This window comes from Copadichromis virginalis, linkage group LG3 (genome assembly GCF_057382275.1).
Source record: "Copadichromis virginalis isolate Kocher_CV1m ecotype Utaka linkage group LG3, C_Virginalis_male_GT1.1, whole genome shotgun sequence".
Classification (NCBI taxonomy): domain Eukaryota; kingdom Metazoa; phylum Chordata; class Actinopteri; order Cichliformes; family Cichlidae; genus Copadichromis; species Copadichromis virginalis.
This window is the reverse complement of record NC_140620.1, coordinates 646,704-717,523: the sequence shown is the minus strand read 5'-3', so window position 1 is coordinate 717,523 and position 70,820 is coordinate 646,704. Positions and strand designations below refer to the sequence as shown.

General features: G+C 43.6%; 5 protein-coding genes across 6 annotated transcripts; 2 read left to right on the top strand and 3 right to left on the bottom strand.

Annotated features, from left to right (window-relative positions):
- The first annotated feature begins 9,789 nt into the window (after positions 1-9,789).
- On the top strand, positions 9,790-18,783 carry LOC146712177 (uncharacterized). Its single transcript, XM_085451987.1, has 9 exons — positions 9,790-9,877; positions 15,255-15,296; positions 15,462-15,743; positions 15,818-16,051; positions 16,147-16,380; positions 16,709-16,777; positions 16,934-16,963; positions 17,047-17,088; positions 17,953-18,783. Exons 1-9 carry the CDS (start codon positions 9,823-9,825, stop codon positions 18,177-18,179), a joined length of 1,215 nt encoding a protein of 404 aa, XP_085308113.1. The 5' UTR covers positions 9,790-9,822; the 3' UTR covers positions 18,180-18,783.
- Positions 18,784-26,593: 7,810 nt separating this feature from the next.
- Positions 26,594-37,945, bottom strand: LOC146712175 (uncharacterized). Of its 2 annotated transcripts, XM_085451939.1 has the most exons (3): positions 37,558-37,945; positions 37,333-37,427; positions 26,594-29,809 (listed from the first exon to the last, which is right to left on the bottom strand). In XM_085451939.1, exon 3 carries the CDS (start codon positions 29,721-29,723, stop codon positions 27,618-27,620), a length of 2,106 nt encoding a protein of 701 aa, XP_085308065.1. In that variant the 5' UTR covers positions 29,724-29,809; positions 37,333-37,427; positions 37,558-37,945; the 3' UTR covers positions 26,594-27,617. The 2 variants fall into 2 exon arrangements, with proteins under 2 accessions (XP_085308065.1, XP_085308064.1); XM_085451938.1 differs by having other exon boundaries at positions 37,333-37,945.
- On the bottom strand, positions 34,180-37,207 carry LOC146712176 (uncharacterized). The gene has a single exon (XM_085452838.1). The coding sequence runs from the start codon at positions 36,385-36,387 to the stop codon at positions 34,180-34,182; it is 2,208 nt and encodes a 735-aa protein (XP_085308964.1). The 5' UTR covers positions 36,388-37,207.
- A 4,748-nt stretch (positions 37,946-42,693) lies between the features above and the next one.
- Positions 42,694-58,364, top strand: LOC146712174 (uncharacterized). The gene is made up of 6 exons (XM_085452837.1): positions 42,694-42,724; positions 49,839-49,880; positions 49,991-50,260; positions 50,447-50,689; positions 50,773-50,967; positions 58,210-58,364. Exons 1-6 carry the CDS (start codon positions 42,694-42,696, stop codon positions 58,362-58,364), a joined length of 936 nt encoding a protein of 311 aa, XP_085308963.1.
- Positions 58,365-60,066: 1,702 nt separating this feature from the next.
- LOC146712173 (protein NLRC3-like) lies at positions 60,067-68,873 on the bottom strand. The gene is made up of 8 exons (XM_085452836.1): positions 68,760-68,873; positions 64,772-64,822; positions 64,419-64,620; positions 62,383-64,171; positions 62,121-62,294; positions 61,117-61,290; positions 60,928-60,974; positions 60,067-60,599 (listed from the first exon to the last, which is right to left on the bottom strand). The coding sequence occupies exons 1-8, from the start codon at positions 68,841-68,843 to the stop codon at positions 60,067-60,069; spliced, it is 3,054 nt and encodes a 1,017-aa protein (XP_085308962.1). The 5' UTR covers positions 68,844-68,873.
- Positions 68,874-70,820: the final 1,947 nt, after the last annotated feature.

Below are 70,820 nucleotides of genomic sequence, written 5' to 3'. Positions count from 1 at the left end.
GTATTAAAGCCATAAAGACTTTGACTGAAAACAAACCCTGTTGTGACAGTGATGTACAGTCTTGTTGGTATATGTATGATTTCTATACATTTTACGTCAGATAAAAACTTTGGTTGTAAGATTTAGATAATTATTTAATAAAAGCGAGATATTTTAAATGAGAATAAGAAAGAAAAGTATTTCTTTGTGCCTTTCCCTGTTAATGCCCTACCTGCCCCCCTGGCAACACTTTGCTAGATCCGCCCCTGCACAGTTACCAGCTGTCAGCTACATAGAAAAGGATCCTGGTGTTATTTGTCTCTCAGAAACAGTTCATAACTTCAACTCATCCATGTCACCTAAAAGGTAAACCTGTTTCTCCATCACAGCTCTGATGATTCAGTAAGGACATCTCCTGGTTTCATCTTCATGTTTCCCTCTCACCACATATACAAACCCACATCATGACCATTAAACATGCTGCTGTTGTTTAGCGCGACATCTGCTGGTTTCCTCTTCCCACCCAGCTGTATAAAAACTCCATCATGCTAGCTAGAACGCAGTACGAGTTATTGCAACTGATGGTAAAAAGTCAGCACAACGAAAATAAACTGCACCTAAACTTGGTTTATATCTGACCCAGATAGACTGCAGGTCATAACTTCTTACCTGAAGTTCAGTTCACCTGACACTCGGACTGGTGGCCGCCTCGGGGCTCTCCTCCTGCCTCCCCTTCCCTCATCCATCTGCTGGCCTCTGTGGAAGCCCCGTCATAGCCACCACCAAACAACTGAGTTATTTCTACACATCGACCTGCATCTGGCCAATCCACCACCTCTCATTGTTCATGCCGTTACAAAAAAAATAAAAAATAAGTCACCGGGCATATGCCCGGTATGCCCGATGGCCAGTCCAGCTATGTTAACCTGCAACCAAATCTGCAGCTCCATACAGCAATGTTACGACTTAGATTATATCTTATAACTCATAACTCTTATGTTAGCTCCCCTCAGCAGCATACTGTCTGAAATATTCCACGGCTGCAATAATTCTTTAAGTGTTATTTTTTCCTTGGTATTCTAATTTCACCGAAGTTTACTAAACTCAACAAACTTAATATTACTTACCGGGACATTTATTCTGTCCTCATTTTCTTTCACCGAAGAATAGTTTCCTGCGGTGCGTCTTTCGTGCTTGGCTCTCCTACCTTTGCTAACCTGATGCACATAGCGCAGAAGCCGATGCTGCATTCACTTACACTCGGATATCTGAGCTTCACCGTGAAAACATAATCGGACATTTGATATTTGATTGAATTTTATTGTTTTGCCTTTGGGGTGGCACCTGGGGTGGCCTGTGCCCCCCCAGGCCACCCCGCTGGACACGCCATTGTGTTCATCATCATCTCCCCCTCCCTCTATGTCAGTGGTCAGACTTGTCTTCCACCTGGTGGTCTTCTGTCCATACGTGGTCTGCACTGCTCTGCTGCTGTCCATCTTCTCCACCTGCTCAGGTAGATATGAACAAACTCTCTCTGATCACTCACTTCAGTGCTCCATCCTGATGTCTTAACAGGTAACACACCTGTCGTTTCCATGGAAATGAGCCAACCTGCTGTACAGGATGATGTCACTGCTGATGTCACCACTGAACATCACTGCTGACCTGATGGATCTCAGATTGTGGAGCTGGAGCAGGAACTGTCTGAGTATCTTAGTGACTAGCAGAGATGGGCAGTAACGCGCTACTTGTAACGCGTTATTGTAATCCGATTACTTTTTTCAAGTAACGAGTAAAGTAAGGGATTACCATTGCAAAAACGGTAATTAGATTACCGTTACTTTCCCGTAGGAACGCTGCGTTACTGCGTTACTCAAACCGTGATTTTTTGCGAGAATGTCTCATGACAGTGACGTAAGCGAGTGCGCCGTTAGTGACAACAGCTGTGTGCAGATCAACAATGGATCATATATCGAGTGTGGGAGAGAGTATGAGCGTGCAGCGTTTAAAGCGTGGAAGTACTGACCTTACTTTGAGTTTGATTCCATAAAAAGTGACAAAAACATTAGTGTCCGCTGTGCGTGGGAAGAAAACTTCTTTTTACAGCGGAAAAAACCCCTAAACTTCAGAGAAAGCACCGAGTGCGCTACGACATAATGGGAAACTCACAGAGAAACTCGCGGATTCTTCCACTGACCGCTGCGGCACACCTGCACCAGGGTAAACCTCCGCCTACCCCACTCCTGCTTTACAGGTGAAAATAGAGCAACAGGACCGCTGAATCTTTGACTTTATTTATTTTCTGCTGTGTTTCACTTGCATCTATTTGAAAGACTGAGTGTAAACACAAAAAATATTTTATTTTATGTGCTGGAATGTGTAGAAAATAGGTTTAAATATTAAACTAATTTCTTCCAGTCAGAGAATGTTGCATATAATTAAAATTTTTTGCTTGATGCATAAAGTTAAAAGATTAAAACTAATAAAACAAGTTTTAAAAACAGACGTTTCCATTTGATTGCATTTTGTATGATGGATTATCATAGCTGGACTGGCCATCGGGCATACCGGGCATTTGCCCGGTGGGCCACTGGCGATTTTTTGTTTTTATGGGCCGATGGATTTTTTTTTTTAGGAAGGGTATATATAATGAAAGGTGTTGGATTGGCCAATTGGTCATGATCGACTCTGGGCTGGACCAATTACAGCCGAAGAGGCCGGATGCACCCTCCCCCTTGTTTAGCAATCACGTGATTTTCGTGCATTGCATGCCGGGAACTCGTGGCAAAACAATCCAAGTACCGCATCAAACGCAAGCATTTGCAGCACCGCAAAATGTTCATTCTCCCGTTCCAATACCTTCTTGTTTTTTCTTTGCCGCACAAAAAAGGAATGTACAAAACGAAGGAGAACAATGCCGGTCCGTACAAAGACAGACTTGATGAAAAGTCAAAGAAAAGATACGAGGAAAAAATCAAAGGAGTGAAAGGGTCAGACCCTTACGAGCACACAGAGTGGTACAAAAGACGTTAGCGTGCTGCCCAACTTTCACCACGCTCAGATTTATAATTATACGGTTCTTGGAGTGAGTGCATACACTCCTGAAGTTTAGTAACTTCAGGTCACTGCAACAAGCCCAGGTACAGTTTACCGATGGATGGGTACAGGACCTTGAAACGCACCGTGTAGAACAAAGACCATCGTACGTATCATAAGTTTACCAGTCCCACAAATCGTCGTCATAAATACACATTCATTAACCGTTTATTAATAGGACCTTTGAGCTCAACGGTAATTAATTAGTAGTGGAAATAATTTCTGGTAGCATTACAGAAATGTAGCAGTGACAATAATATTGTATGTTGTAATCGCACTGGACAATTAGTGATACAAAACAACTGTTTTACCCTGTGAATAAAAGTATGTTTTTGTCAATGTACCATAATAACAGAAGCGAAACGCAACATTGTGTCAGGACAATTCACTATTTATGCACAATAAACAAAGGAGCATAGCGCGACAATTTCTGTTCAGCGCCAGACTTGCTTGTAACCTATATCACCAATCATGTTAAGAAAAATGACGCATTAACTACAACAAAACTCTGACCTTTGTGGGAATGCTTGGAGCAGACTAATATGTGAGCTGGAGTGTTCTGAGACGTTATATTTGGTATATCCAGACCATCCGTCGGCTCTTACTTCGGAAACATGGCTTAAAAAAATTTCTCTTCAACGACGTAATCCGATAAAAAAAAAGATCTCTTTACCCGTCGGCTTCCTGTGGCTGTCATGCGACCGGCTATTGCAGTTAATAATACAACAGCTTCTTGCCATTTTTTGGGTTTCTTTTTATCGCTGTGTAACTGAGTTCAATTGAAAGCCTGCGTGCGCTAGTACCTCTTGCCACAAGTTCCCATAATCCTTTGCGGTTTTACCCCTGAATGACGTCACATTTTCAATCTTTATCCTGGTGGGCAGGTCTCTAGTCAAAATGCCCGGGCCGATTTTTTGTCCCAGTCCAGCCTTGTGGATTATGTAGAAAAAGTAGAATTGGGCTGAAAGATCTGTCGCTTTATCACCTATTCAGGTTGTAAATCGTGTTTTTAAAAAGTAACTAAGTAATTAATTACTTTTGAAAATAAGTAATCAGTAAAGTAATGGGATTACTTTTTTGGAGAAGTAATCAGTAATTAGTTTCTGATTACTTTTTTGACTTGACCAACACTGGTGACTAGTTTCTCTGATTGTTTCTGCTTTAACGGCTTTGAGCAACAATAAACATTCAGACATTACAGACCAGATAGGGACACCGAAAATCAGAGTCATCCTCACAAAAACAGGATTGAAGTGATTCAGGAATGTGAATGTAACGTTGGACCCAAGAAACATACGCAGGAGCGAATATGATGACAGCAGAACTTTTGTTTAATACTGTGTTTTTTTACTGGGACACAGACACTCCCGCTCTCTCTCTCTCTGACTGTCACTGCCAACATATAAAGAGACACAATCACTGTCAGATCACAGCACACCTGTTCACCCCGCCCCTGCGCCGCCCCGGGAGCTCACTGCGTCACCCCTCCTCTGCAGCTGGCCAGAGACCACACCCACGCCACAGTGAACTATGGCTGATATAAGAGGATTACTTATTTATTATGGTTTATTCTATGCTGATGAGGTAAGGCTGAGGCCATCTCCACACTAACACATTTTCTAAGGAAAATGTATCTTTTTCTCTCCCTTTTGGCCTTCCATCCACACTGAGACGGGGTTTGCTCTCAATTTTGACAGCCCTATTAAAGATTAACATCAGTCTGTACATGCTCCAGATAGCTTAAAAAGCCAGAGGCTCCTCTGGTGGAGAGAAAAAGATGTGTTTGGAAACGCATCTTTTTCTCTCCGTTTTGGCCTCCCTTCCACACTGAGACAGGGGTTTTGCTCAAAGAAAGCCAGTGTTTTGAAAACAAATCTATCCAGGCTAGGGTGGACGTGTGGACCTACGGTGGACCTTAAAGTGTGTGCATCAATAAGCTGTAATGGAAACAGGAACAAACAGAATAAAGACAAACATCACACCTCCAAGAAAGACGAGTCCTCACAGACACAGAGCTGATCTTATCATGATGGTTACTTCTGTTTTTAATGTGAAAACAGCTCACTCACAGCTGAGGTGTCAAACTGTCCTTCACAGGACTTCTGCTTTTCTTTACTGTGAATAAATTCATTGTTTGCACATTTTTATCTCTTCAACTCCGTGACCAAAGAGAAAAACAGGAACAAGATACTGTGTCTTAAACTGAAAGGAAGAGATAAAAACAACCTGCAGCTGTCACCTCATTTAAACTGTTTTTAAACTGAAATCAGCAAAACATCTCAGCATTTAAACATTTACACTGAAAAACAAAGAACTGGACCTGTGGTCTGACACCACCCAGGTCCTGATGGATCTGCAGAATGCTGCAGCAAGAGTCCTGACAGGGACTAGAAAGAGAGAGCAGATTTCTCCTGTTTTGGCTTCCCTTCATTGGCTTTCTGTTAAATCCAGAATTCAAAATCCTGCTCCTCACATACAAGGTCTTAAATAATCAGGCCCCATCTTATCTTAACGACCTTGTAGTACCATATCATTTTCCTTCCCACTGTCGCCAAAGTGCTTGCTCATAGGGGGTCATATGATTGTTGGGTTTTTCTCTGTATCTATGAAGCGCCTTGAGGCAACTTTCGTTGTGATTTGGCGCTATATAAATAAAATTGAATTGAATTAATCCCATGCAAACGTACACCTATCTGGAATAACCCTGACATATTACAAAACAATAATATGATTAATTTCCCAGAATGGAGTTGTAAAGGAATTAAATACTTGGAACATATATTAGAGGGAACAGAATTTATTCCGTTTGACAGACTAGTTGCACAATATGGGATCAACAAGAAAAGATTTTTAGAATATCAACAAATTAAATCCATAGTAAAAAAGAAATTTAACCTCAGTCAAGTTGAATTACAAACACCACCAAGTGCGGTACATTTTCTTACTCTTAAATCCCCCAAATTATTATCTAAAATATACAGAACACTTTCTAAATTAGATGAATCAATATCCCTTCCTATTGCAAAGTGGGAAGCAGATTTATCAGTCAGCTTAGACCAAAACTTCTGGTCTCAGATTTGCTTAAAAACCGTTAAATTGATTAAAAATCCAAGTCTGCAATTAATACAATACAAAATACTACATAGAGTGCACTATACAGGTCATCGGATGTTCAAGATGGGCTTTACATCTTCCAACAACTGCTCACACTGTCAAGGCAATACACCAGACAATTACATCCACGCTCTTTGGTTCTGTCCACCAGTGCAGAAGTTTTGGCACGAGATATGTGAAGACTTATCAAAGTGTCTGAAATGTAACATTCCAACCTCCCCTTTAGTATGCTTGTTGGATGAGGTCACTACAGAAACTAATACAGTCCACATGGTTTTTACTGCCCTATGCATCGCCAAGAAAACGGTCCTCATGAACTGGAAAAATAAAAATAATCTTAATTCTAGCCAATATAGAAACCTTCTAATAGATCACATTAGTCTCGATATAGCCTCTGCCACCACATTAGATCAATCCCTCTGGGCTCCTTTGATCGGCTCCATCACCTAGCGGGGGTAGGTGGCCGTGGTTTGGTCCCGCCTTAGCTACTGTGGTTGATGTGGAGTTGGGACGGGCTTAGGGCGCCTGGAGGACCCCTAGAGACGTTATCCCTGGAGGGCTTAACCCGGGGGTTGTGTTCATAACCTGGTTAGTGGCTCTGGTCACTCTTAGAGGTTGTTCTCCTCGTGGCTGCGTGCAGCGGGGCTGGAGGATGGTCTGTACTGGTGGACGTAGGTTACTGGCCTGGTGGCCTGGCTGCCCCTGAGTGGATCCGGGGCAGGCGTGGGGGTTTGGGGTTCGGGGGTGCTTCACCTCCGTGCTGGGGCTCTGGCTGGGCCTTGGGGGCTTCGGTCCTCGCTGGTGTGTCACCGAGGTTGTGAGCAGGTGGGTGCACGGGGGCTCAGCCCTGACGCAGGGGGCCTCTTGTGCATCGGCCTAACTGGGGGGCTCTTCAACCGGCGGGGAGGTTGTTCCATCCTTGCAGGAGTCCACTCTGCAGGTGGGGGAGAGACATAGGAGAGGTGGAGAATAAACTTAACCTGGGTGTCTGTTGTCTTGTGTAGTCTGGGAGACGATTGAATGTTGGGGTGGGCACAGTTTCCTCTGCCGTGGGGTAGGGTGGGCTGCCCCGGGTCCTGTGGGGCTTGGCAGTGCTACCGTAGGACCTGGTCTGGATGGGCCTGGGCTCCCTTGCCTTGGTGGGTACCAGAGGACGGGGGTGCCTACTGGGGTCAGCGGGGGAGCTGGCCCTAGGGAGGGGCATCCTCCCCTCCCTCCTTTTCCTCCCCATCCCCGGCTACCTCCCTCTCCCCGCTCCACCACACTCACCCACACAGGTAGGGCCTTGGGGTGCGGGTGTGTCACCAGGGTGCAGGGGAGACATCCCCCCCCCCCTCTGTCCCCTTCTGGCCACCTGTGCCTCAATTTTATCTCACAACTTAGACATCCACATTACTTGCACTCTCATAACACACACATATATATAGGGCCTTGAGGGTGGGCACGTTAACGGCGTCCAGTGGACGGTCTGTGTATTCAAACCTACCTCTAGCGCTGGTGCCCACCTCTCAATTTTAAATCCATGTAGACATTGAGGGTTCTCGGGAGGGACGGTGCTAACACCTGCTGCTCTCTGGCAGCAGCACCATGCTCTCCCTTGTTTTAAATGCACTTTAGAACAACACGCAGCAACACTACACATGAGCGGGAGGAGGGAGGTATGGGGTCTTCACACCCCCCCGTTCTCTGGTAGCCATCGGGGCGGGGGGGCTGGGAGGAGATGTTGGCGGTCCGATTGGCCTCCCTGCTGCTGCGGAGCCTGGGATGGTCTGCTTGCCTCCACCCCGGGGGGAAGGGTAACATCTCTTGGGTCTGGGTTCTGTTTCCCCCTCTGGGGACGAGGGTACCTGGACCCGGGGTATAGAGTATGTTTGGGGAGTGTGATTGTGTGTACATGTCCATTTATGTCAATCCTTACGTTGGGTGAGTGCTGAGTGTGTGCCTGTTTGTCTGTGTCTATATGTCAGGTCGGGTCTTAGACTCCACCTCTCTGGGAACTCCCAGGCCCTCCAAGGCCTATCTCCCCTCACCACACTCCCTGCCGCTGACTGATGCCCTCAGGGGTCGGTGCATTGGTGGTTCTTGGTGTCCGGGGCTGGGCGCTCGGGTATGTACCAGCTCACTCCAGGTGGCTACCTGGCGGGGCCTGGCGCCTGTTGCTCGGTCAGGCCTCCTCCGGGGTGCGGGGGGCCCTCGGTCCTCCGGCCTCTGGGCCTGCGGCTCGGTTCACTCTGGCACAGCTGGCTGCCGGCAGAGCTGGCGGGCACGCCGGTGCAGCCCCCTCTAGCTTCTGCTCGGTGGCTACTGGGTGACGCCTCGTCTGGGGATCCTCACCCCTTCCAATGAGGGTGGCACGGATGCCCCTCCGGTGGTCCTCCTTGGGCTCTCGCACTCTGGGGCCTCTGGATGTCTTGGGCGTGGATCTCCTCCATGCCTGCTTCATGCCCTGGGGGACGGGGCTATGGCTCACTACATCCTCTTGCAGACCATTACATGTGGAAACCATTTGAATACAAGCGCGCTGATCCACACAGGTGTGCACACGGGTGTTCACTGCTCGTAGACTTAAATTACACCTTTCTTGGCTGCTACTTCGAAGCACATTGTGCGCTGTCTGTCCTGCGTGCTGCACAACAACATTGGATATTTAGTATTTACTGCTGTTTACACTTAGCTAGATTAATGCGATGGTGTTGTGTTTAGTATGTTGCTTTGGTTTTTTTTGCTTGTTTTCTATTCTTCTCTCAACAGGTGATCCAGGAGATTTTTTCTTTCTCCCCCCCTTTCTCACTGTCCCTCTCCCCTTCTGTTTTTCTTTTCCTTCCTCTTGCTTTCTCCCTTTCCTATCCCTCACTCATGTCTGTCCCGTCTGTAACATCTGAAAATAAAATAAAATAAATAATAAAAACAAAGGTCGATCAAATGGACCAATACGGCTAGGGATGGGTATCGTTTAGGAAACCAAGCACACCATTGTTTTTCTTGTGACATTACCAATAAGTTTGATGTGTCACATGACCCTCTTCTTATTGAAAAAACAAAAGTTGTATCCAAGATGGCCGACTTCTAAATGGCCACCATGGTCACCTCCCATCTTGAGGAGTTTGCCCCCTCACATATACTAATGTGCCACAAACAGGACTTTAATATCACCAACCATTCCCATGTTATTACAGTGTATCCATATAAATGGCCCACCGTGTAGAGTTGCGTGCCTTTGACATGCCTGAAGCTTACTTGTCATCCAGGGTTTACGGTTTGTCGCACACGCTTTTCCGTGGTGACAGTGTCCATGCAGTGTTTGATGTAACCCAGCACTGCGGTTGTGTGAGTCTCTAGGTCATCCTGTTCAGATACACTCTGTGCGCAAAACAGTCCTGCAGCTGAGCTTCCTCAGAAAAGGTGTTAATGGTTCTGATGGTGGGCTTTGTCCTTTTCCTGAGTGTGTGTGCTGGGACAATGATGAACTTTAGCTTGGTACATGATAACTACAGGCTGCGGCGCAGTAAAGTAAGCCCCGCCCTCACCAACCACACAGTGTGGCCACATGGAGCTCAGCCAGTGAAACACTTCATGTGTTAAACTTGTTAAAGGGGAAGTGATGAAGCTGAAGGCGTCTCTCTGCTCAGACTGATGTTCAGTCGTCATCCAGACACCATGAAGACTCCGTGTGTCTCTCTGCTCCTCGGTGAGTCAAACTCAGAGCTGCTGCTCATTTATTCATCAGCATTAAACTGAAGGGAACCTCTGCTACACACAGCCGGGAATGTGGAGGACTGTGATGCAGGACAGAGACACAGACACTAAATCCACACTGTGAAATCTCATCAGCTCCCAGAACTAAAAAACACTAATAAAACTTGTTGCCTCAAAAAAACTGAGTAAAGCTTAAGACGACTATATTAGGACAACTTATTCATTAAGTGTAGAGTTCTAAGAATAACTTGATGATTCTGACTGTGTAACACTGATTGTTCACCCACTGACAAACATGAAGTTCTGCTACATCAAAAAACAACTTGTAGTAACTTATATTAATATAACACTGTATGCAAATGTGAACTAAAGAGAATAATTAACAACACTTCTTGTAGGGGTGTTTAAATCAGCACAACTTTTATTTTGAAATGTAAAACAATATATCAGCCAACATCCTGGACACTGTTCTGCTGAACAACAACAGTTATGCTGTCATCACTGTTATAATGTTACAATGAAACAACGTCTCAGATTTAATTATTCTTATTATTAGTTTATTATTATTAGTTTAGGCTTTCCACAACTTTATTCTGGTGATCTGGAGAATAATTTGGCCACAAAACAAATTTCACCCTTCAAAAAGTTGCAGACTTCACTATATACAGTGCAGACAGTGTGGACCCTCTAAACTAAGTCTGTGGGATATGATCTTTGAATGAATGCAGACCAAACTGTCGTTGATTGTATTTACTTACACAGCATGTCTTGTAGGATTAACTGGAGTCATCAGCAACAGCACAGAGCAGTCACATCTCAGGTCTAATAACAGAAGACAGGAAACTAAAGCATAAAGGAAGCAGCAAGTAAAGCAGTTTGATGTAAAGTATGATTAAAGTTCAGCCTGATTAATATAAATGTGACAGCTACTAATATATTGTGGGAAGTAAACTGTAACCAAAATACTTCCCACTCAGCTGATGTCTTTCTGTCCAACAGCTGCTCTTCTAGACTTGTAAGAGTTTGATGTGATGTGAAAAGCTGCCACAAAGAATTAAAATAAATACAGAGGTTAAGAAGATGCAGTTCATATGTTATAAAAGTGGGTTGAAAACAAGCTCCGCCCCTAACAGCTGGGCTCTTATCTGGTATCTGCTCACGTTTCTATTTCAAACAATCAACAGAAAACTTCACTGAGAGATTTTATATAATGTTTTTAAAGCTGTGGCTTAATTTTTAAGTAACATGAGCCCAGAGGCAGCAGCAACGCTAGGCTAACACTAGCTAGCTAGCAAGTTCATAAACCTGGTGCTAAACTGAGAGAAGGCACAAAACCAGTTTGAATAAGAGTAAAGATTTACTCACTGAGTCAGTGTATCAGGTAAAGATCCACAGCAATGCCAACAATGATCTCTTGAGCTGAAGCTTCTCCAGCTTTGCTCAACATATTCCAGAAAAAAATGGCGACACCATGAACACGCGGACTGATCTGTGAGAGGAGGAGGACGGTGGTGACGTGGCATTTTCAAACCATATAGTCAAAACTTCCAGCTTACTGAGTTTTTCTAATTTAAGACAACTCAAATAAACTGATCAGCTCTTTGAATAAAAAGTACTGGTAACTTACGTAACCTGAGATCTAATAACAAGCTGATGAAAATTGAGTTCAGTCTACTTCAGTGGCGGCTGGCCCATAGGGGGCGCTCGGGCTCCGCCCCCCCAAATGTGGAGGAGTAAAAATATATATTTTTAAAAAATTCATCAATGATAGTTTTACTATGTGTGTGCCCATATACAGCCAGGCGTATTTTAACATTTTCACCAGCTGACTCATTAAAGTTCAACCAACAAACGGTGTTTTTCTTCTTCTGGGGCGCTCGTCAAAGCGCCCTTGATATGCAGCGAAATAGCCTATCATTAAATGGTTGCCAGGGGAAAATAATAAATATTTGACCTATCAGCGTCGCTGAATTAAATGGTTTGGGGGCGCTTAAAATTGCGCCCCTGCAGAAAACGCGCGAAGATTTGCTGTTCTAGAATTTTACCTCAGTCAGTAGCCTAAGTGAGCTATAAGGTCAGAGAGAGACGATGGCAGCGGTATTGTTAACGGTTGAGGCACAGCCTCCCCCAAATTCGGTTAGATCGCTTCTAACCTACCCTTTTGCCAGAAGGACAATGGCAGAAAAACTGCAAGTTAAAGAGTTGGGACCTGACAAGCCCGAAATTCAACTAACCCAGGCAACGAAGGAGAAGTCAAAAGCATACAACAGGACTTTTTGTCGGAGTTGGTTCCAGCGCAAGTCGTGGCTGACAGGCTGTGGAACAGCTAATGCACTTTTTTGTTTCCCGTGCATACTGTTCAAAAGTGACAAGTGTGATTTGACGTGGACACAATCTGGACAAACCGACTTGTTCATTTTAAATTTAAATTAAAATTGTGTTGTTTGATGTACTCATTAAATGGGTCATTTTAGTCGATATCATAAAAATTGCCCCCCCTGAGATTTTTTTCAGGAGCCGCCACTGGTCTACTTAATGTTTACCATCGTTTAATAACAGTTTACAAAAACCATGCCATCAGGTCATGAATTTAAATAAAAACTTTGGACTTTTATACACATTAATAATTCGCCAGTACACCAGAGTGACTACACGCTAATAATTATGGTTAAACAAGCAGGAAAAGCATTTTAAAATACTGATTTCAGTGGTCTAGGACACTGTGTACATGAAACGGTGTATAAAACACAACACTTGGTGATTAAACCATAAAATAGTTTCATTAAAAAGGAATAGAATAGAATAATCCTTTAATTGTCCCACAGGGGAAATTAGGGTTTAACAGCGGCAAGAAAGACACATATACAAACAAACAGTACACAAGACACAGGACAGAAACATACACAATTTTTACATATTTACATGAAGGACAATGGTTACCAAAAACTGAGTACCATACCATTATTAAATAAAATTAAATTAAATACAGATAAGAGACAAACCTTGGTTATAGTGTGAATCGGTTGATTAACTTATTGCAGTTACAGCGCAGATGTAAACATCTGTGTTTGTTGGGAGCAGTTCTGATTGTACAGTCTGACAGCTGCAGGGAGGAAGGACCTACAGAAACGCTCCTTCATGCATCGAGGATGCAGCAGTCTGTCACTGCAGCAGCTCTGCAGCAACATCTACATGCATGGGCTGGGAGACTCTGTCCGTCAGAGATGTTATTTTGGCCAGAGTCCTTCTGTCTCCCACCACCTGCACTGGGTCCAGGGTGCATCCCAGCACAGAGCTGGCCTTCCTGATGAGTTTACCCAACCTCTTCCTCTCAGCTGTCGATAAACTGCTGCTCCAACATACAACACTGTAAAAAATGACAGATGCCACCACAGAGTCATAGAAGGTCTTTAAAAGCGCTCCCTGGACTCCAAATGACCTCAGCCGCCTCAGCAGGTAGAGTCTGCTCTGACCCTTCCTGTAAAGAGCATCAGTGTTGTGGCTCCAGTCCAGTTTATTATTCAGGTGAAGACCCAGGTGCCTATAGGAGTCCACTATCTCAATGTCCACTCCCTGGATGTTCACCGGTGTCAGTGTGGTGGGTCTGCGTCTCCGGAAGTCCACCACCAACTCCTTGGTTTTCCCGGCGTTGATCAGCAGGTGGTTCTGCTGACACCAGTCCACAGAGTCCACTGTCTGTACTCTGAGTCGTCCTCACCTGTGATGAGGCGACAATGGCAGAGTCGTCAGAGAACTTCTGTAGGTGGCAGCGTGGGCAGTTGATGGAGAGGTCTCAGTGTAGAGGGTGAAGAGGAACGGTGCCAGCACAGTTCCCTGTGGGGCCCCCGTACTGCAGACCAGCGTGTCAGAGACAGCCCTGTGTCCTCACATACTGTGGGCGTCCTGTGAGGTAGACCAGTATCCACTGGGACATGTGGTGGTCCACTCCCGATAGCTCCAGCTTGTCTCTCAGAAGTCGTGTTGAAAGCACTGGAGAAATCAAAGAACATGATCCTCACAGTGCTTCCAGGCTTCTCCAGGTGAGTCAGAGCTCGGTGCAGGAGGTAGATGATGGCGTCCTTTGACCAAATTCAGTGTGGTAGCCTGACTATGCCACTGTTATGTATGTGATTGGTCTTTAGAACCAATGTCACCGTTTCACAGACAAGACTACAGGCCTTCCTGGAGGTGATTTCCTTTAAGGGAAAATAGGAACATTCAGGTAAATACGTGAAAAAGTGCACACTCCTCAGGAAATAGCATGTCTGTATTACTGCTGCCTCATTTCACTCACCTTTAAAACCATGTGTCTTGGGAGTGATGGGGGTAGGTACAGGTCTGTGCGTGGGTGGATTTTCAGTGCTGACTCTTCCATCCACCTTAAAGAGCTCAGCACAGGCCACAGAGAGCACCCTGTTCTCAATATGATGCTAATCCTACTAACTACATGTGACTTCCTGCTGACTTCCACTCGACTGGAAACCAGTGAGAAAACAACCAAATATTTCCAAAGAAAAAACTTGAATGCTGATCATAAACCCTGGAGAACTGCTGCTCAAGAGCACTTCAACCTCCCTCCGTGATACTTTGACCTTGGCCTCCAGTCTCCTTCTCCATGGAGGCCACTGCTGCTAGTAGCATCTCACTGATCTCTCCTGCCGTGGTGTAGATGAGCTGGTTGCAGTAGGTGTGGTCCTGCATTCACATCATCTAGTAGATCTTCTGAGGGTACTTCATGTAGTCTTGGTAACTGTGTGTGTGTGTGTGTGTGTGTGTGTGTGTGTGTGTGTGTGTGTAATGATCATGTAAACCAGGTGTATTAAACTATAGTTTAAAGAGGTCGTGTCAGAGACGATGTCTTGAAGTCCAGAGGATCAAACATAAATACACAGATGTAGATGTAGATGCAACATAGCAGTAAACACACATGTAAGACTGTTCTTATGCATGATGCTCCATTTCAACATAACACAATGTGATGCATGTTCAAAGGGGGATAAATAAAAAGAGAAAGAACTTGAACTTCCCCTTTTCTGTTTCACACACTGACTGTGTCTCAGTTATACTGGTAACACATCTCAACCACAGTTTCCACTCTCCTGTGCTTTTGCACGTCTCTGCTCTGTGAGTAAACTGAGCTCTAGCTTGTGCTGCCAGGATTTTAACCCTGGCTGACTCTGAGCCTCACACACATGTGGAGGAGCTCACTGATGAGCTGGGAACCACATTTAGCTGTGATTATGTTGAGTGTGGAGAAAAGTGCTTTAGTGTGTGGAGCCAAACATGGTGACGATGCTCAGAGTCAAAGCTGAGAAACTCTGCCTGCTTGTGACCTCTGACCTTTACTGACCTCTGTCCTCCTGTTGCAGGTGTGTGTGTGCTGCTGCTGTCTGCACCGACTGTTTCTGAAGGTGAGTTGATGGAAGTGAAACAGTGAGACTCCAACAAGAACACAAATACACTTACTGTGTGCGTGCGTGCGTGCGTGCGTGTGTGTGTGTCTGTGTGTGTGTGTGTGTGTGTGTGTGTGTGTGTGTGTGTGTGTGTGTGTGTGTGTGTGTGTGTGTGTCCTCCAGTGTCTCTGTCTGTCAGTCCAAACCTTCAGCAGGTCTTCAGAGGATCTTCTTCAGTGTATCTGAGTTGTGTTGATGATGGACAGACAGCTGATGGATGGACAGTGAAGAGGACCAGAGGAGGACCCACTGAGGACTGTGGAGCAGCTGTTTTGGGCTTTGGGAGGCTTCTTGGTTCCTACTGTGTTGTGGATCTTTCTGCTCCCAGTGAAACCTTCTGGTGTGAGGACTCCTCTGGACAGCAGAGTGACAACGTCTCCCTCAGTGTCCAATCAGACACTACAGGTGAGATGTTCCAGCTGTGTCTCTGTCTCTGTGTGACTCTGCTCTCATTAACTCTGTTTGTCTCTGATGGTCAGATAAAGATGTCATCCTGGAGATCCCTGCACTTCCTGTGAGGACAGGAAGTGATGTCATTCTGCGCTGCAGACAGAGGACTGGTGCCACAGTCGCAGCTTATTTCTTCATCAAAGGAAGTCGCCATGGTCTTGAACGAGAGCACATCATCACTAACATCATGCAGGCTGATGAAGGTCTCTACTGTTCTACTGAACAGGGTAGAAAGTCTCCTCAGAGCTCTCTGAGGGTCAGAGGTCAGAACACTGACATCACTTCCTGTTTAAAAAATGATGTAACAATGTGACCTGATAATAAACTGACTGAACCATCTTCATCATCTCTCCTCCAGATCCTCCCAAAATCATCCATCCTCCCCCTCCTCACTGTCCTCCCCCTCCTCACTGTCCTTCTCCAAGAACCTCCTCAAACTTTGCTCCTCCTCTTACTTATCCTCCTCTCCCAGCATCCACCTGTCCTCCTCCTCCTCCCTCTCTCCTGGTCCCAATTGTAGCAGGTCTGGTCTCCATGGTTCTCCTGGTTCTGGTTCTGGGTGGAGTCCTGTTCCTCTGCAGTAAACTAAAAGGTGATAAACCTGCACAGAAGTAAAAGTCTTGTTCCTTTATTGCTTAAAGCTGACGAGAGCAGCCGCGCTCCCGTCAACTCTTTTAAAACCTGCTGCAGGACGAGTTGGAACAATAATGTTTGTGCGTCTGAAAACAGAGGAGTTGTGTTTACACATCACACATTCAGCTGGTCCCAGGTTTCCTTCCACTCATGTGTCTGCAGGAACAACAAGTTCACAGCACTTCCTACTGTCTGACAAACACCATCACGCTGTCAGCACGAACCATCACATGAGTTCGATGTGCACCATTACTCCTCCTGTGCTGATGGTGCTCTGTGTGATGCAGGAGGTCGGGGAGCAGAGCTGTGGAGCTGTGGAGGTGACGGCTGTCTGAGACGGAGCGTCTGCCTCTGCTGTGAGTCTCCTTCATGTTCCTCCACATGTATTATCTGTGTTTCCACCACTGGAGGGCGCTGTGGGTTATTGATGTGTGGGAACAGCCAATCACTGCAGTCTGAATGCTTCTCTTTGGTCATGTGACCATTTGATCTCTGATCAGTGCGTTCTTCAGTTTCAGGCCTGTTTCTGCTGACTGCTGCAGGTGAGCTGATGTTCCTACACCTGTCTGTCCTCATCATGACCTCTGACCTTTGGTGACCTTTAGTGACCTCTGTCCTGTTGCAGGTGTGTGTGTGCTGCTGCTGTCTGCTCTGACCGTTTCTACAGGTGAGTTGAAGGTAACGGGAACTCTGAGGTGATGTAGGTGCTCTGTGGTCGCTGCTCCATCATCATGTCTAACAATCCTCGGTCAGCCTCTTCTTCTTCTTCTCTCCTTTATCTGACTTAATGTTGACAGCTGATAAATAAAGCTTCAGCTCCTCTGTTCAGGTTTTCATGCTAACAGTAAGAGCTGCTGTTTTTAATGTTTCACTGCTGTTTGAACAACTTTTAAACGTTGTGACTTTTTGACACCACGTCATTCTGAACTTCTGAGAGACCTTTTTAGAGAAAACGATGTGTGTTATGGCACAAAGCTGGTCTGCTCCTTTGTTCAGGGTCTGACTGGGATGTTGGTTCTGATTCTGAACACATTAAAAGGCTCCATCAGCTTCTGGAGTCACAGCCGCTCTTCTTTTTCTTGAGCCTGGACTTTTTGCAGCAGTTTGTGGGATCTTCAAGAGTCACAGGCTGCAAATTTGTCCATGATGATGAGTCATGTGTTTCTAGCAGCAGGGTCTGAAACTGCAGTATGAGGTTCTGAGACCAGCTACAAACATGAGAAACAAGCACAGAGGACTGCAGACGACAGGAAGTTATAAAACTAAATCAGACTCAGGGTTAGCTAACACGTCTAAGGAGGCTGGAAGGAAACTTCTTGTCTGCAGGAGGACACTTCCACCTCCTGAGGGTGGAAGAAAAAAGGAGACTTCTGAAAGTTTGGTGAAGACGGTTCAGCTCAGATCCTCCAACATGACTGAGCATCACTCAACATCCTCAGAGCACAGACGACTTAAAATCAGACAAAACAGGCTACCCTGACCTCCTCTGTGTCCTCCTCCTGACTCCCCTCTCTGTGTCCTCCTCTTTCAGCTCCTCCTCCTCCCTGTGAGTCTGTGCTGAGACTCGTCTGCCATCTAGTGGTCTTCTGTCCGTACTGCATCTCCACTGGTCTGCTGCTGTCCATGTGCTGCAGCAGGAAGACACCGAACAAACCAGCCGTCTCCATGGAGATGAGCCAGTGTGATGGAGGAGGTCAGGGACTGGCTGAAGATGGTGATGATGTCACTGCTGATGTCACCACTGAGCATGCCTTCTGAGCTGCAGACTGACAGCATCTGCAGTATTTCTGTATCTTGGTTCCTCTTTTGCTGTGTTGGAGAAAAGTTCTAGTGTTTGCTGTCAGTATGGATTAGTTAGGTTTGAGTTTATCGCTTCATCCCTGTTTCCTGTGTAAGTCTGTCCTCTGTGCATGTCTCTTAAGTCATGTGTCCTCTGTCTGTATTGTGCCTCCTGTACATTCTCCCAGTGCATCATGTGCGTCTCCTCCCGTTGTCTTCCAAGTTCGTCTAGTTCTTCCCTCCCGTCTCCTGTGTCATATTGTGTGAATTAGTGTTTCCTGTTTTACTTTGACAGTGCCACGTCCTGTGTTCAGTGTGTATAGCTTTGCTTCCTGTGTGTCGTCAGGTCCACTCTCCCTAATGACCCTTGTGTGCTTATGTTGTGTCTGTTTTCCTCTGTCAGGTTGCCTGTTTCCTGTGTCTCTCACGTCATGGTCTAGTTCATCCTGGTCTCATGTTCCAGTTTTCCTTGTTTTTTGCTTTATTTTCCCCAGTTTAGTCAGTGAGTCCAGTCCTGGTTTCACATTTTATGTATGTCAACATTTCCAGCCTTAATAAATGACTCTCCTTCCGTTCAACCTCACTCTCGCCTCAGTTGTCTACATTTGGCTCCTCCTCTTCTCTCCACATGATGTGTTGTTGCCGATTGTGACGCCGTGGAGCTCTGATGTGTAAGTCAGTAAGTTTACCTCAGCATACGAGGTGAAAAACTAACTTCATCGTCTTTAAATTTGTTACTGAGGTCTGGACGAAGAACACAGCCCTGTAAACCCTCCCACTGATACTACACTGATACATATTACCCAAATGGTCACTGCTAAATAAACACACTGTGTGTTGAACCAAAATCATACATGTTTCCACGTAAAAATGTCCTGATGCACGCTCAGTGATCCAGGTAAGGAGATCCCTAAAGGTTGACCGTAGATCTGACCTGTGTGACCTCTGAGGCTCCATCACTGAGTGTATTCAGCAGATACAGATACAAACACTTCCTCTGTTCATGTCAGTGTGCAGTGCTGTTTACACAGCATCCACCTGACTGCTGAGACTGGGAGGAGTCACAGATCCTGGGTGGGCCGGGTCAGGAAAACTACCAGATTAAACCTGTGGATCCAGCTGCTGTGGATCCAGCTGCTGTGGACCCAGCTGCTGTGGACCCAGCTGCTGTGGATCCAGCTGCTGTGGAGCTCTCAGTGGAATATCCTGAGCAATAACTTCAGATTTAATTGAGGTTAACTGCGTTTGTGCTTGCTGCTTCTTCGTACGAGGGTCAGAGTTCACAGGTCAGATGCATCACTCAGATCCAGGTTTGTCCAGAGACAACGACGGCTGCAGGACCTGAGCCAGAGAGCAGCAGGACTGACTCCACCCAACTGTGCTGGACGCTGAAATATGTAAATAAACTGAACATATTTAACTCACACTAGAAGAGAGAAAACGTCGACTGTTAAAACTGAGAAAATGAACCACGTTAATAAAATGAGCTCCTTTTAATTGGCTGACATAGAAAGAGCATGTTAGAGAGGCAGGCAGACAGACATGTTCCTCACTGTGAACATCTCATCATCTACAGAACATGATCTCATCAGGAGACTCAGGGTTCAGTTAACCTTTGACCTTCAGCAGAGCTGCTTTGACCTTTGACCTCCAGATGAGACCACAATGGAGGAACAGCGTTGTCTCCTCAACAGAGGATCGGTTTGATCAGACACTGCTGGGACTGAGGAGTCTTTCTAATTCGTCGGTTTATGTGGAAATGAACGTCTTCAGGAAAGATAAGCTCAGCTCTGGTTAAAAACAAGCTGTCGTGTTCATTGTGCTCATTCATGAACACCACCAAGTCATTGGTTCAGGTATGTGGATGACACCTGGGTGAAAATCAAATCTCAGGATGCTCCACATTTCACATTAACTCGGTGGACCGACACATCAGATTCAAATGTCAAAGCTGGAAAGGCTCCTAAAGAAAGCTCCAGCCGATCCAGGAGAGAAGTACAACCTCTGCCTAAGCAAAAACCTGGAGTGATCCCGTACGTGTCAGGAGTATCGGAGCAGTTCAGATGCATTTTTGCTAAACACCGCATCTCTGTGGCTTTTACACCCCAAAACACGCTGCGCCAAAAACTGGTCCACCCTAAGGATCAGGTCCCCCGACACAAACAGAGTAACATAGTGTACGCTGCTAAGTGCAGGAGGATTGCCAGGATCTATACATCGGGGAAATCGAACCACCTCTGGCTAAGAGCCACCTCGTCAGGCAAGGACTCTGCAGTCTGTTCACACCTACAGGTGGGCTTTGATCAGAGGGTTTTGGTCAGTGGTCATGAGAAATGCATATTAATGATGAACTGACCTCCCAGCCCATTGTTCCTTCAGTGGTTTCAGTCATTATGCAAATGTACTGTTTATAAGATTGAAACCTGCAGTCAGCTGAGACTGAAGACGTCACCTGATGATGACGAAACGTTTCTCCCACAAAATGCTACGTCCAGATGAACAGAATCAACTTTTGGAGATTTACTTTCCTGGATGATTGAGATGCATCAAGACATCTCGACCAATTTTTTAAAAAATGGCAACACACGCATTTGTTTGTGTAGGGCGAGGGGAACGTTTCGGGAGTGAGGGCAGCGAGACAGAGTGAGCAAGAGAGAGACAGAGAGATTTGTGATGTTTAGTGTGGAGTGTTAGTGTGTTGTGTTGTCTTGTGTAATTAGTGTGTAGTGTATTCGTTGTTGTATGTTGTGTGTCAATGAGGGCACTAATGAACGTCACAAATGCAGATTACAGTGAACGCCGTCTCCAGCTGGGAAACGGGAGGAGTGATACAGCTCCTGCTGTCAGACCTGCAGGAGGTGTCCTGCTCTCCTCTGTCTTATAGTGGACAGGAATCAATTTTTAATGGTACAAATCATTTGTGTGCCTTCTTATTTAATGCAGAACACCTGTATTGTTCTGTAAATAGTTTGAAATGGTTATTAAAAAAAACCCATTTGCTGCAATTTCAGGTAAATATCTGCATGTAACGTTGTTCTTTGCACAACTTGTGCATAGGTTTTTAAAATTTCATTTACAATTTATGTTTGCATTTCAAGCTATAAAACTGATTCGTTTTTACAGTGACAAAAAGAACTTTTCTCTCCTCTGATTTTATGTTTTTGTCTGAATTTAGATCAGTATGTTAAAATGGAAAAAATAACAGTAAATTCAAACATGTGAGGTTGTGCTGAGAATAATGAGACCAAACAAGGCGAGATAAACAGTTTTAAAGGTGAGACGTGGAGGTAAAATCAAAAGTAGTCAAAAACAGCCAGTTATACCCTAAAAATGGTTAAAATTTAAATTCTAAATGTTGTGATGGATAATTATAACCAATATCTACTAAAGTATTTTTTAATGACCTCATTTTAAATTGCAGACTGAAAGCTGTATGTTGATTGAGACCAGTCTCTATCTAACTGCAGGAGTGGAGCTGTGTTCCACTGGCCTAGAAATATTTAGTTGTAAACTGAAAACTCTAAGGTACTGGAGTCACACTTTCTTCAACTTCCACCTTTGCTAAACCCCACTGTATAGCTTTCAGGTCTGTTCTATCAGCATCAACGTGTGCTGATGGGCAACTGGATATTTGTTTGCTGTTTCATCCACCACGTCTATGTACAAGCAGTTTTGTTTTATATTCCAAAGCTAAGTGAAACCCAACTTAAATAGTTTATTCTTTTACTTAAGAGAGTGTGAAGTGTGAATATACAGGCCATTTACCATTTACTCAGTGACTAAAGATGCACAGCAGACTGAGAACTTCATTCTGTACTTAAGTAAAAATACTACTGTTAAAAATACTCCAAGTACTAATTCAACTTCTTTACTCAAGTAAAAGTAAAAAGTACTGGCTGTGAAATGAGAGTAAAAAGAGCTGATTGAAGAACATTTCTAACACGTGTTTATACAAAGCTAACTGAACCATGTGCTGCATCAACGTGATAATAAAATAATATTATTCACTTTGTTTCTAATAAATATTCCCAGCTTGAATCAGACAAGTTGAACATGAGCAGAGAAAAAGAAGGAAATCCAAATATTCCTGTGTTCAGTTTTCTCCATTTACAGGCCGACTGTGCCTCTAAACAGGAACATGAGCAGGAAGAGGCTGAAGTGGATTCAGCAGGTGGAGGATGGATAACATCAGCTGGAAAGATTTACTGTGACGTTTGTTTGCTGTTTTCGCCTCGTGCACGAGAACATCACCAAATAAACTCCAGACAGTTTTTAATATTTCACTGTTCAAGAGCAAAAAGACTGACGGACTGTGTTTAAGGCCACCTCACAAATGTCACACATGAAATATTCAGTGTTTATTTGCTGGTTTGTTGGCAGCAGCTCCTTAAAGTCTGTCACACATCTGTTTGACCGTCTCCAGTTAATCTGCAACAGCAGCATCAGGCGGCTCAGCTGATCTCTGGTGTGTAGCTGCTGTGCTGCGCTCCCATTCCTCAGTGAAAGCAACAGCAGAACAAAAACTCTCTTGATCCACATGTTTGAAAAGAAAGCTTTTAAACAGATGGACACACTCAGTAAAGGACAAAGAAAGAAGTAAGAAAAAATTAGAGTAAAGAGTAAAAGCAGGAGCAACTGAAACAGGCTGCATGCTAGCTGACGCATGCTAGCTGACGCATGCTAGCTGACGCATGCTAGCTAACACATGAGCACTAGAACTGTTCAACTTCATTGTTATGATTTTAGCACCGAGTTACATGAAATCCTGCATCAAAAAGAACAACACAGCGATCACAGACATGTTTCTGCCAACAAACCAACATTAACCCAGAACAGCCTCTAAAACAACCTGCTGTGGTTTGGAGTAGAGATTCCTGAATTTACCAGGTGCACCTGAAGGCAGCACAATTTAAACCGTAAATAATGATGTAGGTGCGCAAATCCTTTTCAAGCGTCACAGCATCAAATGAGCCGGCTTACGTTTGTTGCACTTCTACACCAAGTTTTACGCTCGCGTTTCTTCGTTGCTGATTTTTGTTCCACAAACCAAAAGAACAAAGATTCAACCTTTAATATATTTTCATGTGTGTTTCCAGCACTGTGACATATCACACACACACATGCTGAGTGTGTCACTGATAAAGCTGTGACACAGCAGCTCACTCAGTCCAGTCCAGGTAACAGACTCACCTGTTAGCAGCAGCTCTGCCCTCACAGAGCTCAGCTGCTTATTTCAGTCAGCAGGAAACATTAATATTATGGACTACAGCCGTCTGTCAGGGCCGTTCAAGGACACAACGTCACACACAGGTTTAAACTGTTAGACTCATGAATACCCACAACGTTCGATGCACATTTCTCTTTAACAGGAGCAAACGGCCTGATCAGATAATATAAGAACTCATAAAAGCTCATTTATGTAAATCTCTGCTTGGACCAGTGAAACAGTCTCACACTGATTAAACACCATCACTACTTCAGTAATGACAGAGGGGCGTAGGCGTGCTCGTGGGACAGCTTCCTCCAGCTGTGGAAACCAGATGTGGAAGCAGACTCCCTGATGTTGCAGTCCAACACCAGCAGAGAGGACTCAGCTGCTGGGCGGAGCTTATCTTCCTGTCCTGTTCAAATCCAGCATGAAACTCTTCTTATGTTCCCTCTTCAGTCTGATCCTGTCTAACAAACATCACTGTTCACCTCCTCCTCCCTCTGTGACTCCTTCATGTCCACTTTACTCCTCAGTAAGTCTCCACAGCTCCAAGCCAGCTCTGCATTCAGAGTTAGTCCATGTTTATCTAAGTTAGTTCATCACGGGTCCTTCCTGCTCTGATTGGAGCTCTGAGGTCAGAGGGGTGTTTCATGATGTTTGTCTGATCTTCTCTGACGCTTCCTGATAGTCAGCAGCTTTGAACTTTAACTCAAATGAAGCATTTTCACTCCATCAGCAGAAACAGCAGAAACACGATCATCATCATTATAAACCTCTAATGTTAGACAAACAGCTGCAGAACATCTGGCTGAGGTTAGTTAGCTGTTAGCTGTTAGCAGAGGAAGGCCAAAGCAAGGCTGCATCTTCATCTTCCTCAGGGCTGAATAAACAACAGATACTGTATATACACAGGCTGCTCTTCATCACCAGCTCCTCCTCCTCAGACTGTTTCTTCAGCAGTCAGAGGTTCCTGTGCCCCTGAGGACACAGAGGACAGTCAGACACTCACATGGGTCGGTGGGTTTGATGCTGGAGTCTGTCCCAGCTGTGCCAGCTGATCAATATCCTACAAACAGACTGATCGGTTCTCTGATCTGCGATCGATCAGCTGGAACTAGGATGAGGATCAGAGCCAAGAATAAAACCAGGTTCATACATTCATACCTGCACGGGCAGGTGAGTTCCTGTGATCATGTGACTATATGAGTTTATATCATGTCTGTGTGACTCCACGTGTTTAAACTCTGACTGTGATCAGTTTAGTTCACTATAAACGAACATGCACAGCAGCTCCTGGGAGACACACAAGTTGTACATGAAACACAAACAGATGTGTTTCATATGGAAACGCTGTCTGAGATTAACAGCTGAGAGTGAAACAGATGCACAGTATGAGTTGCTACCTGCTGCCACCGACAGCTCCCACACAGCTCCGTTACTCTGCTGAAGGAGGCGCCTGCAGTCTCCTCCCTGTTGGACAGGAAACACTGACAGGGGGCGTTTCCCAACAATAAACAATGATGTCATTAATACGTCTACATTAACAAATGAGAGACCACGACAGAGGGAGAAATAACAACTCTTCCCAGCTTTCTGGTTTTTGAATCTGCCCTGGTTTGAATGTAATGCTCGTTTTTTTAAACGTTGCAAATAAAAGTTCGTATGAATCTTGGTTCTTTAAACACATGGCACTTTATAAAAATTAGGGGTTGTTTATTCATTAAATGTATTCTACAAAGTGTTCAGAAAATGGAGATGACTGAATTCACACGTGTTCATAATGTAATAATGTGTTTCTCATTTCTCCAGTAACATTAGTATGTGTAAGTATTAGAGATGGCACGATACCACTTTTTTATGTCCGATACCGATATCATAAATTTGGATATCTGCCGATACCGATATGAATCCGATATAGTGTTTTTAATCAATAAAACAGTTTTTTAATATCTTGCTGCCGTTTCTATAAGTTCATACTCAAAAAACAAACAAACACTAAAGCTATCCTGTTATACCTGTTTGCAAAAACTGTTTCATAGTTCAGCAACACTGATCAATCTAATAAACTTAAACCTGCTCCATCCTCCCTATTCTGGTATTTTAAAGAGCACTTAGCAGAAATATTAAGCTACCTGACTAATAGGGCTGCAAACTCCCAGCAAAAAAATAGGGAATCACCCCCACCCACCACCTTGTGATGCTTAATCGACATAATCAACTTAACTCATTCACTGCCAGCCATTTCCAAACGTATGCTTTCAATTGACGTCTATAGCCGTCAATGGCAGTGAATGAGTTAAATTTAATGCAAGTGTGAAAGAAATGCACAGAAATCAATTATTTTTTTAAGAATAATTAAATAGATTCAACATCTTTCTTCAACAGAACTGCAGACTGCACAGATGGCACCTTCCCAAAGGAAAAAGTACTATAGCTTACTAGGGTATATTAGACTTAATAGTTACTATATACAGTAATGGACTTCTATACATTTTACATAAGATTAATCTTTGGGTTTAAGATTCAGATAATTATTTATTAAAAGCTAGACATTTTAAATGAGAATAAGAAAGAAAAGTATGTCTTTGTGCCCCCTTTTCCCTGTTCATGCCCTATCGGCCCCCCTGGCTAAACTTTGCTAGATCCGCCCCTGCACAGTTACCAGCGTCAGCTACGTAGAAAAAGATCCTGGTGTAGAAAGAAATATTAAATAAATTCTAACAACAGCTTATCAAGCTTAAACGTGCTGCTGTTGTTCAGCCGCTGGTTTCCTCTTTCTGGACTCAGACAGAAAAGCCGATCAGCTGATCGTTAAGCAGTTTCATGATTGAAGTAGCAGCAGGAGAGAGAGAGAGAGAGAGGCAGTCGCTCCATATATCGGTTGTTAAGCTTAACGTGGGAATGCTTTACAAACACTCAGAGATGAACTTACACACTTGCTTTACTTCTCTCTGGGATCACGTCCTCGGAGATGAAATGCTGGTTTGGTAGCGAGGCTCCAAATGCTCAACCAGACCGCCGAGACGTCTCGCACGTGAAGGATATAAAAAAAACAACAACAGCAATAGAATAATATTAAACACAAAGTGAACCCGTCTTCCTTCATTAAATAGGTTCTTTTAGATGTTAAGGAGGAATTGACTTAACCAGGCTGGCGGAGAATGAAGACAACCGGACACCTGCAGCAGATGGGGAATCAGTGAACTTTTATTGAGACAGAGACAACCTCTCAACACAGCTCACATCAGGAGATTCCTAAGATTTTCTGTGAGGATAGGTATATATTCTCTAAAACTTACAGGAGGGGGTTGTGAGGAAAGTGCTGCATTAGCAGAAAAACAACTCCATAAAAGGAAATCGGCCTTGGGTGTTCTAGCCTCTTCGCTTGCAGATATCTTCCACCTGCAGGATGAGGCGATCGCTTCTTATCGCTCTCAAGGCCAAAGTCGTGAGCACATTTTTATTACACAGTTGCACAGTAACTTTAAAGCTGAACAATATTTAAAGCTGAATAATGTTTGATCAGATTATATTTTCTTCAAATCCCCCTTTTGACCCAATTTAAATGGGTCAACACACAAAAATAAGTAACATTCAAAGGAACACAGAGACGTGTCGAAGCCTGGCTCGAAAAACTCCTCGGGTCTTATCATTTGTCTTTATCTGTCATTGCAGATGAGGAGAAAAGAGTCCAGGCACCACCCTGCCCAGGGGTCGGCTGCAAGCAGTCTCGGTTCCCGACGAAAGCAGTAACAGCTGTCCTGCACACAAGGATACACGAGTCAGTGCAACCAGGGTAGTGACACAAAATTAACAGTTCCTGTAACCCAGCAACCAAAAAGCATAAGTAATGATAAAAATGTGGAGAGTACAGAATATACTATAATAATGAGAGATATAAACGTGAAAATGTGAAAGAATAAATCAACCGTAAAATAAACCCAGAACGGTAACTGCTAAGGACATTCAAAAGTGAATATGGTAAAACGTGAGGAAGGGGTGTGGAAAAAAAACAATTTATATCCAGTGGTGGGAGTACACATTCGCTCAGGCTTAAGTCCGGAGACCCTGAGAACATCGCTTAACCCTCACAACCCGACCAGACACAGTTCAACCAGATATATCCTTCAAGAGGAAGTGGGTGAGGGAAACAATTAATAACAAGTCTAATACAAAACACCACAGAGAAACAACCATTCTAGAAGCATTTAAACAAGAGAAAGACGATAATGTTCGTCACCCTCACGATCAGAGTTTTCCTCATCCGTTGGCGAGGAGGTGGGAAGTTGACTAGCCAATAAAGGCATCTGCCGGGCGAGATCCTTATCCTCAGGAGTGAAAGCTGTAACAATCAGTCTCTGGAAGAGGGATCGAATGCATGGAATACAACAGCAACCGCAGGTGACTAGGACAGCAACAAAAACTGAGATGGAAACTAGGATGGAAGCTACAAGGGCCTTATATTTGCCAAACATGTTAAGCCAAGAGTCCCACATGGCAGTATCAACGCCCGAGTGTTCCTTCATTTTAACAGTAAGAGCTGTGAGACCAGTAATAGCTTTAGTGAGGGAACCATCAGGAGCTGTGTTATTGGGGATATAGGTACAGCACTCCTGACCAAAAAGGCTGCAGACTCCGCCTCTTTCTGCGAGGAGAAAATCCGTTGCGACCCTGTTTTGGAAAGCCATTAGGGAAGTGGCAGATAACTGTGCATGCACAGCTTCAAAACCATCTCGAGTGTAATTAGCCAACAGTTGCACATTAAAGTGAATGTAGTTAATTCTGTCTACATTCGCATTTATTTCAACCATCCAAAGTATCGAGGCCCATCCTGCTTTAACCTGGTCTCGCAGTTTATATTCATCGGGGACCCCACGGGGTATACCTACAGCATCAATATAGGTTGGATTATGAGCTGAACCTGGGATTAGAGAACGTTTAGAGCGGCGTTCAGAGGAGGATGGGAGGCCAACTTCGTGTACTTCTATAGAGAGATCTACTGGAGTGACTAAAACAGGTAAAATAAGAGTTATGAGAGCGCAAAGACCTGACGCATCCCGAGGGAAACCATCATATAACTTGTTTTTGCCACACCACCACCACAAATCAGCCCTAGCCGTAGGTCGGAAGTTTGGTTTCATAACCGTCATCTCAGTGCACCAAGAAGAGTTCAAGCTACCTAGTTTTACTGCATTGCCAGTCAGGTTAATACAAGTGAAATTGTTCACAGCTACATCTGAAGAAAAGAAAGGTGGTTTATTAGAGACCGAGCGTTGAGTTTTAGGAAAGTGGTTTTCCAGATATGAGCAATGACCTCGTTTTGTATTGTTCATAAGATGCAGGAGGCATGCACTATTGACTGGCGCCGGTACAACTCTTAAAGTGGGGCGGGCTCCCATACATACTATGCAGTCGGAAGCCGTCTTGTCAGCAGCTTGTTCAGCTAGTAGTAACCAGTTGTTTGTTGCTCCAGAAATACCGGTTAGAATTTGGAAGAGGTCATCTTTAGACATTTTATTTGTGTCTACAATGCGTATTCGGCCGTTTCTCCCCCCGTTTGTATATGTCACCGGAGGGCCATTAAAGGTGGGGTTATCATCTTTAACTACAGAGCTTGGAGCTGCACCAACGCTAGGGCATATTTCCATTTGCCAATACAGGGCGGTGCGATCAGTCCAAGGGGCAAGTATAAATTGTTGACAGGAGGTCAAGGCCAGATCCTTTAGGGTAAAAATTAAGCCTGAAAGATCCGGTTTTTTTGCTATTCTGAGCATATTTTGGTTTCTCCAGTGCAAAGCCTGACCCCTAGAGTGCTTGGACCAATCGAGGTCCGTTTCTGACACTAAACTGGACCACTTCCACTGATGCCAACCTCCCAGGGTTATATACCACACTGAGGAGGAGAGATGTACTGCAAGGTTAAAAAGATCCCCCCCTTGGTCTTTGGTGACGGGAGTGACTGGGAAGCTAGCGAAATCTATTTCAACTACCCAACTTTTATTGTTGGGGACACAGAGAGTAATCATTCTAGTCGTACTTGGGGTACAGGAGGTAACCGTGTCTCGTTTCTTTCTAAATCGATCGGGCGTGGGCAAAACTGGAGAGGAAGTGGTGGGCAAGACCCTAGGGGCTACATTTGTCAGATTGGGACTGTCAGAAGGGGGCGAAGCTTTTGAACTTGAAGGTGTCAGAAGTGTCGGGGGCCCTTCACAGATCAGGATTATGCCAATGGGAATGAGACCCAGGGCCAGGAAGCAAACAAAGACGCAACATCTTTGCCTGCCTGTCATTTCAGGGGGAAAGGGCCAAGACATGTTTACTTAGCTTGGGTGTCTTCTAATAGAGGATGATGGGGCAGAGAAAGGTGGTCCAGTTCCCCCCACCTCGCCAAGGGCGTGTTCTAGGAGTTAAAGAGCAACAAAAAGTATCAGTGACACAACTTTAAATGAGCTTTCAGCGGTTAAAACTATTGCAATGTAAAATGTAAATCTTAAAAACTCAAGCCAATATAAAAGCAAAGTCATAAAAGATGTTAAAAATAGAAAAATAAAAATGTTTAGTTCAGTATGAAGAACACCCCCTTTTGTAACCAGCCGGCTTGTAGGTTGAGTTTTGGCTCCCTCAAGTGGTTGGTGATGCTGTTGCAGCTCCTTCTGACAGGTCCTTCTGCACCTCTCTCAAGGTTCTTCCTGGTTCGGTGGCAGCAGCGCACTGTGTGTAATGAAACCAGGTGTCACCTTTCCCTTCGAGCCTGACAGCGTGGGAGGTCCGCTCTGTTATGCGGTAAGGGCCTGTCCAGCGAGGCTCAGCCCACTTTCTCTTTGTGACTTTCAGGAGGACGTAGTCCATTCCAGGTGTAGCCGCCTCTTTCAGCTCTTGCTGGTTTCTTTCAGCGACCTGTGAGGAATACTGGGCAACAAAACTGCGGAGCATGTTATAATATGTCCTCGGATCGAGGTCTGAATCAGCTTCATCCGACATTAACAGGCGAGAGGAGGGGCCAGGAAAAGGCCTGCCATGCTCCAACTCAAATGGAGTGTAACCAGAGGTTTGATTTACTGAGCATCTTATGGACATTAATGCAAGAGGCAATGCCTTAACCCAATCTAATTTGGTCTGTGCACAGATTTTAGCCAATTTAGTTTTTAGAGTTTGATTCATCCTTTCCACTTTCCCCTGGGACTGGGGGTGGTAAACTGAGCCAAACTTATGTTTCAAACCTAATGCGGCTTCAACCCTCTGCAGATCGTGGTTCCTGAAATGTGAACCATTGTCCGACCTTATGACCTCGGGAAACCCATGCTGTGGTATATAATGATTAATCAGACACTTCACCACAGTTCTACTGTTTTCACTTGCTGTCGGCCAGGCTTCTGGCCAACCTGAAAATGCATCCACAGCCACCAGCAGGTACCTGTAACTACCTACTCTGTCCACCATGTCTGTGTAATCAATGATTATTTCTTTCCCTGGGCAAAGTGGGATGGGGAAGTACCCTGCTATTGGCTTGAAGGCGGGCTTGATTCCAAATTGGTTGCACTCCTTACAGGTTTTAACCATGTATTTTGTCATGTCTTTTAGATAAGGGTGCCACCAGGCGGCTAAGTTCCTCATCATTTGTGCAGGTCCCACATGCCCCACTCCATGTGCCTCTTCCATTGCTGTCTGTCTGACCCCTGGCGGTAGAATGGGCCTTCCATCTGGGCCACGCCAAACATCTGTGTTTGTGGCCCCTCTTGTTACCCATAATGATTTTTCCTGGGGGCTGGCTTTGTCCTGTAACTCTCTGATTGTGGCTAGGCCTAGTTGTATGGGTGGTCTTTCTGGAGGGGGTGTGGCTTCTGGGTCCATTACCATAATCAGGGAGGGTAAGTAACCAGCTGTCTGCTTAGCTACTAAGTCGGCCTGTTTGTTACCTAATGCCACTAAGTCCAATCCGGCACTGTGTCCTTTGCATTTTACCACTGCCACCTTAACAGGTAACAACAGTGCTTCCGCTAATTCCCTCATTTCTATCTCATGTTTAATAGGCTTTCCGCTGGCTGTCAAAAAACCAGCTCTTAGCCACTGCTTGAGCTCCACATGCACTGCTCCCACAGCATAAGCTGAATCACTGTATATATTCACTTTCTGTCCCTTTCCCATCCTTAAGGCTTCAATCACCGCTCTCAGTTCAGCTCTCTGTGCAGACTGTTGTCCTGTCAACTGCTCTGCTTTCACTGTTTTCCATCTCATGTCTGTCTGTTCCACTATTGCCCATGCAGCCTTCAACATTCCACTTTCAGTTCTGAAACAACATCCATCTGTGAACCAATCTTTTTCTGCATCCATTAGAGGTTCTGCCTGCAAATCTGGCCTGATTTTCTCCTGTACCTGCACAACCTCTTCACACATATGTGGTTCCCCCGATCCCATGTGATCAGCCATGTTTATGCCTTCATGTGAGTAGGTGATGTGTGGTGCTTCCAAAATGGTACTGAGGCGTCTCTGCCTGAGTGAAGTGAGTGTGAAGGCCTGTGAGGAGACGTAGGCCACCACACTGTGTGATGTCAAAATTTTTAGTGGGTGGTTCATCACTATGTGTGCTGTTTTCTGAATGATTTTTGCAAGTCCAGAAACGTGTTGTGTGCACGGTGGGTGGCGTTTTTCAGTGTTGTCAAGCATTACGCTTACATATGTCAACACTTTTCTCTCTCCCCCTTTTTTCTGGAACAGGATACCATTGATATGGGTTCCAGTTCCAGAAACATCAAGATGAAAAGGCAAAGCATAATCTGGCACAGCAAGGTCAGAGGCGACAGAAAGCTGTTGTTTTAACTTTATAAACGCCTGTTCTGTTTCTGTAGTCCATGAGAGGGGAGCAGAGAGGTTTCTCATGCCTTGTTCATTTACCAAAGCGCGCAAAGGGGAAGTAAGGCCAACATAGTCTGGGACATAGGTCCTGCTGTAACCAGTCAGGCCCAAAAATGACAACATGTCTTTTACAGTTAGAGGTTTTGGATGGTGCAAAATGGAGTTCCTGTGTTCTGGGGACAAGGAAATACCGGACTGTGAGACCATGCGGCCTAGAAAAGAAACCTGTTTTCTTGCAATCTGTAGTTTGTTTTTGCTCACTTTAAAACCTGTGTTGGCCAGGTGGTGAAGTACCACTCTGGTGGCCTCCAAGCAGATGTCAGCCGTGGGGGCAGACAGCAAAAGGTCATCCACATATTGTATTAACATACAGTCAGATGGTAGTGGGGTGGTTTGTAAAAGTTCTTTCAAACACTGATTAAACAGTCCTGGGGAGAGGGCAAATCCCTGTGGTAAGCGAGTGTAACGCCATTGTCGGCCTCTAAATGTAAATGAGAAAATGTCACGCAGTGACTCACGAAGTGGGAGGCAGAAAAAGGCATTAGCCAAGTCAATGCAGGTGAACCAGGCATGAGATGGTGGGAGGTTGGTCAAGGCAACATAAGGATTAGGCACAGGCAAAGTAGGAGTGCCAAGTAAGGCATTAATCCTTCTCAAATCATGTGCCATTCTGAACTTCCCCGTGCCTTTTTTCTCAACGGGTAGGATGGGCGTGTTCCACTTAGAGCAGGAGGGCTCCAAGACACCGGCAGTGACCAAACCAGAAATTGTTTCTGCAATCCCAGCCTCAGCCTCCGGTCTGTGTGGGTACTGAGGCTGCCACAAAGGGGTAGCAGATGACAGTTGAAAAGAGACTGGCTCCACATCAACTAAACCTACATCTGTGGGTCCATGGGACCACAAACAATCTGGAAGAGAGTCGAGTAAAGGCGCAGCATCACAGTGGTCTGTGTGTTCTCTGCCATGTGACCCGCTGACCACTCTATGTTGCAGTGTTGAGGAATTAAAGCAATCATTTAAAATTTGGTATGTCTTGGTAGATGGAGAAAACAAAACCTGTGGGAGTTTTGTAGGTGTCCAGTCAGTGGCCGCAAGGGAACGTTTAACCATTCCACCCAGCTCCTTAGCCTGGTGTCCAGGATGTAAGGCCAGTGACACATGGGGAGCTGCCTCATCAGACATCATGTACCACTGTAATTGATCTGTTGTAAAAGTAACCGCTGCTGCCACTCCCTCCGGTGCCGCATAAATGCACGACATGTTCAGAGACCAAGCCCGCCCCTCACACTGCTCTTGGAACATGTGCTGGTACCAGGTGGTGTCATGCCTGTCATAAAACAGTGTAACATGAGGTGGGTCAGGGGGAGGGACATAAGGATGTAGAAGTGAGAGCCACGGCCGCCATTGCTGAAAAGCAGTCCAAACTCCTGGTTCAGCAGGTGTTTCAACTTCCAATAATGCCCAGTAGATGTCAGCAGAGTCCGCCAAACAGGAGGAGGGTTGCAGCAGAAACTGACCACCTCCCTCTGGCCCATCAGAGCAGGGAAGTACAACCCCAGTAGGGAGAGTCACAGTTAGGCCTTGTGAAGAGCAGAGTATTGTGGCTCCTAATTTAATCAACAAGTCTCTTCCCAGTAAATTCACAGGCGCCTGTTTTGAACAAACATAGCTGTGTAACAAGGTCTGATCTCCAACCGTTGTGGGGAGGGGCACGGTGTAAGGCAGAGTTTTAGGTTCCCCAGATATGCCCACCACTGTAATCACTCTGTCAGTAAGTCTTTCACGAGCAACATCCTTAATGGTGGAGTACGTAGCTCCAGTGTCCACTAAAAAGCTGCTTCTTCTTCTATCTACAGTTATGGACAGCATAGGGTCCGCCGTTGTCCCTTCACCGTCCTGGGCAGTCTGTGGGGTGTCCTATAGCTGGGGACCACCCTCGTAGTACTCCCACCCCATCACAGGCATCTGTGGGGCCGGGGGCACTTCAACTAAAGCACCACGAGGTCCACCTCTGTGGCCAGGATGCTGATAGGGCCCACCACGGGCTCCCCTGCCTCTTCCAGCAGCCGGGTTCAAAGGGCACGCTTTAGCCCAGTGTCCAGGTTGTCCACACCGGAAACAAACATACATCTGGCCTCCCCTACCACCTCCCATCTGACCCCTTCCCCTGAAACCACCTCTGTTTCCTCCAAATGGGGAACCTCTCTGCCCATAAGGGGCCGGGGAGTGATAAGCACCATACTGGGGGGGCTGTGGATCAGTTGGCCATGGGTTCGGATACAAATCAGGGGCAACTGGACCAGGAGGGGGAGCCGCAGCGGCCACAAGCTGCTTTTTAGGCTTGTCACCTTTTCCACCCAGGTCGTTTTTAGCTTTCTGCAGCTGAACCTTCAACAGTTGCAACTGTAAATCTTCGACGCTCTCCGCTTTATCATCAGACTTAATCTGCACTTTGTTAAGATTAAAAATCAAATGTTTCTTCCAGATTGCAAAGTCACAGTCCTGCAAATCAGGATTATCCTCCATTTTCTGGCTTACTGACTCCGGAATGCCCCTCAGCACCGCCCTTCTAAACCACATGCTCTGTGAACAAGTCCTACTGGGGTGATGACCTGTATGGTTCACCCAGTCTTCAACAGCCTGATTTAGATAATGGGTGGGATTTTGCTTTCCCTCCCATTTAAATTTCTGTAAGGTGCCTTGATTTTTGGGTGGGAATTGTTTGCGCAGGGCCGGTCCAATAAACCTCAAGGCCTGCATTAGTGGCACCTCGTTCTCATGCATGGTAGTACCCGCATTTTGTTCCAGGTCCGCTGCCTGAGATCGGGATGTGCACCTAGTTATAATAGCTCTAAAATCTCCCAGTGCGAGGTCCTGTCCAGCTGTGTATTTATCCAAACCAGCCAACCAGGCATTCCCTCCCTCCATTATGTCAGGGAGTTTGTCCACTAGGGCCTGGACATCTCCGAATGAATAAGGTTGATACACTGGTGTACGTTGCGCTTTAGTCTGGACCAGGGGAAACATGCCTGGAGGCTGAGGCACAGGGCCCTTAGATCTAGTCTGATATCCTAAACTGGGAGAGGTAGGGAGGGGTGTATTGTTAAGGTCACTGAGTTCATCATCAGTATCCTCAGTTTCTTCCCCGCCTGGTGGGTTAGCAGTGTCAGCAAAAACGTGGGCTAAACTCATCTGTGTTTCCGGATCCTGACGGCCCACCAAAGACATGGTAACTGTGACATTTGGTGAAGTGCCAGGCTCAGTTTTTGCAGTAGCGGTCAGATCTCCCTTAACAGCGACAGGAGTGCTGGCAAAGGGGTTGGACCGGGAAAGAGGGGCTGACGCAACACGATTATTCACCTGGACCACTGACCTATGTTCATTTAAGCAGCTGCGTAATGCTGCTTCTAGATCAGTTAATTGTTGTTCAGTGGGTCCCTGTCTGTTCATTCGAACCGCAAATGGTGCGCTCGCAAATGGGTCAGTTAAGCCCTCAGATCCGGTTCCAAAACAATGGGACATAGAAGAGGGGGCTCTACTACTAGCTGAGGATGTCGCCGACAGAGAGGAGCTTCCTGGGCAAAAATGCTTGGTATCTATGGGAGTTGGAGCTACGGGCGGTTCTTCTCCAATAGTCATTATTCCACCAGAGATATTAAGTACCGGATATATGCCTGCTGAGGGAGGAGTTGAGGCAGAATAGGGAGGTGGCTGAGACCTATTTTTCTTCATGTGTGGTTTTGCAGTTTCCCATAAACACACCCAGTGATTAAATTTAGCTTTGCGGCCTGCGTGCTTATCTGCTTCCTTTCTGTGTCTCACCCTGCTCATCACACCTGCACCTGCTGCTGCTGAGTTGGCTTCTTCCTCTTTCTCTTTTGCCTGCATAGCCTTATTCTGCCAAATTATTCCCCAGTTACCACTACTCCCCTCATCCTTTCCCTTTTCTTTCATTAACCTTTCAGCTGTTTTCCTCAATGACTCTTTCTGCTTTTTTGCTTCTTTAGGCTGGTGTGTGGAGTTTATGACTGTCTCAACACATGTTAATTGTTCTCCCAATGTGCTAAGAATAACACCGGGACCCCAACCATCATCATTAGTTTCTCGATCTAATTCTCCATCCATTTTACTGTCAATGGAGGAGTGTTCTTTTATTGATTTTAAAGGAGAATTTGGGCCAGCTGGGTTTCTGCCTCTGTTAGGCACTAACAGCTGGGGCGCTGCTTTAAAGGTGAGTCAGCACTGAAATATCCCTTCAGGTGTTACCAAGCTTCTACCAAACCGGAGTCTGGCGGGTAACCTTGCCTAGAGCTTCCTGATAGGGGTGCTAGTTGGTTGTCACCTTGTTCACACGTCTCATTCACACTTCATACATTACCTGCAGTCACTCATTACCCTCCTTATGTATGTAATAAATGTGTAAAAAAATTCTATGTGTGGTGTATTATTTTAACCAAAAGAGGAACCTAGTTCCTTTAATTGTGTAATCTGTGAACAACGGAGAACCAAACTGTCCTGCCCAGTGTTCCACAGCAAGCATTCAGCGTGTATTTATGTGTGTCCAATATCAAACAGAACATCAAAACATTTAAAACACTAAAATCATCGGGGTTTTAAGAAGAGATCCGTTTTCTCCTATTGATCAAAGGGACCCCTCCTTTGGACTCCAACCAGTACTTCTCCTTTTTAAGTTTTAGAGGATCTTTTCTAATAAAGTCCTCTGGGCCTTCCTAACCCTTCTGTAGTTTAGAGAATATTACTAAAAAATATTCTCAAGGCCTTTAACCTTTTAATTTGTTTAGAAAGGCGTTACTAATAAACCCTTTCAAGGTCCCAGACCTGCACTGAGGTATTTATCCGACACCGGAGAGCAACCCGTCGGCTGCAACCGTGGTCAGACCTCAGTTCACTCTTATCTTTATTCACTTATTCACTTATCTCTTATTCACTTATTTCTTATTCTCAACAAGCCTTAAGTAAGCCAGACAATTTTGGTTATGAATTACTAGGAGTTTGGACACTAAGTATTTTTATAATGTTCAATATAGCAGAAATAAAAGGTCTGCTTACCTTGTTTTTGTGTGCACACAGCTTTTGTCCAAACTCCGTTCACTCAGACCACGGCCGATGTCCTCCCATCCGTTCCAGTTGACCTGGAGCGGATCCTGTTCCGTGACGCCAATTGAAGGATATAAAAAAAACAACAACAGCAATAGAATAATATTAAACACAAAGTGAACCCGTCTTCCTTCATTAAATAGGTTCTTTTAGATGTTAAGGAGGAATTGACTTAACCAGGCTGGCGGAGAATGAAGACAACCGGACACCTGCAGCAGATGGGGAATCAGTGAACTTTTATTGAGACAGAGACAACCTCTCAACACAGCTCACATCAGGAGATTCCTAAGATTTTCTGTGAGGATAGGTATATATTCTCTAAAACTTACAGGAGGGGGTTGTGAGGAAAGTGCTGCATTAGCAGAAAAACAACTCCATAAAAGGAAATCGGCCTTGGGTGTTCTAGCCTCTTCGCTTGCAGATATCTTCCACCTGCAGGATGAGGCGATCGCTTCTTATCGCTCTCAAGGCCAAAGTCGTGAGCACATTTTTATTACACAGTTGCACAGTAACTTTAAAGCTGAACAATATTTAAAGCTGAATAATGTTTGATCAGATTATATTTTCTTCACACGCCACAGCCGCTTTATCATGTGAGCACACTGCTTCGAGGTGCTAAGGTTATGAGCTGAATTTCGCTGTGTTTTACGCAAGTTTTGTGAGGTGCTTTCGTGATACTTAATGGATCGATTACATTTTTTATTTCTCTCCGATATCCGATCCAGTAATTTAGGTCAGTATCGGACCGATACCGATACGTAATATCGGATCGGTCCATCTCTAGTAAGTATGTGACTAATGGGACCACCCAGCTAATAAAGGTGGCAGTACAGTCGGGGGCGGGGCTTATTATTAAAATATATTATAAAGTGGTTGTCACGAGGACCGAACGGACTCAAGTTACAGGCTGTAGTATCAGGTAAATGTTAACAGGTAGGAACGTTTGTGCTGGGTTGTTGTGAGGGAGGGGATGAAAAAATACTAAAGGACGCTCAGCGGAGTAATGGCGTCTCGCGTGTCTGTGAGTTATCCCTCCAGTCAGATAACATTCATAACCTCAAATAACGTAACACAGACCAGCTCGTTAGAATAAAGTCAACAGTTTATTCACAGACACCAGGTGAAAGCCTACTCTGATGACATGGTCCAAAAAATAAATAAATTGTGGCCACAAAATACTACTTCGTGGGCACGAAATAAGTATAACGTGCATGTTAATGATATTACATTCACAATACTTTCATTTTAATTTTCACTTAATGTCGTTCACAATATATTTAAAAGATGTCCCTAATATTTGAAATGTAAAAGATATAAAATGATTCCACAGAAAGTACAATACCTTACAGTGTATACAAGTATGAGTAGGTCATTGAATCAGTGTCTGTTGTTAGTCTCAAGTAAGTTGCCTGCAATGGTATTTAAGGTCCAGCAGGTGTCAGTATGGAGCAACACTGTGTCGACACAGTGTCGATACAGTTTGGGGAATGTGCTGAAACGCTTCACGAGGCCTCATCTACCCATCACTACGTGCCACGATGAAGAGAGTATAACCTGCTAGCAGAAAACCAGCAGCCTGGCACAGTTAGCTGAAGATCTGACAGAAGGCTTCTTCTTCTTCATATTGTTTTATTGGCAAACACCAACATGGTGCATTACCACCACCAACTGGTGTGGATTGTCTGACAGACGGTTGTCGTCAGTGCTGGTCTTAAATGCCGGTGACTTGATTGCAGTCAAGTGTGAAGGCTGATTGGAGTCTCCACCCGAAGGTGGAGCCCAGCAGAGTGGAAAAACCCCAGACTCACCCAGACAATGACAAAGTTGTTTTAGTCTGTTTTCTTCTATGTCTCCTGGTTTATTAGTCTTTCCTGTCTTCTGTGTAAGTCTGTCTTGTCCTCTGTTTGGTTACGCCCATGCTTTAATCTCCTCAGCCGGTCATGTGCTTCATGTCTGTGTTCCACATCCTATTGTCAAGCTTGTGTTATTATGTCAACGTCTTTCCATGTTTCCTGTTTTATTTTGTTTTATTTTATTTTGAAGAATCTGGTTTTTCCATGTTCAGTGGGCTGAGTTTTACTTTTCCCACTGGCATCATGGGTTGTATCCCAATTCAGGGTCTGCAGCCTTAAAGGCCGCATTTTAAGGCCGATTACGTCACCGCAACGCGAAAAAGGCTGTCCCAATTCAAAGGTTGCTCGAAATGTGGCCCTCAAATGCGTCCTTCATTTCCCTGAATTTTAAGGATGTGGCGGTGTAGACTTCGTGGCCCAACATATCCCAGAATGCATAGCGCGGTGGTGGGTGTGGATAATTTTGCCGAAGAAAAAAAAACAAATGGCGGAAGCGGGACGGCCAAAGTAAGTACAGAACATGATGTCACTTATTTATGTGCGAATGTTTAATAATGAAGAACATTAAAACATTACTGTCGGCCACATGTGATGTGACATTAGTGATGTTTGTACTTTCAGCGGTTACTTGGTTTTAATAATAGTCGACCTTAATCTTACAGAGATTGTGATGATTTTATGGATAATTAAAGTCAGTCATATATCCACAAACACAACAAGCTGAAAGTCAGTGATGCTGCTCGGTTTGCAGTCCTGAATATCACAGCACAAGCAGGATTCACTGCACTGTTAATGTTAGCTGTGTTATATTGCTGCCTCTGTTCGGTGGTGTCGAGCCAAACGGACTTTAACGTGTGTTTGAACGAGCTGACGGTTCACTCGTTAAGCTGAAAGAAAGATGCTTTAATCACAGCAGTCACACATGTGTCCACTGCACCATCTGGGACTCTTCTTGTTTCGTAATAACACAAACACTAAATCCTGCTTCTCTGGTGCTGTTGTGTAGCAGTGTGTACACCTGAGACTGTCACCTGTCTGTCTGTCCTGCACTCTCTCTCTGTTTCTTTCTCTCTGATTGTGGAATAAAAGTATGAACATGTGTTTATAAGTTACACTTGTGTTTGAATCCTGCAGCTTATCACACATTTGATTTCCATGTGTGACGACTGCAAGTGTCCAGAGTGAGGACAGACTGAGGGACCCACTGCTGCACATCATCTGTGAGGCTTTGCAGCCCTGATGATCCACCAGGACAAGCTCAGCAGTGTGTGAGGAAGAGGAGGAGGAAGAGCCAGCAGCAGCTGACAGATGGAGAGAATAGACAGACTGTTCCCTGTTTGTGAAGGACTGCTAGGAAAGTTTAACATAACTGTCTGTGCTGAATCAGTCTTATTAGGTAATGTTCAAATAATGTGATCATCCCAGTGTTTCCAGTGTGGGAGAAAGTACTCAGAGTACTCAGGGCCTTCAAGTTACACACTATGAAAGGCAGCAACAAGTTTAATGTTCACACCCACCCCTTTCACAAGCCTTGCGCTTCCGACCTTCTCGGTCTTCCAAGGACATGGCCCACGTAGACCGCGAAGGATGAAGACACTGGTACAGCCATAGTGTCTAAAATGTAACCTTCCAGCCCCCCCTTCAGTTGGATTATTGGGCAACTTAGATTGGTGGTTCTTGGTGTTTGGGGCTGGGTGCTCAGGTGTCTACTGGCTCTGTTAGCCCCCTTCTGGGAGATGGGGGGGCCCTGTGACTTTAAAGCAAAGAAAATAAAGGAGCTCATCAGTGACTCATGGAGCACATCCTCAAAGACATGTGCATGGTTGAAGATAATGAATAATCAAGTGTTTGAAGTTCAGACCTGATAAACTTGTTTCTTTACAGACTTTAATAAGAAGAGCTAACAGTGGTTGAATTATCTCAGTGTGCTGTGATAATGTTAGCAGACCACTGAGCTAAATCTTTCAGTCTGTCAGTATTCGCTGTGGTTCATGTTTCCAGTACACAGAGTCAGAGATCTGAGTCTCTGTCTCTGCGGTCACTTCTGCTGAGGCTAAAGCATCATCAACATGCATGTTTAAGCGTACGTTATGAAAGCAGGTACACGCCTCGGTGGGATGAGCTGTTGTCACACAGTACGTGACAGTCTTGATAAGATCAGTTCAGCTCTGTGCTGCTGTCTTTGTTCTTCTCTGTTTGCCCTTCAAATCATCTTCTGTTGTTTTTGTCTTTAATGAAACGCCCACGTTAAACTGAACTGAACCATCGATCACATCCTGCAAACGCATTGTTGCACGGCCTGATGACCTTCAAAGAAAAGCTATTAAACTTCTGACACTGGTGCTTTGGTTGAACACATCAACCAACCTGAATCCCATTAATCACAATTCCTACTAGAAATATTTCATAAAAGTCAAACAATTATTCTGGGCCCATAAAAGGTCAAATGTGGGCTCTGGGGGTATGAAGTGACTAGAGGTGGGTGAGAAGGCATAAGATTAGAATTTATGATTAAAGATCTTCTAAGCCATGTTTTTAGGTGTAAAATGTAGAAAACGTTTGGAAACAGCAGATAATGAGCTTTTTTAAAATTGTCGTATTAAACTTAAGTAATGACAGAGTGAAAGCAACATTATCACTCTGCCAGTCAGTCTGTATCTCCACCTCACCCTGTAGTCAATGAGAGATGCTAAACAGCTGCACTCAAACTACAACACCAGCATTCAGCTGAACCAGGTCTGTTTTAAAAATGAGACACTGAGTCTCAGCAGGACTACCTGTGGCATCAAAAGTTAAATAATAAAAACTAACGGCTCTCCTTCGATCTGCAAAGACTCATTGGAGTTCTACCTCTGCTTCTTCTCTATAGCACAGCTACATGCTAACCACACAGTTCTCTAAGAGACGTCCTGTTTTCTGCACTGTAACTTGAGGTAAACCTACGTCGTTGTGTTGACACAATCTTCAAGTTTTGTGTTTTCTATTCCATACAGCCGACTCTGTTTTAATGGATGAGTGAGAGAATAACTTCAAGGATGAGGAATAATAATCACAGTATAAAGACTCACAGATGGCAGAATCCTGGAGGGAGATTGCTGAAAGTGCTGGAATGAACCTGAGCAATGAGCATGTTTCAGGCTCTACAGAGACACAGACACATCAGACACTCTGAAGTCTTTCTGAAGCATCGTCTCCAGGATTAGAGTAACTGCTATCATCAGCACCCTCATAACCAAGGCACAAATATCATATTAGACAAATACAACCTGAGTAAATAACCAATGCAATTTTTAAAATGAGAATTTCATTTATTAAGGCAAAAAGTTATCGAAACTTAACCAGGCGCTGTGTGGGTGTGCTTCTCATCAGTGGAGCGTTTGCTCAGGCAGTGAAAGTGTCACCAAGGAAGTTGTGAAGCTGAAGACGTCTACGCTGCTCAGACTTAAAGCATTCAGTCACCATGAAGACCCCGTCTGCCTCTCTGCTCCTTGGTGAGTCAAATGTTTATCTACTCATTGATTCACGATCTGAGCTTCAACACACACTCGCAGAGGAAAAAACACATTTACATTAGAAATAGAGGACACCAGACTATCATCAGACTTAACTGCATCAATTAGAGATGGTATTCATTAGAAAATACCAAAAATCGTGGGCCAGAGCTAATAATAACTGAAATCAGGTGTTTTTAATCTTATGACCGCAGGTGTATAAAATCCAGCAGTTCCCATGCAGACTGCTTTTAGAAACATCAATGAAAGAATGGACCTTTCTAAAGAGCTCAGTGAACACGAGGCTAGTACTGTAACAGGGTCATACCGTTGAAACACGTTGGTTTGTGAATTTTTTTATTCTAAATGTTGTCTAAGGAGCTTGGAAAGAGCGTCTGGACTTCTTTAAGTTCCTTTAAGGTGTTTCATCCAAGCAGCTTCTTCAGTTCTTGGGTCAAATGGTGGAGAGTGCCAGATTTAAGCCCTATGGGACTGTATCCCCAAGAGGGACATGGACCCCCTATTGATACCTAATCACATGAGCCAAGGTGTGGAAACGGGTGTAGGTCACAATCAGCCAAGGTTTCAGGTGAGCTCATTGTGAAACCTAGCCCCACCCTATCATGTGATTTCCTGAGGTCAGTTAACACATGGCCCACATACCACAACGAATTTGGTGGCCCAGATCAGGTTTGCCAGAGGTGGCCCACACATGGGCCAGCACAAGGCCAGTTGCACACACACTGGTGGCCAAGTGTGCTGACAATCAAGCCAAACACCAACATCATCAAATATACAGTTGAAACCAGATATTTACACACTCTTCAGATAAAAACACTTTTTTTAATTGTCAAACATCAAATCAGACTAAATGTTGATTTTTTTAGATTGATAAATATAAAAAACATATTTGTTGAATATAAGAGTAAAGAGAGAAACTGTCTGTATTTCTTAATTGCAAATGGACTCAAATTGTATTCAAACTGAGCCACACTTATGGAGCTCCACGGTTCTGTTCCTGCTGTTTTGTTGACATCTCCTGATGTTCCCATGTCACAGAAACAGGCTCTGTGTTTTGCCTTATATGCATCCACAGCTGTGCCACCAGTTTACTCACATGGACTCTACTAACCTATCAGAAGCTTCTTCAGCTCAGAATGGAATCGTCTGGAGTTTTCTTTTTAATTAACAAACTTAGTGTATATGTACTCCTACATTTGATCAAAGTGATAGACATCTGTGTCTCTTTATTCTGACAATTAACTAATTCGAAAGATATTTCAACATTTATCTAAAACAAAACAAGTTTAATCTAAATTGATGTTTAAAAGTAAAAAAAAAAGTTTTTATGTTTTTTCCATAAAGTGTAAACATCTGGTTTAAACTGTGAATATACTGCTGTGTGTTGAAATTCCTCTTGTTTTCCATAGAAATATACTGAACAACATCCAAAGCATAATATATAAAATAACATCTACCTGAGTTTTTTCTTTGAAAGAAGCTCCTTATGTCCATTGTTGTGTTCATCAGTACACAACTGAAACCGATTTAGAGAGTTTGTTTAGCCGTGGAGGGAAACAACTGAAAATATGAAATGTAAGCTAAGACTCTAAAAAATCAGCATTGCTGTTGTTCGGCTTTTTATTTATCCATTTGTTTTCACTCGAAGAGCAAGTAACGCAACCAAGTGATCAGTTTGATATCAATATTCGTGATACACCGTCATATTTACATTATTAGTTCAGCACGAATGATTTGCTTTGGTACCTGGTCAAACTTAAGCTCTCCTCTGTCTGCAGCAAACTCGCAGGCAACAGCTTCTCCCCCCTCGCTCTCAGTCGCCTAGTGCCTGAGCTCGGATCATACCAAAATTAGGGGGAATTTACAACTGTACACTATATGCTTCGAATATTGTGTGTAGTTTTTGTTTTATACAGTTGTCAGTCAGGCATCTAACCATGAAACAAATTACACTCCAAAAGACCCCGGGCTTCTGCCCAGTAAGCCACCCCCCTGCTCCACCGATGGTTGACTCCAAATCTCCCGAACACTATGTCGATCTGAGAAAGCAAGACCGAGACAGCAAGACCAAGACCAAAGTCTGTCAAGACCAAGACGAGACCAAAAGTGGTCTGAAACATCCAACTCTAGGGTCTTCTAACTAAAATAGGAAAATAGGTACATAAACAGTGCCATCATTGTCAGACCTGGCCCACATCTGGTTGACATACACCCTGCCATGACACCAGTCATTCAGAAGTGCCAGCTTGATGCCGGATCTGGGTCAGACCTGTTTTCTATGAGCCTGGGTCACATAAACCAAACCATAATCGAGCTAGATGCGGCATGCCTCTGGCAGTGTCATAAACAGTGCCATCTATGTCAGGCCTGGCCCATATCTGGATGACTTACCATGCCAGACGTCAGCCAGCAGTGCCGGCTTGACACCAGATCCGGCCCAGACCTGTGTGCTATGTGGGAAGTGAAATTATTTCACAGTTTAAACATTTAGTAATTACAGCAGCTCAGCCAGGAAGTATCAGACCGGTATCTACAGTTACAGAAGATAGTCATCGAGTCCCAAAGCACATGGTGTGAAAAGTCAGGTGAAAGGCAGAGCTCCAAACAGTCTGGAGGCAAGATGGCGCCGGTGTGCATGGCTGACCGTCTGCGACCTCAACTGCGCTTCGGCGTAGTACTCTTTGTTATTTTATCCTTGGTTTTATGTTCTATAGGCGATTGTACGCTAATAACTTATGATAGAGACACGCTCCTGAATCTTCGGTTCTCCTGTCCTCAACGTCTGGACAGTTATGGGGCTATGGGTGGTGCCACTCCTCTGCCGCCCGTCTCCTCCACCAGAACGACCTACTTACCTTTTCCCTTTCTGCATAGGAAACGCTTCAGGAAACGGGGTAGAAGGAGTGGTGCCCGCGTTCGCGTCAAGGCTTATATTAGAGCCATGGCTATGGATTACCCTTCTGCAAGTCGTGAGCTGTCACGATTTATCTTCTACTCCAGGAGCTGCTTTGCGGCTAAATTGTTAAGTCATCGCTGGATATGCCCTGTTGGCCCTCATACCTATCCTACCTGCCCAGTGGCCTATCACTCTGCTCGGTCTTGGATTACACCGCCTGGCCGCGGTGTTCAACACAGCAATCTAAACACCCTGCGACGGGCTACCGCTAATGACCTAGCTCCTCGGACTCGGATGGCTTTATTTAATGTTAGGTCTCTTTCAAATAAGGCCTTTCTCTTAAATGACTTTTTCCTTACCACGGGACTGGATGTTCTATTTCTGACGGAGACATGGACTTCTCCGGGTGAGTTTATCCCCTTTTCTGAGCTTCTCCCTCCTGACTGTGCCTTCTTTAGCTCACCAAGGCTCACTGGTAGAGGTGGTGGCCTAGCCTCGGTTTTTAAAAACAAACATGAAGCACGGCTGCTACCCTCCCCAACCTATTCTAGCTTTGAAGCCCAGTTATTGGAATTGACTGCCCCTCGGACTACTCTGTGTGTTGTGGTTTATCGTCCGCCTAAATACCACAAGATGTTTATTTCTGAATTTGCTGACTTCTTGGGATCCATTCTTTTTAAATATGGTTCTGTTATTATTTCTGGTGATTTTAACATTCATGTCTGTTGTATGGATGACAAATTGGCCAACGATTTTCTAGCACTAACTGCTTCTTTTAATCTTACCCAATGGGTGAATGAGCCTACCCATGTTAAGGGCCACACCCTTGATTTGGTTTTTTCATACGATGTGGATATATGTATTAAGGAAATTAGAAACACTGGACTTTCCGACCATTCTCCGGTTATTTTCGATCTTGACCTTGGCAACACCGGATCACGCTTTGAGGCTCCTCTTTGTCCTACGCGTACTGTGAATGCCGATACTCTGTTGAAATTTTCTAATTCTTTTGTGAACTTTTCATTTACTACGTCAGACTGTCTTACCCCACATACGCTTGAGAATTTCGCCAATACTCTATTAACTACATGTTCCTCTATCCTTGACATTGTAGCACCGATCAGAATGAAACGCCCCAGAACCTACTCACAATGTTGGTTAAATGATTCTGTTCGTGCCTTACGACGTATGTGTCGACGGGATGAGAGGAGGTGGAGGAAGGATAATCTCCAGTCATCATATGACACTTTATGCGTTAGCCGCTCGAAGTTTCAATCAGCTGCCAGAATGGCTAAAGCTGCTTTCCTATCTAAAATTATCACCACAAATGGAAACAACCCTCGAATTTTATTCAAAATTTTCAACTCTGTGGTAAACCCCTGCCCCTTTATGCCTCTGCCATGCTCCCCGGGCCTTTGTGAAAAATTTTCAAGTTATTTTTTGGATAAAGTCGCATCTCTTAAATCTACCCTCCCTTTGGTGACCGACCGTATGCCCACCCCCAATTGTTCCACTACTTTTTGTCAATTTGAACCCGTTTCTCTCTCTACTCTGAAGCATCTAATTGAGAAACTCAATAATACTAATCTTGTACATGATGTTCTTCCATCCCGTATAGTCAAGGATTGTTTTAGTACAATTGGACCTTGTCTTTTGTCCATATTGAACTCCTCCTTGCTGTCCGGCTATGTACCATCAGCTCTTAAACATGCCATAATCCAACCTGTTCTAAAAAAAAAGTAATCTTGATCAAAATGATTATGCCAATTATAGGCCGATTTCCAAACTTCCCTTTGTGGCTAAAATTCTTGAGAAGGTAGTTCTGCTTCAACTTCAGACCTACCTGGATGAGAATAACATTAATGATAAATATCAATCGGCCTTTAAACAACACCATAGCACTGAATCAGCACTGCTTCGAGTTTTTAACGACCTTTTACTAATGGCTGACAATGGACGCCCCTCTGTCCTAGTGCTATTGGATCTTTCATCGGCATTTGATATGGTTGACCATAACATACTATTGGCGAGACTAGAGCACACTGTAGGCATCAAGGGCACCGCCTTGGATTGGTTTAAATCTTACCTCTCCGATCGGCTCTCTTCGGTTCACTTGGCTACCTCCTCCTCCTCCGCTGTACCTGTTTGCTGTGGTGTTCCCCAGGGATCTGTGCTAGGCCCTACCCTGTTCTCACTGTATATGCTTCCTTTAAGTGTCATTTTGGAGAAATACCACATTGCCTTTCACTATTATGCTGATGACATCCAGATCTATTTTGAGCTGAATGATGATCTAGCTATGTCCGTGAGTAACTTTCGAGAGTGCATGTGCGAGGTCAAGCAATGGCTTCTGGCAAATTTTCTTATCCTTAACGATAAGAAAACTGAAATTATGATCTTTGGCAGTGACGCTCTTCGTGCCAAACTTCATGATGCTTTTGGTTTTCTCACCAGTTCTTTCCCTGACACTGTTAGGAATCTGGGTGTGCTACTTGACAGCTCATTTAAACTTGACAAACAAGTATCTGCTGTCGTTAGATCTAGTTTCTACCAACTTCGCCTTATTTCCAGGGCCAAACATTACATCCCGCACAATGACTTGGAAAAGCTTATCCATGCCTTTGTTACGTCACGACTAGATTACTGTAATTCACTTTATTATGGTCTCCACTCTACCCTTTTACATAGATTACAGACAGTCCAGAATGCCGCTGCACGCATTCTAACTAAAACTAGGAAGTTTGCTCACATCACTCCCGTCCTTGCTGATCTGCACTGGTTGCCTGTGAAATTTCGTATTCAATTTAAAATTCTGTTGTTTACTTTTAAAATTACTAATAACACAGGGCCAAGTTATCTTAAGGAACTCTTAAATTCATATCTTCCTACGAGGGCCTTAAGATCCTCCTCACAGTCATTGTTGGTTCAGCCCAGATCTCGCTTGAAGTCTAGAGGTGATCGAGCGTTCGCTCTAGCTGCACCTGAGCTGTGGAACAGTCTCCCGATTGGCATCCGGGCGTCTGATTCTATTCAATCTTTTAAATCACGGCTTAAAACATATCTGTTTGAACTTGCTTTTCCTACCAGTTAATTTCTCGCCTTGCTTCTAGTGTGTTGTTCTAATGTTCTAATGTGTCTGGTTGTTTTGCGTTGTCCTGTGCTGTCAATGTTTTCCATCACTGTGTTTGATGGTTCAGCTTTACAGCTTTACTCTGCTATAGCTCTGTGCTATAGTTTATTCTTATTAGTGGTTTTTACCTGTGAACATAATCTCACACTTATATGACTCTGACGTTATAGTCTTAATTATTTTATTATTTTATTGTTGCGTTGCCTATGTCCTCTATCACTGTGTATGATGGTACAGTTCTCTTTGCTACAGCTGTGTGCTATTGACTGTTCCTATTAGTGGTTTTTACCTGTGAACATAATCCCACACCTATATGATTCTGATGTTTTAGTGTAAATCATTTTATTGTTTTATTGTTTCATGTAAAGCACTTTGGCATGCCCCGGGCTTTTAATGTGCTCTATAAATAAAGATTGTTGTTGTTGTTGTTGTTATATTACCAATGATGACGTCACACAGTTAGATCTTACTGGAAATGATAACAGTCTCCCCATAGTCCAAAGTTCTCCTTATATAAACATCAGCTGATACTTTAGAGACAAACAAGTGTGTGATATTTTGTGCAGTTTGTGAGACTATGTGTTCAACAGAGAGGATGTCCTGAAACGACCTCCCTGTCCTTAATAAGTGTGTATGTGAACGTGCGTGTTTTACATAACTCTCTATGTGCATGTTTTGTGTAGACCTGCAATATGTGTGTAAGTGAATGTAGAAGGCCCAGCTGGACCCACCGCTTCTGCTGGTGCTTTTTCACCACATGATAGAGTATTACATCTAGAATGGGTTTTATCCTGCGTGCTCTGAAATAACTGATAAATGATACATGATAAACTGATGATAAGTAACACAGACTAATGAAGTAATGATGAAATAATGACAGGGCATGTAAATGATAACAACGTGACAGTAAAATAACAGGTTTTTCTCGACACCTGAAAGAAGAATGGCTCATGCAAATACCAAATTCCCTTGGAAGACCCTTCCAGGGGTAACTTGTCCCTAATAACCAATGACCTCTGACCTTTAGTAACCTCTGACCCTCAGTGACCTCTGACCTCCTGTTACAGGTGTGTGTGTGCTGCTGCTGTCTGCACCGACTGTTTCTGCAGGTGAGTTGATGGAAGTGAAAACCATCAGTGAGACTCCAACAAGAACACAAATACACTTACTGTGTGTGTGTGTGTGTGTGTGTGTGTGTGTGTGTGTGTGTGTCCTCCAGTGTCTCTGTCTGTCAGTCCAAACCTTCAGCAGGTCTTCAGAGGATCTTCTTCAGTGTCTCTGAGTTGTGTTGATGATGGACAGACAGCTGATGGATGGACAGTGAAGAGGACCAGAGGAGGACTCACTGAGGACTGTGGAGCAGCTGCAGGCTTTGGGAGGGTTCATGGTTCCTCCTGTGTTCTGGATCACTCAGTCTCCTCTGATGGAAGTTACTTCTGTGAGAACTCATCTGGACAGCAGAGCGATGAAGTGTCCATCAGTGTTTCAGGTAGAGACAGGGAGATGTTGCAGCTGTGTCTCTGTGCAGATGTTTCCAGATGTTGGATACATGTCTGTCAGTGAGTTGAGAGTGTGAGACTGTCACTGTGGAAGACAGCAAGGTGCTCATTCAGACAGGAAGCAGCTCGTCTGAGAGGAGCTCTTGACTCTGCTCTGTTTGTGTTTCTGTTGTCAGATAAAGGTGTGATCCTGGAGATTCCTGCACTTCCTGTGTGGACAGGAAGTGATGTCACTCTGCGTTGCAGAGAGAGGAGCGGTGACACAGCTGCTGCTTATTTCTCCTTTAATGGACGTCATGTTGGAGCTGGAACAGCAGCAGAGCTCGTCATCAGAAGGGTCAAACAGGCTGATGAAGGTCTCTACTCTTGTGCTACTGAAGCATTTGGACCGTCTCCTCAGAGCTTTCTGAGGGTCAGAGGTCAGAACAGTGACATCACTTCCTGTTTACAGACATGATCTCCTGATAAAATGACTGAACCGTCTGCATCACTTCTCCTGCAGATCCTCCTCAGCACAGGAGCTCAGACTCCACTCCTCCTGTGAACTCTTCTGCTGACACTGCTTCATCACCTCCTCAGGGTCTCACCTCCTTTCTCACTGCACTCATAGCAGGCCTGGTTCCTGTGGTTCTTCTGGTTCTGCTCTTGGTTCTAGTTCCACTTCTTTTCCACTGCAAAAAGAAAAATGAAGCAAATGGTACGAACTCTGTCACATTGACTTTATATCTTTTATTTTTTATCACAACAAGGAGCCCAGCTGCTGCAGTCTGAGGCCAGATGTTTCTATGTTGGTTGCTCTCAGCTGCTCCTTTAAGAGAACTTTTGGTTTGATAAAGCTTCAGATGTTTCAGTGGGTGAAACAGCTGGACTACAGGCAGGCTAGCTGAGCAACCAGACTTATTTCCTATGCAGTCATATTTCTGAAGTGTGATCACACTGAGGTTTGGAAACATCTGACTGAAATGATGGAAAGAGGCTTGAGGTTGAGGGTTTCTGTTGTTTCCTCTGAAGGCTGTCTGCTTTGACCTCGGGGTCAGTTACCTTTGTCTGGAAATGGCTTCAAGAACCTTCCCACAATGTTAACAAATGTGTCTCTAAAATCACTGCTGTCTTTATTGTTGGTATTGTGTTAACACACAGCTGAACGCTCCAGACCACCAAACTGCCAGAACATCTACTTCGTTACAGGTGAACCAGAATCCGTCAGTGTGGCTCAGCATGAGTCAGTATGTTTGAGGCTCTGTGCAGACTGCAGCCGATTACAGATTTGAAACATCATCTGTTTGTGTTTCCTCTGCTTGTAGTTGTAACATGACCTGAGTGTGTGTGTTTGCATTTTCCAGATACACATCAAGCTGATACACATGTTGTCTACTCTGACGTGAGGATTCTCACTGCAGGTACCAATGAATCAAATGAATTTTGTTAATTTTGTTAGATCAGGTTTTTTTTCATAACAATAAATGTGCAGCACAGCGGAGAGAAAAACAGAGCAGATTAAGGAAGAAGGTAGGAAATACAAAATGTAGTCAGATTAATGGGGCTGAACACAGATTCACACCACACTTTACAGGATGAAGGGGTATAAATACTTTTTCAAGACACTGTACATAGAACACAAACATCTGGATGGGAGTCCAGCAGCTGAGCCAAGACCTGAAGGGGGTCGGTATGAGAAAGTGGACTGTTGGCAAGAGGCGAGTCACAGTTTAACAGGTTTAACATCACAGAATGAGGATCGATGAGAGACTTAAGGATCACGACGACTGGGAGAAAGAAACTGTTCTGATGGCGCTTATGTCAGGGTGGTGTCACAAACAGTTCACATCTGGGCTGGGAGGGGTTCAAGAGTCTGAGAGGCTGAAGGTGATTTCTGCTCTGGAGTCAGGTTGCTGTGGGGAAAGACCACAGAGCTCTGAGTTAATCACTTGCTAAGTAACTGATGTGGAAGAAGAGAAAAGAGGCTTGATCTGTTTCACTGCAGGAAACTTCACCTTCTGTGTGTGTTGCAGAGCAGTCAGCTGATCCAGGTGTTGTGTATTCATCACTGAGAGCAGGTAACATTTACACACAAATGTAAAGTTTTCAATTCAATTTTATTTATACAATAAAACACAACAACAATCAGCTCAAGGTGCTTCATACTGTAAGGTGGACCCTAGAGTAATACGTGCAGAGGAAAACCCAACAATCATATGACCCCCTATGAGCAGCACTTTGGCAACAGTGGGAAGGAAAAACTCCCTTTTAACAGGAAGAAACCTCCAGCAGAACCAGGCTCAGGGAGGGGCGGGGCCATCTGCTGTGATTGGTTGGGGTGAGAGAAGGAAGACAGGATAAAGACATGCTGTGGAAGAGAGACAAAGGTTAATAACAGATATGATGCAGAGAGGTCTTGCTGCTGCTGCAGTACTCTGTTCAAAACACCAGTGGATTGTGCTTTTCAGGCAGCGGCACCAAGGTCGTCTCCTCCGCTGTGTTTACGCTGAATCCACTGAGTGTCTTTAAAAAGCAACTGAAGGCATTTCTGTACAGACAAGCTTTCTATTAATTCATGGTTGCATATTATTATTTTATTGATACTTCTGCTTTTATTGAGGAGCAGTTTGTGGTTTTTAACTGTGAGTGTGTGATCTACTGTGAACACATTTTACTTATGGTACTGTAAGGTCATTAAGATCAGACGGGCTGCTGTGAGGAGCTGACATCATGTTTGTCTCTGAACAGGAAGCTGAGGACACCCTGGGCCTGATGGACCTTCATCCTTCCTCTGCTCCTCTTCTTCATGCTGCCTGTGCTTTAGTCTGTTTAAAATACAGCTGTTAGCTGTCACCTGTGCACACAGTAACATCTGCTCAGGAAGCAGGTTCAGTAACTCTGAGTTTCCTGTTGTCACCTGTGCAGGTTTCAGACTTGCACACAGACACTGTGTGCACCGTGCTGCACTCTAACACACTCTCACACTGATGGAGGCTGCAGGCTCTTTAGCACAGAGGTCCTCTGACTGCCAATCCACAGTCTCTGATTGGTGTGGACCCGCTGCACCGCTGAGCCTGAGATGAGCCGACAGCGCCCTCTGCTGGTCTCAGTTTGAGCTGCTGCTGATCATCCACAGACCATCGTTGTTCATTCCTTTTCCTCCTACATGCTCTCCTTCACACTCTTTACATGTTTGTACTAAAGATCAGGAGTCATGGCTTTCTGGATGTGTGTCATCTGTTGCCATGGTAACTGACCCTGTTCAAGTTATCCTTCTTACTGGGACCAAAAGCTGAGTTTCCTTCATCTGAGGATTAACAAACTCAGAGTTTCACTCAAACCTGCTTCCTGTAAGAGAAACTGTGTGTGCGTGTGTGTGTGTGTGTGTGTGTGTGTGTGTGTGTGTGTGTGTGTGCGTGTGTGTGTGTCTGTGTGTCTGTGTGTGTGTCTGTGTGTGTCTGTGTGTGTCTGTGTGTGTCTGTGTGTGTCTGTGTGTGTGTGTGTGTGTCTGTGTGTGTCTGTGTGTGTGTGTGTGTGACTGTGTGTCTGTGTGTGTCTGTGTGTGTCTGTGTGTGTGTGTGTGTGTGTGTGTGTCTGTGTGTCTGTGTGTCTGTGTGTGTGTGTGTGTGTGTGTGTGTGTGTGTGTGTGTGTAATCTTTTTTGCTTTTGTTTTTCAATGATTTTTTTAAATGTTTTCTAAACGTTTGATTGGATAAAACGAATAAAACTCTTTGTTTGTTTTGGGGAACTTTTGTGTCATCATTATCAGATCTGTCCTGTGTCAGTGGAAGAATCAGCACACCTGTCTGATGTTTCCCTCTGAGCTCTTTATTGTAAAACATTTACAGGTCTGAGCTCCATCAGAGTACATGTGGGTCCGACCAGCTGGTGTGCTGAGCTGCCACAGCCCTGCTGAGGGAACAAGTCCTGGTCCTGAGCCAAAGTCCAGTCTGAGGTCTGAGAGACTCTGTGTTCTCTGAACTGTTCAAATATCTCTGTGTGTAGTCACACTGAGAGTTTTTACAGATTATCATCAGACTGAATAAAATAATAATAAGACTGCAATAAAAACATTTCAGTCTCTAAAATCACAATAATCATGATCTATACTGAAATCCGTCCTGATTTAAATTCTGATTATAATAACCATGATGATCATTTTGGCAGTGCTGATGCATGCTGGACTCCTGCCTCACACAACCTCAGTGAGGAGTTAATAATAAACTTTAACTCCTGCAGGAGGAGAACGTGAGGATCATGGGTCGATCAGATGATCATGAAGGAGTCCACAGTTTTATGATTGAGCTGATGTCAGCACTGACAACATCAACAAAACAAACAAACCATCATGTTTAACTGTTTAACTCCTCTCTGGAGGGGAGAGGGAGGGGAGACAGGAGGACAAAGGAGGAGGGAACAACTAAGCTGTAGTGCCTCTGCACCTCACTGTACAATACCTTGTGCAATACTTTTTGTAAATAGTCAACAGTGCAATAGACTCAATACTTGAAATGTGCAATTCACTTGTATTTTTATTTTTTATTCCTATTTATTCTATTTATCCCCTTTGTATATTTTATTTATATTTGTCTCTGTATTTATATGTGTGTGTGTGTGTGTGTGTGTGTGTGTGTGTATATATATATATATAACAGTTCTGTAACTGTAACTTCGGTCGTTGCTGTGCTTTTTTTGGAAGTCGAATTTCCCAGAGGAACCCACCCGAGGGATTAATAAAGTTCTATCTTATCTTATCTTATCTTATCATCTCCTTATGAAGTGGATTCAAAGACTGTTTGAATTTACAGATATGGCTGTAAAATACGATGAATATCAGATAATCACCAACTGCAGATGCTGATCATCTAAATCCATCAGAGTTCATCACGACTGAACATCACAGCTCTAAAGCTTCTAAACACATTTACACATCAGTGTGTCCAGCTCCAACTACACACTGTTGTTCTTTGATTTGAAGCTTCAGATTTATGGAAAAACGTGTGTTGGGATCAGCACTTTAGCCTGCATGCACTCAGCTCCCTGTTTGTTGGAGAAACACACGGTTTACACAGGCAGAGGGTCAAAGGTCACGGGCAGGGCTGGACTGGGACAAAAAATCGGAACACACACATGTAAAGGAAGCACTCAAAACATGCAGCTATCCTAAATGGGCGTTCTTAAAGTCAGCAAAGAGGCACAGAAAAGAAGACCAGACACCAGCGAGGGAGGATAAGAAGGACAGACGCAACAACATTGTCATCCCCTATGTAGCCGGTGTATCAGAGACACTCAGGAGAGTTTTCTCCAAGCACAACATCCCGGTGCATTTCAGACCCAACAACACGCTCAGACAGAAACTGGTTCACCCGAAAGACAAAACGCCAAAACACAAACTTAACAATGTGGTGTTTGCTGTACAGTGCAGCGAGGAATGCCCAGACCTCTACATTGGAGAGACCAAACAGCCACTTCACAAGCACATGGCACAACATAGAAGAGCCACCTCCACAGGACAAGACTCAGCAGTCCATCTGCATCTAAAGGATAAAGGACACTCTTTGAGGATGCCAATGTTCACATTTTGGACAGAGAGGACAGATGGTTTGAAAGAGGAGTGAAAGAAGCATCTATGTCCACTGTGAGCGACCATCTTTGAACAGAGGCGGGGTTTACGACACCAGCTGTGTCCCATCTATAATCCAGTTTTGAGATCCCTTCCCAGACGCCTTAACGCCCACTCACATCCTGGGCCATCTGATCTCAGGAATTCGCATGATAAGGTGGGGCCAGGTTTCACAATGAACTCACCCGAAACTCTGGCTGATTGGGACCCACACCCAGTTTCACACCTTGGCTCAGGCGATTAGAGGATCATCAGGGGGTCCTTTTGTCCCTCTGTGGGGGGTTACTCCCACTAGGTTTATATCTGGGACTCTCCACCATTTGACCTTAGAACTGAAGAAGCTTCTCGGATGAGAGGTGAAACGTCTTCAAGTAACTTAAAGAAGTCCAGACGCTTTTCTTTGCAAGCTCCTTTGACTACGATGACCTGGATGACTGAGAACCTTCACAGACTTAACCCCAAAGAAGTTAAAGTTCTCATCGACAATATTCTACTAGCCATCAAAATTAATTCTTCTATGCTGTCGGTTCAACAAATTCACGATCACATGGCAAAGTATGTGAGTATACCAGAAAGCTGAGTTTTGAGTTTGTGAATTCAATTAATGAAATAGTGCAGAATGAGACAATGTGTGAAGTTAAAAATGCACCTCGGCACACCCTGATCATAGATGAGAGCACAGACATAACAGTGCACAAAATGCTAGTCCTGTATATTAAATACAGGGAGGAAAATAACGCCAACCATAAAACTGTGTTTGGTGGCATCATCCAGCTGACAGCATGCACGGCTATTGTACAGGCAATAACTCAGTTTTACACCAAACATGAACTAGAAATGCAGAGAATGGTGATGCTGACCTCCGATGGTGCCTCAGTAATGCTAAGAAAGCACAACGGAGTTGCAGCTTTAGAAAATACCACACTTAACTGAACAACACTGTGTAGCCCATAGAGAGGACTTGGGCATTGATGATGCGTGGAAAGATGTACCTTTGATGCGTGATGTGGAAACTCTTCTTAGAACAGTTTACTCCACTTTCTCTAGATCCACCGTAAAGAGGGGAAAATTGGAAGACCTAGTGTTAAGGTTCAAACATTGAGGAAGGAGAGTACAAACAACCTGGTCCAGAAGAGCTTGGTCAAACAATTGATTCTAATGAAATACACGCGTGGGAAGACCAGCTCCGTTCGCAGACAGCGCTGATCTCCGACTTAATCAAAGCATAAACAGATATTTTATACCATCAGGGCTTAAATTTAATGACGCCCCCTAAACGTCAGGTCCATTTCATACATAGGTCAGAGCAAAACCACAATGACTTTTAACACAGTTTGAAAAGAACATTGTCTTCGTCTTCATAGCAGATGTTTCCTGTCAAGCTTTCTGATTAGCGCTTCTTCAAGACTGCAGACAATGTTTTGCAGTGAGCGAGCGCTTCTGCAAGCCCACAATTACAAGCAAACATGACATGTCACGACCTTACGTGGCCCTCTGTGTCACCTCTCACCTACTGACGCTCACAGTCAAACAGAGGCCACTGTCAACAATTTACTAAAACTATAGATGTAATATAAATTGAATAAATGTATATAAATAAATAAGCATGTATTGCAATTCCTTCCATGTTCTAGTTTCCCTCAGCATGTATCACCTGGACAGTCACGCCAGTGAAGCTTAAGACCCTTAATGAACCGAACATCAGCTCAAAATAAGCACAGATATGCAATGTGTATAAAATAGTTATAACTGCATCTGGAACACAAGGTTAATATGATAACAGTATGCATAAACATCTTAAGGCCATCTTAAAGCTATCTGTTACATTGTTAAAGCAATGATCACACTGCAGATTATATTGTGCTGGTAAAATACTTTTCTTCATCCCCACACTAGCAAAGGTTCTTGATGAGGATGCACTGTCATTCAGGCCTCTGAGTGAAGTGCGATGGCTGTCGCGTCACCAAGCTGTGAATGCTGAGGAACTACACTGTGCTGGAAGAATACTGCAAGAGAGAATCCAGTGATAACAGAGACCCAGTGGCAAATTACAAAAAGCTAACCGTTTCAAACTTCAAGGTTACTCTCACCGCTCTGGGAGATGTTTTGGGTGAGCTGGCACACCTGTGTCTTTCTTTTCAAAGATGCAACCTGACTGTGATGGAAGGGCACTGCTTGGCAAGAGCAAAGATTGAGAAGTTGCGTTCCCAATACTTGACAGAGAAAAGGGTGTTAAGTGGAGTGACCGTGTCAAAGAGGCGATGAGGGCCTCATCTGCTGATGAGATTACTCGTGTTATTCGTAAGCTTTGTGATCACTTGGATGCTCGTTTTCCAGAGGATGAATTAAAGGAGTGGTCTGCATTTGACATTGAGGCATTGAGCTCAGACATCAGCTTTGAGTATGGAGCAGGAGACATTGCCATGCTGGCAAAGAAGTACGAGGCCATTCTCCACTCTCCACATTCAGTGGAGGTCATAAACAGTGAATAATTCTGATTTCAAGTACATAATGAGGCACAAACTTAAACATGGGTCAATCAGCACATTCTCAGATATGGTGGCTGCAACGCTAAAATGTGAAGAGCTAAAACACATCTCACAGCTTGTGGATATTTGTTCTACGTTTCAAGCATCCAGTGCAGATTGCCAAAGAGGCTTTAGTTTAATGAATCGTATCAAAACAGCATCCAGAATCGTCTTGAGGTGGACCATTTGGACCAGCTGATGCGCATAAAGTCAAAGCTGCAAGCAGATGAGGCCATCAACCTGGGCGACGTGTAAATCCACTGGAGACGTGAGATGGACAGACGGGAAAAATAAGGTGAAATTTAAGCTCTGAATAAGTTTACTACTCATCTAGTGTCATTTATTGAGTTTTCATTTATGGATATTGATCATTAAATACTGTCACTAGTTTATGAGTATTAGAAATGCAAATAATTGTGTCATTATATACTGTATTTTGCAGACAAAGAGTTACAGGACAGTAGGACTGTCTCCCAGACCGCAGTAGGACAGGAGGACCAGGAGCTTCACAAACTGGCTCATACTCATTCAATTCAATTCAATTCAATTCAATTTTATTTATATAGCGCCAAATCACAACAAAAGTCGCCTCAAGGAGCTTCATATTCATCATAAAAAAGTCAGAGCTTTATAATAACAATATTAAGTTTCAAAATTGGAGTTTATAATAGGCTTGATTTGGTTGGCAGTTGATGTTTTGCCATAGTTAAAGTTACATATTCATATTTCCAATAGCATTGACATAGTGCACAGGTCATTAAAAAAAGATTTTTGTAATTTTCACTGTAAGTGGGCTAAAGCTCTTAATTGAAGGTATTCCAACAGAAGTGTAAATGCTTTGATTTGGCTCTTTTAATAAGCCATGTAACTTTGATGGATGCGATGCTGTCGTCACCACAGTGTACACATCTAATGTCGCTCACAGTGGTCCAAGGGTCCGCTCAGGGAGTCTGTGAGTTCGCTCACACACATGAAAAATTAGAGGCAACATTGTTCATAAGTTTAAAAAAGCATTTACATTTTGCATGGATCATTTTTACAAGTATCCGTTTTTATTGTGAAGAGCTTTGCATGAGGATTTGAATGTGGTTGTGATTGGAAGCTGGATTTAGATAACAGAGAGAGATAAAAGCATTTTAAAAAATTAAAAAATAAAATGAGGATGTATGGACTTCTTTTTGCAGACACGACCCATTGCATTCTGGGATTCCCTGATTCTCCCCCTCCAGCATTTTTATTACAGACCCCTCCTCCATCTCCACATCTGTGTGAATCGCAGGAAACCGCAAACATTAAAACTACAACCTTCCATCTCCTGAGGACTGCATTGCAGAAGTATAAAGAAGAGTTATTCTTTTGCTGCAAAATCAATCATCCTTATCAGATACAACAGCACAGTTTGTTTGAAATCATTGAGTTTTTCTACAGGAACCACTGCGCTCTCATTACCCTGCTCACCCAGGGGATTTGGATGGAATAGTCACACCTAATCCTAGCCCCATAGTTCTTGTGGTGAAGAAAGATGGGTCTATACAGTTCTGTGTTGACTACTGTGAGGTAAATGAGCTTCTAGCTTTCCTTGACAATGTGTAGAACAAACCTAATCATATGAACCCCTAGAAACCCCTTTATTGGTGAGCCTGATTTTAAAAACTTTGATTTTCAGTCAGCAGTCTGATTCTGTCACTGAACAAAGAGTGACTGAACCATCCCAGACTGTAAACCCAGGATAGAGAAGTTGGGCAAATTTGATGGAGAAGGTGTGGAGGTGGATCAGAGTGTCGGAAGAGACTCTGTAGAAGGACAGAGTCCCAGCAGGACAGTCCACATACACAGCTACTCTGTTAGAGATAGAGGAGGAGGAGATGGATGTTTCTTTATCATTGTGCCAGACAGAGTAACCGTCATCAGAGCAAGTCAAACTCCAGGACTGATCATTCCCTCCAAACCTGGAAGCCCTGCCTTTCCTTGGGATCCCTCTGTGAGTCACTGCTATGTTAACATTTCCTTCCCACTCAACTTCCCAGTAACAACGACCAGCCAGGCCATTTTTACACAGCACTTGGCAAAACATATCAAATCTCTCTGGGTGATCAGGATAAGGCTGCTGCTGCTTCAGTACTTCCATCCTCCTGTTGTTGTTAAACAGTTTCAGGTTTTTGTGTGTGGTGTTCAGGTCCAATGTTAGCTCACAAGCAACTGGTGGAGGAAAGAGAAGAAAATGAAGAAACTGTTTATTGTTTTGTGTAACTGATGACTTTAGCATACATAAATCTATGAGCAGAGTAGCTAATTAAAGGTTTACAGAAAACATTTGAAGATGTTAATTGATACCTTAGTTATAGATCAGATCCACTGTCAAACCTATTAATTAAACCTTAATCTATTAAACTTCTGTTTTCTTGACAGCAAATAAAATCAGTTGCACAAGTCAAATATTCTGACTACCATTTATTTTCCAGAACACCCAGAAGATCTAATCCAAAAACTTTGAGAAAATACTGGAGATATAGCATGTGCCACTTACATTTCCTTAGACCAAGAGTTACCTTCCACTCTCCACCACTGTCCACTCTACAGTATGAAACACAAATGTTTATTTATCATGAATGAAACAGACTTATCTGGCCTTGTTGTTTTTATGCACTTGAAATTTTATGTCCATGATTATAATTTGAAGGGATTTTCTGGTTAAAGGTAAAATAGAAGGGGGTACCTGAGAATATCAAGCCTCCAATATGGATCCTCCAATCCTGCAAGCAGCAAATTCACTCCTGAGTCCTGCAGGCTATTATTACGCAGATCCAGCTCTCTCAAATAGGAGGGGTTTGAGCTCAGTGCTGAAGCTAGAGAAGCACAACCTTCCTCTGTGATTAGACAACCTGATAGCCTGTGCACACACACACACACACACACGCAGTTGTTCGATATAGTAAAGGGTTTTAGCTGTTGTTCAGACAAACATAGTTTAACAGACAACTGAGCACAGAGAGGTCACAACAGGCTGGCTAGTAACCAGTCATTTAAGCTGGTAACAACAACAGACATTCAAATAACCATTAATTACAACATGAAAAGACAGAAATTTTTAATACAGGCCTTTAAATAGGCCATGATTTCAGAAACTATTCCACCACTTTTGCTGATACAAAAAAAAGTATCAGCAAAAAGAGACTTCAAACTGAGGCTACAACGGGCATGCAATTGGCCTTCTATAGCAATTTATGGCTACTGTCCATCTTCTAACTGGTATTTATAAATGGTAAATGGCCTGTATTTATATAGCGCTTTTCTAGTCCCTAATGACCCCAAAGCTCTTTACACATCCAGTCATCCACCCATTCACACACACATTCACACACTGGTGATGGCAGCTACATTGTAGCCACAGCCACCCTGGGGCGCACTGACAAAGGCGAGTATAGTAGAATAACAAAGCACACCATCTAATCTTATTTTGCAATAACAATGAAAAATGACTTCAGTGGGCTCCAGTCAGAAGACTCCAGTCGAGAGTAGAAAACCTTTGAAATTCATACAGCATTAATATGTAAACTACAAATATGCAGCAAACATAATGCAGCATCTTGGTGAAGAAAAGACTGTCATGTCAAACTTGCGCTAGTGACCTCAAAAGAGGCTCTGGTGTAAAAAAACTCAAAGTTAAGCTGAATTAATAGTTGCTTTTCTTTTTTGTTGAAACGATAGCTGTACCCTGACCTGAGAGATTCCACCCTGCAGTGTGGACTCTTTACTCCAGCAGCCAACAGCTTCACCCCAGAATCCTTTAGGTTGTTGTTACTCAGGTCCAGTTCTCTCAGTCTAGATGACTGAGAGCTGAGAACTGAGGACAGAGCTTCACAACTGTTCTCTGTCAAATTACAGTCACACAGCCTGCAAGACAATCCATTAGTTTCAATATCCATTTACTAGTAAATTAAGGATTTTTTTTCCTAAAAAATAACATTATTAATTGACTCACAGAGCTTTGTTTGTGGCTTTGACCACTGGCAGCAGCCTCAGAAGAGCCTCCTCTGATGCAGAGTATTTCTTCAGGTCAAACACATCCAGATCTTCTTCTGATGACAGTAAGATGAAGACCAGAGCTGACCACTGAGCAGGAGACAGTTTATCTGTGGACAGACGTCCTAAAACCAGAGAGTTTTGGATGTCCTTCATTAAAGAATGATCATTCAGTTCAATCAGACAGTGGAACAGATTGATGCTTTTCTCTGCAGACAGATTTCCTCCGATCTTCTTGGTGATAAATTCAACAGTTTTATGTCTGGTTGATGGGTTACTTCCTGTCTGTGTCAGAAGGCCTTGTAGGAGAGTCTGATTGGTCTCCACTGAAAAACCCAGGAGGAAGCGGAGAAACAAGTCCAGGTGTCCATTTGGACTCTCTAAGGCCTTATCCACAGCACTCTGGTAAAGATGTTTCAGCTTAGGTATGTCTTTAAATACAGCGATATTGTTGAAATTTGCTTGTTGATCTTCCAGCAGATTGAGTCCAGAGTTGATGAAGGTCAGATGGACATGAACAGCAGCCAGAAACTCCTGAACACTCAGATGGATGAAGCAGAACACCTTGTCCTGGTACAGTCCTCTCTCCTCTTTAAAGATCTGTGTGAACACTCCTGAGTACACTGAGGCCGCTCTGATATCGATGCCACACTCTGTCAGGTCTGATTCATAGAAGATCAGGTTTCCTTTCTGCAGCTGATCAAAAGCCAGTTTTCCCAGAGACTCCATCATCTTCCTGCTCTTCTTAATCCAGATTGGATGTGTTTCACGTTTTCCATCATATTTGACAATTGCCGTTTTTGTTTGAACCACCAGGAAGTGGGTGTACATCTCAGTCAGGGTCTTGGGCATCCGTCGTCCCTCTCTGGTTTTCAGCACATCCTCCAGAACTGTAGCAGTGATCCAGCAGAAGACTGGGATGTGGCACATGATGTGGAGGGTTCGTGATGTCTTGATGTGGGAGATGATCCTGCTGGCCTGTTTCTTATCTGTGAATCTCTTCCTGAAGTACTCCTCCTTCTGTGGGTCAGTGAACCCTCTGACCTCTGTCACCATGTGAACACAGTCAGGAGGGATCTGATTGGCTGCTGCAGGTCGTGTGGTTATCCAGAGGCGAGCAGAGGGAAGCAGTTTCCCCCTGATGAGGTTTATCAGCAGCACATCCACTGAGGTGGACTTTCTAGGGTCAGTTAGGATTGTAGTTTTGTGGAAGTCCAGAGGAAGTCGACACTCATCCAGACCATCAAAGATGAACACAACCTGGAAGTCTTCAAAGCTGCAGATTCCTGCTTCTTTGGTTTCAGTAAAGAAGCGATGAACAAGTCCCACCAAGCTGAACTTTTCCTCTTTCAGCACATTCAGCTCTCTGAAAGTGAATGGAAATATGAACTGGATGTCCTGGTTGGCTTTGTCTTCAGCCCAGTCCAGGGTGTATTTCTGTGTTAGGACTGTTTTCCCAATGCCAGCCACTCCCTTTGTCAGCACTGTTCTGATTGGTTCATCTCTTCCAGGTGAGGCTTTAAAGATGTCTTCTTGTCTGATTGTTGTTTCGGGTCTGTGTGGTTTCCTATTTGCTGTTTCAATCTGTCTGACCTCATGTTCATCATTGACCTCTGCAGTCCCTCCCTCTGTGTAGATCTGATTCAGAAGGGTCGGGTTTCCTGCTTTAGCGATGCCCTCAAACACACACTGGAACTTCTTTTTCAACTTGGATTTTAGTTTACGTTTGCCAACTTCAGCATGAGTTCCTGCATGAAGAGCAATGATGTATGCATATATTTATATGTGTATATTTACAATGTAAATGTTTAATTTAATAAACCAAAACAGACATAGCTGTTTGAGATACACCTGTCTGCTTCATTCCCACGTGATAGCAATCTTGATATCCAAATATTTGTGAGTGAAAGAATTTGAGGGTTTTTTTTCTTTCATTTATAAAATCCTATTGTAAATATAGACTTTAAGGATACAAAATAAAACAAAAAGTCTTACTGCTTTGAAGACGGTGAGCCAGCTCCTCCTCATTCATTCTCCCCAGAAAGTGAAGTGTGATCTTCAGAAATGCTTCCCTGCTGCTTCTCTTCTCTTTATCCTCATACATCACTGTCTCATCATCATCCAGGCTCTGACTCAGAAATCTCCTGAACTCCTTTAGCTCATTTTTCATAAATGTGACAATTTTTTTCTCAAGGAGCTGGAATAGAGAGATATAAACTTTATGTTGAACATGAACTACCACTACCACTGAACTATGAATCTACCACTGTGCCACACTTTTAGTGCTATGCCTGTTTACTATATGATTCTTGATTTAGTGTAGCAGTTGTGTGTTTCTTTTTACACACCATAAACACGGAGTCCAGGTGATTTTTGTGCTCAGATTGATCTGATGTGTCCTGGTTAATTCTGCAAATGAAAGATGTGCAGAGAAGTAATTCTGTTGTCATGAATTCTCGTAAAGATCATTTCTTTATAAATCATTAGTTCAATAGTAAGTTTTTTTATTAGTTTTTTAAAACTATTTTTAAACATTTAAAGAAATAGATATTTCAACAAAAAACAAAACTCAGTGAGGCATTAAAAAAATCATCAATCGTCCAGTTTAGTAAATCCCAAAAGGTTGATTCTGTTCATCTGGACGTAGCGTTTTCAGTGGGAGAAACATTTTGCCACTCATCCAGGTGACTTCTTCAGTCTCAGCTGCAGTTTCAGTATAGTGAGCTCTACGAAAGCCAGATTGGAATTTATCTTGAACAGCTTAAGCTGCTTAGCCACAACCTTTTCTAAAATCTTAGCATTGAATGGTAATTTTGAGAGAAGAGGAATTTAAGAGCTGACACAAAGATATAGACAAACAGGCACACACACAGACGCAAACATGTACATTTCTATGTGTTTCCATGTTCGGTGATGCATGATTATTCGAATATGTGTGCATGAGGGTGGGAGTACACATGCTCACACTCCCCAATGAACTCTATACTCCCGGTGTTCTGGGAATCCATCCTACCTCAAAAAAGACCAGCACCCTTGAAGGGGCAATCTGCCCCCAGACCCAGGAGATGGTTCACTTTACTCTTGGGTGGAGATGAGCAGACTGCCCCCAGACAGTCCCAGATGGCCACCTCCTCCTCCCAGCCCCCGCCCCAGATGGTGAACAGAGAACATGGTTGTGAAGACCCCAAACCTTACTCCACCCACTGATATGTGGTGTTGATGCATGCTGTTTAAGGTGCATTTAAAACAGGGGAGGGGCATGGTGCCAACAACCCTCTGCCAGGGTTAGTTGGCAACATGATATTGTTTACGTGATCAATCAATTTATCAATCCAGGTCCAAAGTTGCTCTACTTTTTTAAATAGCTTGCCGTTATCGTTAGCCAAGTCGGAGATACGACTTTCAGCCTCTGTCAGACTCGTTTGGATTGCAGCTTCAGAGTTCTGGAGTTCTGTTGTGTTGGATTTGACATCAGCTGCAACACCGTACAGTGTCACCCTGATCTTCGCAATCTCAGCAAACAGGCCATTGTTTTATCTATTTTCTGACCTTCTTGGCTATCAAGACTAGCGGGCTTAGCTTCTCCGATAGCAACAGTTGACAGGAGCAACTGCACACTTCGTTCTTTTTGACTGGGTGCCATTTTTCTTCCCAGATTTATTTTAAATCTTTCCAGTTTGGTTAGAATCCTCACCAGGGTTGAGTGGTATAGTAGTAGGAGTTGTTTCAAAGTTTAATTGTCATTATATTATCGACGAGGGTTCAGAGCCATTTCCGGCATCTTGCCATATGACTTCTCAATAGTACAATATTATAACCCCTTTTAAATGTTTACCTGTGATAAGCTGGGTCGTGTCCACAATAAGTGGGTTGATGCACAGAGTGGTCACTCTTCAAAGGTGTAAAGCTGGCTTCGGGAGAGTTCTCTGCCTGTTGATAAATCCTTGTAGAAATAAAAGAGTGTTTCATTTGAAACTTATCTCCCTAACATTTTCTATGACAAGATAAAACCAAAATTATGAGTTAAACAAAGCTCAAAATCTTAGTAGAATTTTACTTTCCAGTATTAAAATGATTCATTTTGATGTAGCCAAACTTTGATATTAGGATTTTAGACCAAAGAGTAGATACAAAAAAAAAAGGTGCTACAGTCTGCCTTAGCAAAATGGTCTGATGTAAATAAGTGAGAATAATTAGCAGACCTAGAAGAAAACAGCACCATTGGACTCACAATATTCATTCTCTTGAAGTTACACTTTAAATTAAAAACATGAAGCTGTAATCCTAGGGATTGTTGTGAGGTGTATTGTCAGTGAGACTGTTGTAATGCAATTGTACAGTAACAGTAAGTGTATTCATTTGGTAAATGAATGCATTTGCCTGAGTCTTATAATCTTACCAATCTGCTTTTAAATGGTGTCCAGCGTAAGTAGGTTCATACATTGACTCATAACTCTCCATGGGAACAGAGCTCAGTTCAGCAGAGTCTGGTCCCTGCTGCTGGATCCTAACAGCATGGAACATGATCATTGCTAACAGCATCATTTCACCTCATTTAAACTCAACTTTGCTTGTTTTATTAGGTTTTAGTAAGGGTAACATCCATATGCACAACAGTGCCATTTTTAAGAAATGGATTTCATTGAGTACTTTTATCTTACCTTTGATCTGCCTTTAAGTGTTCAACATTAAAGTAAATGGGCTCATTTATGGATCGGTCACTCTTGATGGAAAAACTGTTTGTGTCAGACGATCCTGGTTTCTGATGATTCCTGATAGAACTGCCCAAGAATTTAATAATTAACACTGTTGAATTCAAGGTTTTTAACATATGAAAAGGACAAAAACCATATAGTGAGACTTCTTTAGGATATTTTAGTATAATCAATGGATACTCTCTACAAGACTAAACTAAATAGAGTCATAATAAAAAGTTCAGGGTCAAAACTATTTCTAATATAAATGTTGGAAGGCAAAAAATAACTTTCTGAGCTTTATTTTGTTTTATCAAAAATCTTTTCTTTTATATTGAAATAAATATTTTGCTTATGTCATGAATCTGTCCGTCTGTTGGTTAGAATTTCAAATTCTTGTTTATTTTTTTAGTCGTCATTTTTGCTTTTTGTTGGGTAATTAAATTATTCACTTCAATGTAATAATTAAAATGTTCTTAATGTTAATAAAAACGACAGACATACCTACTATATTGACACTGAGGTTAGTGAACCTCAAGAATGTTTATCCCAGCGTTGTGTTCACTAAATAAAGTCATAATGACACTAAAGCTGTAACTATCTGAAAACCTTACCTCTTCACAGACTTTGACTGATCTGCATACTTTTGTTCAAACTTCATTAGGAGCTGCTTAACGGACAGAGAGCTGTTAAAATAATAAAGAAAATAACATTAAAATAACAGACATTCTTTTAGTCTAAGAAGCTTGGAAAGAAAAGCGTCTGGACTTCTTTAAGTTGCTTGAAGACGTCTCACCTCTCATCCGAGAAGCTTCTTCAGTTCTAAGGTCAAATGGTGGAGAGTCCCAGATTTAAGCCCTTAAAAAAGTCCGGACACTTTTTGCTTTCCAAGCTACTTAGCCTACGATTACCTGGATGACTGAAAGCCTTCAAAGAGACATTTTTTTTTATATTTGGAAATGCTGCATTATTGTTTTTGTTTTATTTTGTGTGACACAGTAGCTTACTAATATGGAACTGTCAGCTGGCCTGCAATTCCCCTCTCCCCTTCAAAACAAGAAATATAGGCCTTTGAAGTGTTTAATATGAAGATTACCAAAGATGTCACCATAACAACTTGAACTGTTAAATAGTGAAGGAAGAAGCCAGAGCCTGCTTTCTTTTCTATGTGTTTAATAGTCTCAAGTTGCTCTCTGCAGGATTTGGGGCTTGTTGTTGGACTCATTATATGTTATTTACATACAGCATTTGGGAACAGATAAGAAGCTGATTGTTAGTTTTCTGAAGAATTCGTGTCCGTATATAGAAAATGGAAAGATCGGAAGTCTGTGTGCGAAATATAATTTGGTAGTATTGCTGCTGAATCACAACAGAACTAAAGCATAACCTTTGCAGCCAATGTGAATTAAGATTATAAAAGTTATCAGAAACACAACATCAGTCAAAAGACACTCCACAAAAAAGAAGGAAAGCGAGCAAAATATTTCTGCAACATTTTATTTTTAATCTGGCCTGAAGTTAACATGGCATTCCACTGTACAGGCCACCTGTGGTGCTGCTGTAATTTGGCTGCTTAGTGTGAGTGCTGAGCTGTGACATGGAGAAGAGTCATGGACAGTTAGAGATGGTCGTCTCACCTCTGAGCTTTGGTCTGGCTCTCATGTTCCCCACACAGAGTGCTTTTAGAGGGAGGGGCTCCCTCCTCTCTGTCCTCACACTGATCCATAGCAGAGCCCACACCTTCACACAGACACAGCAACACACTCAGTCAGCACAACACTTATGGACAGGTTATTTTAAACTCCAAGAGTGTTACTAATGCTTTATTATTAATCTTTATTAGAATAGATAAAGAAAATTCTCTTTGTACGAGAAAGACAATTTTAATCTCATTGCACCCTGAATGGTTTTTTGCAATTCCCTCAATAAACGAATGTTTTCTTGAATCTCATCAAATGAAATAACACCAAATATGTTTTTAACAGTTTAGAGACTGATGAAGAGAAATGACTCACCAGGTGAATTCAGCACGTTCAGTCACACCGTCGTTTTACCTTCACCTGTACGATATGCTGCTCATTCCCCTTCTGAGGAATCTTCACAGTGAAACATGAGAAACAAAGTTGAACTACCCCACCCACAGGACACAAACATAGCTGGACTGGCCATCGGGCATACTGGGCACTTGCCCGGTGGGCCGCTGGCGATTTTTTGTTTTTATGGGCCGATGGATTTTTTTTTTTTTTTTTTAGGAAGGGTATAAAAGGTATGAAAGGTGTTGGATCGGCCAATTGGTCATGATCGACTCTGGGCTGGACCAATTACAGCCGAGGAGGCCGGATGCACCCTCCCCCTTGTTTAGCAATCACGTGATTTTCGCGCATTGCATGCTGGGAACTCGTGGCAAAACAATCCAAGTACCGCATCAAATGCAAGCATTCCAATACCTTCTTGTTTTTTCTTTGGCGCACAAAAAAGGAATGTACAAAACGAAGGAGAACAATGCCGGTCCGTACAAAGACAGACATGATGAAAAGACAAAGAAAAGATACAAGGAAAAAATCAAAGGAGTGAAAGGGTCAGACCCTTACGAGCACACAGAGGGACAAAAGACGTCAGCGTGCTGCCCAACTTTCACCACGCTCATATTTATAATTATACGGTTCTTGGAGTGAGTGCATACACTCATGAAGTTTAGTAACTGTAGGGTAATTTCCAATAAACCAAGTTCAAAAAAGGGGAGTCTATGGCTGACGCGTGTTCCTGGTTTCCAAAAGAAATGCTTCCAGTTGCATTATGGTTTGAAGACTGTTTTATTTATTACAAACTGAGGATGTAACAATGAACTCCTTCCAAAAAAAAAGGCATGAAAATTCCAAAAAATAGCAGTTATCCAATACTAGCTGTGTACACGGTCAGAAAACCGTGAGACTCCTAACCTCTCTGTCCATGCTCCTCCCCTTCCCTCTCACACAGGGTTTCATGCTACTACTGCACTTATGTAATGAATCTATGAATAATAAAACAAACATGAACTCAATCGTAAATAAAATATAAAGCAGACGTCTGGCGCCTACATTACCGGCCCCTAATTGTTCTAATAATGTATTGCCTTAGAACAATTACCACATTTTTTAACTTTACAAACTTAATATGAACCACGTTTAGACATATCCAATGTTTAAACACATGACAAAATATTATTTATAGACAAATGAATTGTCCAATACTTTGCCAATCAGCTTTGCAAAGTATATTAAGGCTGGTTTCTGTCCATTTCCAAAAGAACAGGTGAAAAAGAATAAGAAAGAAAAGAAGGAAAGAGAGAAAGAAGGAAAGAGCCAGAGGTTGCTAGCACATGGCTCATCGTAGGGGCTTAGTCTTTACCACTAGCCCATTCAGATTCCACAAGCAGACAAATCTTGGTGATGGGTCTGTCCAAAACATTAGTCTTTGTCTTTATCCGTACTCGGCGAACGAGACCCTTCTTGTCTGGAACTGTTTTGATGATCTTTCCCATAATCCATGAATTTCGTGGTGCACAGTCGTCCACAAGAAGAACAACATCTCCTTCTGCAAAGTTTCTTGATGCTGTGGCCCACCGCTGACGTTCCTGAAGTTGAGGTAGGTATTCTTTAGTCCATCTCTTCCAAAATAGATTGGACATATATTGCACCTGTTTCCATCTACGTCGTGAGTAGAG

Coding starts and splice junctions, on each gene's coding strand:
- LOC146712177 (XM_085451987.1), top strand. CDS start 9,823: ATGTTCAGTCGTCATCCAGACACCATGAAGACTCCGTGTGTCTCTCTG. Junction 9,878..15,254: donor GTGTGTCTCTCTGCTCCTCG/GTGAGTCAAACT, acceptor CTCCTGTTGCAG/GTGTGTGTGTGCTGCTGCTG. Junction 16,052..16,146: donor GAGCTCTCTGAGGGTCAGAG/GTCAGAACACTG, acceptor TCTCTCCTCCAG/ATCCTCCCAAAATCATCCAT.
- LOC146712175 (XM_085451938.1), bottom strand. CDS start 29,723: ATGTCTTGGCCCTTTCCCCCTGAAATGACAGGCAGGCAAAGATGTTGC.
- LOC146712176 (XM_085452838.1), bottom strand. CDS start 36,387: ATGGATGGAGAATTAGATCGAGAAACTAATGATGATGGTTGGGGTCCC.
- LOC146712174 (XM_085452837.1), top strand. CDS start 42,694: ATGAAGACCCCGTCTGCCTCTCTGCTCCTTG. Junction 50,261..50,446: donor AGTGTCCATCAGTGTTTCAG/GTAGAGACAGGG, acceptor TTCTGTTGTCAG/ATAAAGGTGTGATCCTGGAG. Junction 50,968..58,209: donor AAAGAAAAATGAAGCAAATG/GTACGAACTCTG, acceptor CTCGTTTTCCAG/AGGATGAATTAAAGGAGTGG.
- LOC146712173 (XM_085452836.1), bottom strand. CDS start 68,843: ATGGATCAGTGTGAGGACAGAGAGGAGGGAGCCCCTCCCTCTAAAAGC. Junction 64,172..64,418: donor GGCTCACCGTCTTCAAAGCA/GTAAGACTTTTT, acceptor CTCTTCATGCAG/GAACTCATGCTGAAGTTGGC. Junction 61,291..62,120: donor TGCAGGGTGGAATCTCTCAG/GTCAGGGTACAG, acceptor GTGTGTGCACAG/GCTATCAGGTTGTCTAATCA.